This window comes from Malus domestica, chromosome 12, assembly GCF_042453785.1.
Source record: "Malus domestica chromosome 12, GDT2T_hap1".
Lineage (NCBI taxonomy): Eukaryota > Viridiplantae > Streptophyta > Magnoliopsida > Rosales > Rosaceae > Malus > Malus domestica.
In genome coordinates this window covers 29846035-29908034 of record NC_091672.1, presented here as the reverse complement: position 1 = coordinate 29908034, position 62000 = coordinate 29846035, and the positions used below count along the sequence as shown (strand labels likewise).

Sequence of the window (62000 nt, the reverse complement as noted above, 5' to 3'; positions counted from 1 at the left end):
ATACTAAAAATTCAGGGGGTGAACATGAAATCAGATATTGTGTAGAATTACGATTGTGACCCTGAGCCAGTGAGCGTGAGCCGATAGAGAAAGAAGACAAGTACAACTGTGAGAGTGCGTTCTGAGTCAATTCCCTCTCTCTTTCCTCCAATCGAAACAGATCGATCGAGAAGTCGGCTAGAGAGAGAAACATCTAGAGAGAGAGAGAGGAGCTTCGCTCGTTGGATTGGCGAAGATGGTGAGCAAAACGGAAGAAACCCAATTGAACAGGCTCGAGAACCAGGTCGATAATGGAGGAGGAGGGGCCTGGGAGTACCTCTGCTTGGTCCGAAAGCTCAAGGTCCGCCGCTCCGAGAAGGTCTTGAAGTACGGCCTCTCGATCTTGAATGACCTCAAAAAAAGATCCAGTCTGGGCACGGAAGGTGAGTTTTTGAGCTTCGGATTGTTGGTGATTCCATCTGGGTTTTTTGTTAGTTCAATTGGGTTGTGGTTAATTTGCTTGTTTTTGTGATCGTGATTGCTTGATTTGAATTGGGCATGGATTAGAATTGCTTACTGATGAAAAACTATGGACTCTCTGCAATTTGGTGTTTTTGAATTTGTATAAGTTCAATTTGGTTTGTAGTTATTTTGCAGTTAATTTGTCATATAAGCTTAATTTGAACTTGTGTGATCAAGAAATGGATTTGATTGTTCGAATTTGATGTTTTCGGTTAGTTTAACTTTGCCATGAGTATTGTGCAACATGCATCCTCCGATATGGAGTTCTTCTTTATTGGGGGGAGATTTTGGGTTCTGACTAACAAGTAGTATGTATTTTTTGATGTAGAGTGGACTTTATATGAGCAAGTGGCAATTGCAGCCATGGACTGCCAGTCTCTTAATGTTGCAAAGGTGTGATATTTTTTTTGGCTTGCATTTCTAAAATTGCAAAGGGAGGTCGCACTTGGTGCGATTGCAAGTGCCTTCGCCCATGAGTGGTAGGTCTCGGGTTCGAGACTTGGGAGCAGCCTCTCCATAAATGGGGGTAAGGCTAGCCGACATTTACCTCTCCCAGACCCTGCGTAAAGCGGGAGCCTTGTGCACTGGGTACGACCATTTCTAAAATTGCAAAGCTTTTATTTTCGAACTTCAAACTTTCCGCTTGCCCACTTAGGAGGAGGGAAGATACTGAAACTGTTTTATAACCTACCCTGGATTTGAGAATTGTAAGATTTGTGTAAGGCGAATGTGATACATTCTGCTATCTCATGCCTGCCTTACTTGAACTTTTGCAGGACTGCGTTAGGCTTTTACGTAAGGCATTTCCAGAAAGTAAAAGAGTTGGTAAGTTGATTAACTGATTTGAATCATGGGTGTAATTCTGATTTTAGATCTGATAGTGGTGTCAAAATAATTGGCTAAACATTTTTATAGGAAAAGTGTTTTGGCTAATCAGCGTGGAAATTAATACTTATAGTTTTAGCTCTGGCTATATTGTGGCTTAGCTATTTGTTTTGGCACAAATCACAGGTAGGCTAGAGGCTATGTTGCTAGAGGCAAAGGGATCTTGGGCAGAGGCAGAAAAGGCTTACTCAAGCTTTTTGGAGGAAAATCCACTCGATCAAGTAATTCATATAAAAACTCTTCATGGAAGGATCAATCCACATTTTTTAAGATGGATCATGTCGCTTTATATTTGTTAAATAGCATGTTCTTTTTTCAAGCAAAGATAAACGAAAAATGGTTATGTAAATTCAATTTATTTTTGTTATGCAGGTGATACATAAGAGAAGAGTAGCTATGGCAAAGGCACAAGGAGACACTTCAGGGGCCATTGAGTGGCTTAATAAATATCTGGAAATGTAAGGCATATATTAAATTCCTTAGAAGAAAAATATTTTTTATCGCCAAAAAGATTTTGCTGAGTTGTATTTTCCCCTTCGACAGATTTATGGCTGATCATGATGCATGGAGAGAGCTGGCTGAAATCTATGTTTCCTTGCAAATGTATGTTTCAGCTGACTTATGGAAACTTCTCATCTTCAAATTACATATGTTTCGTTGCTAATTGATAAGTTATGTTTTTTTTATGCAAACTAGGTACAAGCAAGCTGCGTTCTGCTACGAGGAGCTGATATTATCGCAACCTACTGTTCCTCTTCACCACTTAGCTTATGCTGATGTAAGTTTTTCTTTTCCCTTTTACTGGCCAGTAATTCCTGTTTGCTTGAAATGTTTATGCTGGTTTCATGGCTAAAAAATATTATTTTTCATTACAAAAAGCTCCATATGTACCCTTTCGTTGATGGCTGTAAAAACCAAAAAATAACCTAAAATCTTCTTTTTTTATCCCCCAAATTACTGCAATACTATACCAGACTTCGTAATTAGCAATGAATTATTGGCTTACAAATAAAGGAAATGTTTTGCATCAGCACTGGTTTCTCTTATGTAAAATTTAGTGATTTGAATGGAAAATTTACACAGGACTTCAGATGGTGCAAAATGTCAAGCTAGAGTCGGCTAGGATATGATATCCTAAAATAGAAGGCTAATGATATTGATTTTGTGAAGCAACTCCTAATATAAACACCTCGTATCCAACTTGCAATCAACATCCTTGATATTTTGTTGCCCTGCTATTTGGAAAGGAGTCAAACGACCAAATGTGACTATTCTGAGTGAAGAAATGAAGCAATGCGTATTCAACATATAATCATGATTACATGTTTAACAGCACTAAAGACCCCAGCAAATTTCTGATATTTTGCTCTCTGTGGTCAACAGGTGCTTTACACTCTTGGTGGATTGGAAAACCTTCAGACCGCAAAAAAATACTATGCATCCGTTATAGACTTGACTGGGGGCAAGAATACCAGAGCACTTTTTGGTATTAACTTGGTGAGTTCTTTCTCTCCCTCTTGAGCTGCATTGATTCAGAGATACTATATACTGGGGCAATTCAAGTTTAGAACATTGCTGATCCTGCTGTGGCCGAGAGTCGTCTCTTTAATTTGATTGTTCAAGTTTTAGACGCCGTATATTTAATTTGATTATTCAGATTGTTTTCAGCCCTTTCTTTTCCTGCTCTTGTGACCAACTTGAATTACTGAAAGAACGTTTTAACTCCTGCCTTCTAGTGCACTTCTGCCATCGGACAGCTTGCAAAGGGAAGGAACAAGGAAGACAAAGAGAGCTTAGAGCTACAATCGCTGGCAGCAACAGCGTTGGAGAAAGACTACAAGCAGAGAGCTCCTGACAAACTTTCCCTGCTTACGACCGCTTTGAAAAGCTTGAAAGTTTCATCATAACTCCTTAGTCTTCGAAGAATCTTCGTATACCAAAACAGGCGAGTGGTGACTTGGTGCCGGATGGCTTTGAATTACAAGAATCTCATATCTAGTTATGTTAAATGATTTTTTTTCAGTGTTTCGACTTGTTTCTGTCTTTTTTTCCGAGTCCTTAATAAGAGGACGAGATGTATTCTTTAGGATGGCCACAGTGGCTAACTAGGAATGTATGAGTAAGACCCTTTCTTCTTTGTGGAATAAAATTTTATTTTTATCCAAATTCAAGTCTCTAGTTCAGTTCTTTGGCGATGTTTATGCATTTTTCGTGTTGAAGTCAATCATTACGAGCTTAATCTAGCCACAGTTGAACATATATGCGAAGGGCATGGAGCAAAACGACGTGGTGTCGTGTTTTCCCCAAACCACTTGAGAAAACAAGTCATGGATCAAAACACGTCGTGACATGTCCTGATCTTGATGTCCGTAAGAAATAAATAAGACTTTTAAATTTAAATAATAAATGGCTTTCATCATTCTCATGTGTTAACCAGCACGTGACAATACATATCATTTTTCTCGACTCGATCCTTCTTATGTAAGATCTCAACTCATATACCTAAATAATGAAATAAGACCAAAAAATAACTATTTAGGAATGTGATTAGAAATAAGATGCTTGATTAACCCCCTTTTAATTATAGGAAAACTAATTAAAATTGTTTGAAAACTTGAGTTTTAATTAAAAGGACAAAAATATGTTGTAAGTGAATAATACTATGAGTGACTTTTTAGAGTAAAAATATCATTTTCATTAAAAATAAACTGTACCAGGAGTGTTTCGTTAAAACTCCCTTAATTATAAACCTAAAATCTATACATTTCCACACAATTCTCACAAAACCACTCACATTAAATTCGTAAAAACTATGCTCACATTATCTATTTTATAATTGAGGTCAAGTTTTTGTCCCTTGATTTTGCCTTATTTACACTACTGCCACCAAACATGTGGTTGTGTTGGGGTTTGGGCTACCCCCATTTTTTTCATGAACTTTGTTTGGTTTTCGGCAAAAGTCTGGCCCTCAGTCCGGCCCACAATCGTTTAATGACAGTTCTGCCCATCAAAGATTAAAATCAACGGTGGGGATGATGTTTTGGGAAGGAAAATTTTGTCCTCTACGTTTTGAGCAAATTGGGAGTAGGTTTGGCTTCGTTATCGTTCCATGAGGGTTTTGGGGAGGCAGGCTATGTCGCCTCTGAGATAGAGAGGGAAAGAGGGGGAGACAAAGACAAACAAATCGCAATGGGGAGAGAGCGAGGGTAGGGTTATGTACGATAAACGGATACGATTACAAGATCTTTCGAATCCGATCCAGCGATGATCCTTTTTCGGAAAGAAGCATTCAAATGAAGTCTTTGTCGCTTTATCTTTAAGAGAAAAAAAAGAAGAGAAAATTCTAGTCCTTCTACCGAAAATTTATCAATATTACTACGAATCATCTTTTTGTGAGTTCAGTCCTGGCTCACAAACCAAGACCAATTGGTTCTTAAAGATATTTAATATACAACCACAAGTGATAAGGTTCACTATGAACGTTAAATCAGATGGCCCCTTCAGTTAGTTCCTTAGAGTTAATAAATGTCTCATGTTAATGATAATCGATAAAAGAAAATGTGAACAAAACAAGATTCACCTCGATATTTTGTTCAAGAATATCAGTCAATTGTTACCCTTCATAGGATGAAAAATCAACCGGGTGGATCTGATGCTTCTTAAATGGAGAAACTAAACATAAGAGCTATTATAGCCGATAACCTAGATAGATAGATAAGTGGGTAATAACCGGCAAGAATTTATCTTGGAAGGAAAATGCTCAGTGAGGATTTATGTAACACGCCGGCCCCGAAATATTCATTTTATTTCAAAAAAAATATTTCGGGACCGGGGTGTTACAATTTATCTTGCCAATTATTACCTACGCATCTATCTAGGTTATCGGCTATAATAACTCTTATGTTGTCCTTAGTTTCTCCATCTAAGAAGCATTAGATCCACCCGGTTGCTTTTTCATCCTATGAAGGGTAATAATTGACTGATATTCTTGAACAAAATATCGAGGTGAATCTTGTTTTGTTCACATTTTGTTGAAAAATGATATTTAAGGAAATTACAATATCTCTTTTGTCCTCCATCATTCATCTATTTTACTGATTGTCTTCTCTTGGAAGAAAACCCTTTTTTTTTTTATTTCAGGCCCTAAATAAAAATCAAGTTGAATTGGTTGAGACGACGAGTGCATTCAGAGAAATTGATTTTGTACTTAAAAATATCAGTCATGAAAGTAAACCAAATGTAAAAAGTCAATTTCTCCGAATGCACTCATCGTCCCAACCAACTCAACTTGATTTTTATTTAGGGCCTAAAATAAACCAAACAAAGAAAAAAAATGTTTTATTGTAAGAGAAGACAAACGCTAAGATAGATGAATAATGGAGGACAAAAGCGATATTGTAATTACCTTAGCTTTCTCAATGGATAAAAACCACATATTGGCTTCAAAGCCCTCAAATATCCATTGTTAAGCCAAAATATGTTAATGATAATTTCGATAAAAGAAAATGTGAACAAAACAAAATTTGCCTCGATATTTTGTTAAAAAATATCAGTCAAAATTGTTCCTTTCGTAGGATGAAAAAGTAACTAGTGGATCTGATGCTTCGTAGAAATCAGATCCACCCGTTTGCTTTTTCATCCTACGAAGGGGACCAATTGATTGATATTTTTTAACAAAATATCGAGGCAACTCTTGAACAAAATATTGGAGAAAAACTTTGTATTTGGTGTGTGAGCTTTAGGTTGGATGTAGGGTTTATATGGAGGAAAATAAAAGGATAAGGTTGCAGATAATGTCACGTGGCGCTACGTGATTGGTTGAAAATTATATCGAAAATCTATCTACAAATATTCTAAATGGATAGTGACATGTGGTGCGACATGATTGGTTAAAAATCCTATCAGAAATCTATTCACAAAATTCTTACAGGATCATAACACGTGACGCTACGAGATTGGTTAAAAATACAATCGAAAATCTATCCACACAAATTATAATTTCGAATAATGATACGTGCCTTGATGAGATTGATTAAAACTTTTATCCGAAATTAAAAATAAAATATCGTTTTGTTAATTTTTTTTTAAAATAAATTTTTAATACAAAAATTACCTAGACAATTCATTTATGGATGGAGATGCACTCGAATAATTATTATTCACTAAAGCAATAATTTTTCAATACAAATTTGACGCAGGAAATGATCACACATTTAACTTGTTACCTTTCGCATCTCCTCCATCTATTTAGTTTTGCTTTGCTGCAGAATCTTTCCATCCCCAAAACCAGATTCCTAATTAGAAGGTTTGTTCATGTTGTCAGGCAGTGCTTCTCGGAGGCATCAAAACCGGAGGCCATCCAGAGTGGAAGGAAACCAAAGTAACAAACGTGATCGAGTTCCAGTGCGAATTGCTGTTCAACAATCTTATATAGAGGTTGCTGTTGGAGAAAGCTTGGCTTGCAAACTATGAGTTTTGTGTGCATTAATTTGATACTGAATTACGACTTGAACCTCTCTGCAACTTGAGATTCTTTACAACAATAAGTAAACATAAGCTCGTTTGAATGTGCTTTTAAAATGACTGAAAACGTTTATGGTGAAAATGTTTTTAGAACCAATCCTTAGTAAAAATGCAAGTAAATCCGGGAAAAAAACACTTAAATGTTTCCTGGAAGAAACACATAATTAGTGCTTCTTGCAGAAAGCACTTGTGCTTTGAAATCCAAAAACATTTTCTCTCAAAGCGGTTTTAGTCATTTTAAAAGCACATCCAAATAAATTTCTCAACAATAAGCATGCATATAATTTGACTCCTTTGTCTTGGAGGAAGGGAAGATAATGAAACTGAAACAACAGCGTATTCTAAACATGGCCTAATCGGATAAATGGTCTCCGTGGTCATAAGGTATTCGGATGATAGCCCCTGTGATAAAAAAATTCGGATTTAAACCCTTGTGATCTAAGTCTGTTAGGATTTATGCCCTTCTGTTAAATAATGCTGACGTGGCTGCCACATATATGCCACGTGGCTGCCAAATGTCTGCCACGTGGCAAAAATATTAATTTTTAATTTTTTTAAAAAAAACATGAATTTTTACAAAAAAAAAAAAAAAAAACCCCACCCTCCCATGATATATATATATATATATATATATATTTTTTTTTGGTAAAAATTCAGGTTTTAAAAAAAATATATATATATATATATATTATTTTTGCCACGTGGCAGACATTTGGCAGCCACGTGGCATATATGTGGTAGCCACGTCAGCATTATTTAACAGAAGGGCATAAATCCTAACAGACTTAGACCACAGGGTTTAAATCCTAACAGACTTAGACCACAGGGATTTAAATCAGAATTTTTTTACCACAGGGGTTATCATCCGAATACCTTATGACCACGGACCATTTATCTGATTAGGCCTTCTAAACATTGATGATAAATTCATGCGGCGTCTTCACAGCAATAAGCAGCATGCATATAATTTTCAAAAGAAAAACATTCAGCATACATAAATGCATGCAAGTTTTGCTTTTGTTTTGATAGAATCTCTGTTGAAGGTCCATGTATGCGTACATTCCCAGTGCCATCCAGAACTCGTCCGCTCGGTCCGTGTCCCTAAACCCCAAATCTCTTGAACTGCCCCCTTTCAAGATCATTAGTCAAGCATCTAGCTTGACAGTAATGCGGGAAAGGAAGGTGCTCCGATCACAAACCTCGTTGTCAAAGCTACAAATCATTCGCTTTGAGGCATCAAATCTGGCCTCCTTCACACTTTGGCTGAACCTGTATACATTAAAACTTGGAAGGCGTCGAGCACGGACGTTCATATATTGCACTTTGGGGCATCCAGAGACATAAATTTTGCGGAGTCTGAAACAATGGTTACGGATTCAAGAGTTTTAGCGATAGCAGTAATTGCATGGCAATGCCAATCGATAACTTCCAAAGATCTGAGACCCACAGCAGTCATCCTCAGGACATAGAAATCGCCAGTATCAGCAGCAGCAGAACATGAAACTATTGACAAATTCTCCAGTGCGGGGGAAAGGCATCCGCCCGAAGGGAAAATCAAGGATAAGAAAGACGAATATCTGTTAATGCAGACGGATTTGAGGGGCAGAGTTCTCAAAGATGGAAGTGATACAGGACCGTGAGGTTCAATAGTTACCGCCATCGTTTAAGAGAAACACAAACGTATTACAAAACTCGACATCGTTTTAGGAGTAACGGTTAACGCCATCAGTGATTCAGTATTGGTAACATAAAGATTGCACGAAGCCACATCTTTGTATCACAATAATGCAGCAAAGAACATGCGTTGAACTGGAGTGCGAGTGCGACTGAAGCTTGCGGCCTAAGTCACTGCTTTCGTGTTGATTCGAGAGTTGGGAAAGCCAAATAAATGGGAGATCTTGATCCCTTGCTGCTGTCCGTAAACTACCAGTCATAATTCATGAAAAAAGTCCCATGTTTTTCTTGGTTGGACTTGGACCAGCCCAACCGGCGATTTCCATCTTCCTGAATTGGGAGAGCAAGAACAAGTCTCTCTTCTTTTTTTCTGCACCCTTTTTCCGATTTCCTGATTTTTCTCTTTCGACTTCAGTTTCTTAGACTTCTATTGTGGCGCAAGTCACTGCTTTCGTGGTGATTCCAGAGTCGGGAATGGTGGAATGGATCTCAGAACTAACTTCCTGCCGCCCCTCCAAGCTGACCCAAACTCGCTGCCGCTGTGAGGAGGCGATACCCTCTTTGAGTTTGGAGAGGATGACTTATGTGAGCCACTGCTAGCCAACGTCTCAAGAGTTCCGTCTTCAGGAATTGCCTGAAGATGCTTCTCGAGCTGAGGAGATGATACCACAGAATGAAGAGAAAATATTTTCTGTTTCCCGTTAGAAGAGGATGTCAATTGGTCTGGAGGTCTGCCAAACAAAATAACCTTCAAACATTTTACAACATATCTCAAAGAAGTTACATACAGTCTAACAAATAAGTGAGTTGAAAACCTGAAAATCCCAGAACGCGCCATTGGGAGATCTTGATCCCTTACTGTCGGTAAACTGACATTCAGTGCATCCTTATTCGGAACTACTGATTCATCTCCTCCAACTTCAGCTTGTTTAGATTCTATTGAATAAAGAAAAGGAATAAATTAAAGGTACACAAATCGTGCATCCTATTAGAACATAAAATGATTTGTTAAATTTCGTATGACTATTTGCTCACCATCTTTCCGGCCAAAAGTGTTTTTACACCCTACACATCTGCAGAGGATGCCGCATCCAGCACCACCCTTGGTAAGAAAATCGAAGCGTCCATGGACCATATCAGTTGGTAGATATATACCAAAAACTTTAATAGACTTACAAGAGCGTTACATTCATACAAAGAGGCCAAAACTCGGTACCTGGAAGCATTCACAGTACTTTTTCAAGCAACTTGATTTTCTACAATTGCATCCCCTTTTATGCCTAGCTGAAGACGGAGTCGAGTTAGTTTCCTTCTGCATAGGCAACATTGTGAGTCTACATGATTATAATTTATGGGACAATGCAAATGCAACAGATGATCTCAGTTATAATTTCTAACCCCGTACTGTGGAATAGCAACGGCGCTTGCAGTTACTTTGGGAGCAAATGCAAGTGGGTTGCGAGATTCAATCAGTTTGCGATTCTCTAAAACAATATTCTCATAATTAGGCTTGTTTAAGCATTCTTGACATGAACAAGGCTCAATACAGTAGAGACCAGCAGCAAAACAGTCGCAATAACTGCATGGAGAACATGGGAGGTCAAAGTCAGAGATGAATGGAAAAAAACCAATCCATAGTGTACAAGGCAAACAGCGAAAATTGAAAATTATGATTGATTACCAAACGCTAAACTGCTAATCAGTCGATATAATGCATACATAAACTCATAGTTTGACAGATAAGGTATGCACAAACTCACAGTTTCAAACATTTTGATCTCTTACAATTACAGCGCTTGCAAGCCAAACTTTCTCCAACAGGCTGCAACTTAAGCCTGCAAGTTATCAAACGTTAAAACAACAGCATTCAGATGGATAGAAGTAAAGAATACAAATAGTCGTTAAAATTATGGCGCATGCCTTTTCTTCTCAGGACTATTACAGTCATGTTCTTGACCAACTGCTGCACATACTTGGGGAGGAGTTTCTGCAACCTGAGCTTTATTTTTACATGATTCATCACAAGAAACCTCACTGGGAGTCAAAGAAGTACTAGATATCTTGGAGTTTGGAAAATTTATCGCTCGACTCTCAGAAATATCATGCTTGACAACCTTACTTAAGTTACTTTCACTAGAAGTTGCAAGAGCATTCAAGTGCAAACCAATGCCAGGTAACCTTGAAGATGAATAATCACAACCTTTTATAGTTTGAACCAACTGCTTTTCGACAGAGGCGACTTCACAACTGGACTGCGGTAAGGCTAAAGAACCGCCACTAGCATCTATTGATTTCCTTTTGTGAGCTGCTGGCCTTTCAAAATCCAAACAGCGCCTGCGTATTGCATATGACTGAGAACTAGGCTGCACAAGTTCAAACAAAATTGTTGCATTACTATCAAATCAAAAAAGTATGAAACTCAGTTCAACAAAAAATATTGTCCAAACAAGTATATTACCTTGCAGCTAGAATGTATACAATTCAGCGACTTTTCATCCACAATACCACTTGGATCATTAACATTTAACTTATCCAGTAAAGTTTCAGAAAGTATCGCCGGAGCTTGATCTGTTTCCTTAGTTCCCCGAACACCTTCTGGTTGATTACTGACCTTTCCCAATTCGCATTCTTCACAAGAATCAATAGGACCAGCAGATTCCTCTACTTCAATATCATTGTCTCGTAGGATGTTTGACATAAAAGAGATTTCTCCAGGATCTACTGGTTTAGGATCGTGCCCCGCACAATTCTCTTTAATGGTTGTCAAATCAAATTTTAACTGATCATCAGAAATCAACCTCACCAAATCGCATGCGGCTGCATCTTTCTTCTGCTCAACTCTTCGAATTCTGCGCAAATGTGTTTCCCTCTCGAAAAACGAGTGCCTTCCTTTCGAATGATGTACATCATTTCTATGTGGGCTACCAGAACTATACTTCAAGGTATTTAGAAACTCAACCGGTGGTTCCAAATTCTCAGTTGGTACTGCACTAGCCACCTCTACATCTGAAGAACTTCCGGATGCAAAGCATTCCGGTTGGTCAGTACCTAAATACGCTTGCTCAACGGAAACCGGAACTCCATCACTTTTACTGTTTCGGTTTCCACTCTGGAAGGACTCGGGTTTCGGTGAATCAGAGAAGTGATGCCTGACAACATGAACAAAACATCAAACACTAGTACAAATAAAAGTAGTAAAATCAGCAAAGCAGGAAGAAAAGATATGGTTAAAACCTTACCTTCTAAGTAAGAACCGTGTTTCCGGGACGGAAAGATTCTGCGGCGAAGCGAAAATAGAAGGAAGAGATGCAAAAGCTAGGGAGTTGAAAGTGTGATGATCATTTCCTACGGACTTCACCGGCTCAATCGGGGAAAGATTGCTAATGTAGTTGAACACAGGGGAATCCTGCAGAAATCATCAAACAGGAATCATTTCGCACTCTACGGCCTAGAAAACGCAACCGATCTCCAGAGATTGAGAAGGAATCGAAGGGTTTTGCAGGAATCATAAAAAATTCTAAAAAATTACAGCAAACCCATTTCTGCAAAGTGGAAAATGAACAGTGGGAAGTGACAAAAATTATAACTTGAATCGAATCCAGATTTTAAAATTTTAAATTTGCAAATAAATTGAAGAACATGAAAAAACTAAACCCAGCAGAACCCATTTGACCCAGAAAAAAAAATTAATTCATAAAAAAAAAAAGTTGAAAAATTGAAAGAAAAAAAAAAGACCTCGTATTTAGCAGGAAGAGGAGTGGTGGGGGTGATCTGATTCTTCAGCGGAGTGTCCATGGTCGGAGATGAAGCTCCACCGCATCAAATCTCTCTCTCTCTCTCTCTCTCTAGAATTTTAGAGAGAGAAACAGAGTGAAAATAATAGAAGGGGGAGGACTGGGGGGCGGCAAGGCGGGAAAGGGAGGGGATTTTCGATTTTTTGTTTTTCCCTTTTGTCCCTGTGGGTGTGGGGACCGCCCTTGACCTTGTGTTGGTGAGGTTTCGGTTCAGATAAACGGCATGTCGTTAAACTCCCATTTGCAAATTAGAGTATAGGGCCCAAAAAAAATGCCCAATTAGAATATGACCACGGCCCACAATAGTTTTTTTAGAGTTTTAACGAAAAGCTGACGGTACTGTTTATTTTAACGAAAAATCACATTTTTACACTAAAAAGTCAAATATGGTACTATTCACTTTACCCTTTATTTTGTCCTTATCGTTAAAACTCAAAGTTTTCAAGCCTTTTTCATTAGTTTTCCTTAGTTTTTTTTTTCAACAAAAGATAGCATTAATGGTTAAATAGTTAGTTGCTTAGGAGAGAGTGGAATCGATAAAAGTAGAGTCAAGTCAAGGAGTTAAATTGTTAGACATTAAATCGCTAATAGTTGACGCTCTGTTTAGAAGATGCGACTATGAGAGGGAGACTCAGGGCAAAGAAGGTAGAGGAATACCTATGAAGAATTTGAAAGAGATTATAAGAGAAGATATAGAGTACTTAGAGCTAACGGAAGACTTGATGCAAAACCGAGCGTAATGACATTCTAAAATTCATACAGCCAACTCCACTTAATGTACGATGTTATTGTAGTTAATTGGTAGTGATTAGTGAAGTTTTGTATTATTACTCAATTGAATTGAAGTCAAGTTAAGCAATTCACACACCCATTTGTTATTTTTTTACGATTAATCTTCTTCAATTCATTTGTCAGTCCATGGAAATGCACATGCGTTTTTCGAGATTATATATATTTTCGAATTTTTTTAAGCTATATATTTGGGACATTATCAATAATTGAATGGGTGTGAAAATTGGGTGGCAAATATTCCGCAAGCTGTAGCTTTCATTTCATAATCCTGCAACAGAATACTCTGGCAGTTTGGCAGAAGAACAATCATCTCTTTCCCCTTTTGTTTTCTTATTTTGCATATCTTTTTCTATCTTAATTAAGGATTATGAGTTCAAGAAAATTCTATAGTGCTTCGAAATATTATGTTATTTTTTTAGTTTCATGTAAGTTGATTGTGTAAGAGATTTTCGACCGAAACCGAGTTCACGCTCACACTCGATTTTTCGGATTGGGGTAAGGAGCCCCAAATCGAACTAATCTTTAAGGTCGGCTTTGAGTTTGCTTTAATAAGAAGTATTTTATAAGAATTTTTGTTAGAAGCAGGAACGATTTTATGAGAAGAATTTAGAAGTGCTTTTAAAATTCAGAAAAAGCTTAGAGCTGACAAGCCCAAATTGAACCAGCCTTAAAGTCGGTTTCGGGCCCTACCTTTACAAAAGCATTTAAGCTCATAAGTACTTTTATTAGAAAGATAAAAAAAAAACTTAATACCGGTAAACACATTTACAATCACATCAAAATCTACAAAGAAAACAATCCACTTGATCAAGATGCACAACGAAGATTGCATCCATACAACTTTAACACTTTAAGTTATTTCTATCAAACAAACAGTTTTTTTTTTTTTTTTTAACAAACAACATTATCCACACTAATGTAGTGGGAGAGTTGTCCAAGCCTCACAATGGATTTGCCATAATAATGTGGTTAAAATTTACCTTTGACGAGAATCAAACCTAAGACCTTTTACTTACAAGTGAAGAAAAATACCACAAGACCGTAGTATTAAGTAACAAGATTGATAGAAACACTTGAAGTTATATAGATGTGCCGCGTAGCCAAATTAGGTCCAAAAGGTGCCCTTAAAGTTCAAATCTCTGTCTCCGTAGTTTAAAATAAAATATGGGTTGATATAAACATTCAAGTATTCAAATTCAATGCACAACGCTTAATTGCAATAGCAAGTATAAGTGGACCAACGCATTACCAACAAACTCTAATTTCTTTGTACCTAGTTAGGTACATATACCAAATATTTAAACTTCACCTAATGCACACAAAAGCTCCTATAGAAATCAGTACAAGGAAACCCTCAGGCTAGTTTGGGGTTGTTGTGCTGTGAAAAAATAAAAAATGTTGTTTTCAAAAGCAGAGGTATAACTGGTTCTGCTTTCTACTGTTTTGGATCCATGATTTTGACAAAAAACACTTCTTTTTTTCATCTACCGAACACAATTTTGAATCAAGCTTTAAAAAAAAAAAAAAAAAAAAACTGCTTTTAAAATAATTTCAAGACAAACAATCAATTAGGGCTATTGCATCCATTTAAATCTGTAACCAACACATGTTTTGAATATTTTGACCAAGTAGGGGTTGTCACAAGGTAATGTCTGAAGGAACTGAACCTGGCCTGGCTCGGATGCGCTAAAGAACTCACCGGATATTTGAAAATTTCTCCCGTAAATAGCTTAACCCTAGCCTAATTCCGGCGCTAACCCTACCACCGCGAAGGCTCAGCCTACGCCAAATTTGTGGCCGGGTTTGTGCCTGTTACAACAAAATCGTAGCTGCAACATTCAACCAGTGACATGCATCCATAAATCAACAGAGAAAATATGAAGTCTAAGGTTCAATAAGCATGAAGTTTGGCAGCTTTCTTCAGCAAAAATAACTCACTCTTTGAATGCTATGCAAATCTCAACCAACCATCTTTAAATTTCCAGTTAACAGCAAACTACAACTAAGACAGGCTTGAACTTCTGCAAGAATTACTCACAGTGGAAACACGTAGTGGAAGGTATCGAAGTAGCTCGGCTGAGGGGAGAGGGTAAAGAAGGCGGAAGATGTGATTATTCCGGGTTTCAGCTAGAGCATATACACTTGAATTTTGAGCCCTGATGCAAAGGAAGCACAATGTGTTGCAAGATGATCAGACTCCATAGGGTAAACAGGTGCATCTACAGAGAAATCAAGCACAAAATAATCGTTGAACTCTCTTCATCACAATGCTCCTTGATACAAGATAATGTGCTGTATCCGGCCTCGGGCTATAGAAGATGCTTTTCGAGGCTTCAAGAAAAAGAGCAGTTGCGAATTGTCCCTTTTTTATCCACAAATTCATGCCTAGCACATACTTTATCATTTGACCCTTCATCCGAAACAGGCAAAGCCAGGAAGTTGTGCAGGGTGCTTAATCCTACCCTTTCACATTCCTTCAGTTATGTACAATTTAACCTTCTATATCCTTTCTTCCACTTGATTGCTAGCAACTGTAAAATTTTCCAGACCAAAGATTCCCATTACTTCTATGTTGACTTGTATAGTGAATGTGAGATCTCGGCTCCTTGAACCGTCCCAAGAGAAAAGCATTCCTAGCACAAGCACCCAAAAGCTATAATCTGGACTTCAACAAGCAAAAGCTGTAGACCTCCGTCAATTGCTTAATCTCACTCAAAAGCTCAGTAGCATCAGTTACCTAGTTATACAAACATCATTCAAGTACCATAGTACTTCATGCTTTCAATCTCTTGTAGTCTAGCTATATTTCCGTGATGGTCAAACATCTAAATGCAAGAATACATTAAATGTAGGGTCTGAACCGTTTCATACTTGTCAAAGTATTCACGCAGCAATACCCACAACACAATCAGCAGTATAAACTGATCCCAAATACAAGTGGAGTTAGGCCAATTCAAAGAAATGTTACAAAAATAAAATCAGATCTATCGCTACTTAACAAGAATAGGATGTCGCCAAGTCCATTAGCATTCATTCCGACTTTGGAAAGAACATCACTATAGCTAGCGCAAACATGATCAAATAAGAAATTCAATGATTTGCTGAGAAAAAGTGCATTAATTTCAATATTTGCACATCGATGATTTTAACATAGAATTCTCAGTAGGCAAAAGAAAAAAAATTAAGAGTGAAATTAACGGTGTATGGAGGATATACAACCAGTAAAAACAAAACTGTCTCTGATCTATTTTGATTGCTCAAGCTACTCATGAAGAGAAACCAAAAGGAGAAAAATAGGTTGAGAAAAAACAAATGATTATATAACAAATGATCATATATAATCATCTTTTTTGCAGTAATTCAATCACATAGCTGAGAAAAACATCACTCACTAGAGGTTTTTCTGTTAGCAATCAATGGAGAACATCTGACTTCCTCTATTCATTCTTCCAAGCATACAGAATCAGCGAGAATCCTAGACCTTGTGACTTACTATCCGAGAATCTCTGCGAAAATGACCACTGCAACGCGCTCGGATCAGAGGCTGGTTGACTAGCCCACAACTTCTCTGCTGAGAGGCATGTCTTGAACATAAAAACAGCATTTCCAGGTGATGTACCAAACAGCCAATTGTGAACATCCCAGAAAACTTCAACTGCAAGCCCATCAACCAAGATGGTATGGTTCCCTCGGAACTTCCACCGAAGTCTCTTCACCTGCATCACAGGCTTGCTGTCAACGCGCACCAGGAGGCATGGATCATTGACCCCGACAGTGTCACATTCAATTACAAGGTCATGAACTTGACCATTATTGCAAAACTGAGCCTTTGTGGTGAATCCCCTCTTACCAAAAATATGCTCTCTCTTAGCAACGCAAACAGCACTCGAAGGCACAGGGCTGGCACTAGTCTTTTTGAAAGCTTCTTTCCTCATGTCTCCAAGAAGGAGAAGCATTTGCCTGTCCACCACAACCCCCACATAATATCCCTCCAAAGGTTCAGGCCCGGATCCGAATTTTGCCAATGAAAGGTCCCAATATATATCTATTTTACTCGAATAAGCTTCTAAACTCTTGGACCCTCTTCTCTTGGAGAACAACCAGGGTTTAATATCAACCTTGCAAAGACACTGGTTTGATGAATCATCTATCCCAACACTAAGGCCTTGACCCATCAAATTCCTACTCCAAGTCACAGTAATCAAGCAAGACCGGCCTCGTAACCGGCATTGATACATACAAGTAACCAAATTCTGGGCACCCCTACTACTATTTGATGATGAAGAATCAGCAACCTGAACCCCATTTTCACCAAAACAAGATGGGAAATCTCTCATTTTTCAAACCAAGTACCTCAATTCACTTTTCCAAACTTTCTTTGGGGAATTTTAACAAACGATTGGTGACCTTACACAAAAAACAACACAAAAACCACAGAACCACTCAGAAATGACCAAAACCAAGAGCAAAAAGATAAGCAAAACAACAAGAAGAAGCAGAGAAGTTACCTCAAATTGACCAGGGGCAAAAACCCAACTCAGAAATGCTTCAAAATCTGATAATCCAGCCTTGATTTGATCTGCGTTGCTGGCTCCTGATGCATTACTGCACAAAAGCCATTAATCTAAATTTAAAGAAACCAGCTTTAAAAATGTGGGGCTGTAAAAATAAATCACAGAGAGAGAGAGAGAGATAGAGAGAGAAGCAGAAGACAAAAAACAGTATTTATAAATAAAAATTAAATCTTTACCTCAAAGAAACAGAGAGAATATGAAGAAAAAACAGTAAAGCTGCTGCACTCAGAGAGAGGAGGAGAGGGAGAGAGAGAGAGAGAGAAATGTCACAAATATATATACCTCAAAGACGTTGACAGCTGCTTGCTTGTGTAGTCTAATGAAGGTGAAGCAAAAAGAGGGATATATAGCAACTGGGTTTTGCTGGAAAGGCCAGTTTTTGAAAAGATTACAGAACAGAAAGGGAAAAAAAAAAAAAAGCATCTCTCTCTCTACTCTCTCTCCTCACTCATGCTTTCTCTCTCTATAACTTTGCTTTAGCTGACATGCTCACATGAGATACAGAGAGAGAGAAGCCCCAAAAACTGAAACCCAATTGGGAATTTTCCTCAGAGTTTATGGGAAGAGGCAAATTTGCAAATTTTCTTTCGGTGATATGTGTTCGGAAAGCTTTCGGAGCTGGGATTTTAAAACCTCCACTTTCATGGAAATTAAGGCATAAAAACGGAAAAATAAAAGAAGGAAAAGAATAAAGCTTTATTTTTGCTCCCTAATTTTTGCATGTTATTTTAAAGAAGAGTTTTTGGGGGAAGAGCCCCTCCACCGGCTTTTGTGAAGTGCAAGCACGATTATGTCTCACGTTAATTGGTTTTTAAGAAACAATAATTACATGCATCGCACACAGTATTTCAAAAAATAATGCTTCCAGGTTCGTTTTGTTGGATGCATTTCTGTTCATAAGTGTTTTGTTGAAATTACTTTTCAAGAAACGCGTTGAAATTATTATCAAATTTTAAGAGGTTTTTTAGGAAAAGCGCCTCAAGCAGTTGGCATGCGCTTTTTCAAAAAATACTTTTGTGATTTGAGTTTTAATATTTTTTTGTTCAAATGTTGTTAGAAGAATATCTGAACATTGAAAATATTTAGTCATTTTAAAAGCAATCTCATACAGACAAGCTCATTCAAGATGTGTCGTGGTCGAAAGAGTATATTTTTCAAAGATTACTTTCGCAAAATGTGGGATTTAATTAAAAATCATTTAATCATTTATGGACAGGATATGAATTGACGTTTTTTAACTTTTCTTGTCTTGAAGTTTTTCTAAAACATAAATTATTACAACGTTCAAATATGTACGTTCTTTTTTTTTAAGAAACAATATTATTTATGTTAACGGAAAGAATAGTAAGTTTAACCTTATAATGAACTAACAATAATATGATTTAAATTCGTTTTTAGTTAGAATCGAATATAAAGTTTTTTAATTATAAATAAAAATAAATACTATTAAATACTAAATGACGACAAATATGTACACTTATACAGCGCAGTCGCAGTACAAGAATGACCTTTGACCGCAGCCAAGACGGAATACCTTTTGTCCTGATCACTGAATCACTGATTAGTGTTGCCAATTCATTACTCTCTCTCTCTCTAGAAATCTTCAGGCTTTCTCTCTCTAGAAATCTTCTGGCTTTCTCTCTCTGTTTAGAATTTGAAGGATCAGATCCTCTCTTGAGCTTAGGAGTCTGAGCTTCCTTAGCAAATCTATTAGACCGTTAAAATTTGATTCAACAACTACAAATAGAGGATTTTTCTAAAAATTATAATAATTGTAACCGTTGGATCAAATTTCAACGATCCAATGGGTTTACTCAGTAGACTCAGCTTCCTAAGCTCAGGAGAAGAGATTGGATCCTCCCCGAGACAACTGGTCGGGATCCTCTGACCAGTGTTCGTAGATCGTTGAATTTTTATCCAATGGCTACAAACAGGCTACAAACAGAAGGCCATTTATAAATTATAATAATTGTAATCGTTGAATAAAAATCTAACAATTTACGAACACTGATTAGAAGAATCCCGACTAGTTGCCTAAGAGAGAATCCAAATTCTAGGAGAAGATCCTGATAAGAATTTGAAAATCTGTACGAGTTGGTACTGTGGAAGCACTGGTAGGGGTTTGATTCTGCAAAGAGTGGTTAGACAAAGTGTTTTAGGCAAACTTCTTGAGCAAATCTCAGCGCGCGAGTTACACGCGCTAGTTTTGAGGACTTTTAATTTCTTTTTCTTTTTTGTTTCTTGTTTCGAAAAGCTATTTGAGTGGAAATAGAATTATGTTCCCTCTTATTCACATTTCTTTCTCTCCTCTTCTGTCACACTTTATTTTTTTGTTTTATTATTTATATTAAATAATTAATATAAGATGTTGACGTGTTTTAATTGTAACCGTTCAAGTAGTAGATGATGGAATGAGAGAGAGATTAGGAGGGCAAAGAATCCTCCTTATTTTAAGTGTACCCTGAACACAAAGGGTACACCATATGTTATTATACAAGTGAAGGAAAGTTTTTTTTTTTTCAAATGTCCCTCCAATTGTATAATGATATGTGGTGTACCATCTCGTATTCCGAACACATTGAAAAATCTCTCATTGTTTTGAAGCAATGTCTTGAAATGTGTTGTAGAGATGTTGTACACTCTTTTTCGGTGAATATATGAACAGTCTTTGTCATGTGATGTTTTAAGAACTATCATCAATGTGTAATAAAATATGTGATTAGTTGTCTCTCTCAATAAGTTATTGGTTGGGTAATGAGAGCGAAACAAGCAAAACAAATGAGTAAATACGGACGGAACCAAAAACACAAATTAATGGACATCGACATAAACAAAAATGGCTGAAATGTATAGTTAACCAACCACAGGGGCCCCAAATTCTTAGTTGATTCCAAGTTTTTTGGTTAATTCTGCTACTAAATCAAATGAACATTGAAAAAATTAGTAACGCTACGTAAGATTTTGACACAGAAGAATATTATATACGTCAATTTGATAAAGAGATTATTAAATAGTAGTAATCAAACATGTGCAATGCCACAAAGAAACGTAAAAATGTTACAATTTGAGAAATTTATTATTTTTATTATTACTAACCTCAAGAGTCGCGAGAGTGCATCCCACGTGCTTGGCTGTGCGTGTGGGATTATGGATAGCTAAAGTTATGAGTAAGATTTGTCAATTCTTACTTTATAGCGACATGCAAGGACGTGGTCTTCACGTGTACTTGTTCGCAATTGTCCTCTTGTTTGTTGCTCTTGTACTTATTGGGCCTTACCAGGCCCAATTCAGATTTTAAATATGTTTTCAATATTTTTGGTTTATATTAAATTACAGAGAGATAATCTTGTGAGAGTGTGAAGGTTAAAGAGTCTCATATAGGTGAAAGAAAAACCTTGCAAGGGTTTATAAGAGGTTGGAGTGCTCCCCATATTACTGATTAGTTTTATAGTGGAACCTTAACTTTCTTCATGGTATCGGAGCAAGTTACTCTACGTGTGAAGCTAAAAGGTCACACGTACTCCACGTCACCCAAATCGTGTTGTTCATGTATTTGGCTTGAAAATTGACAACATGTGAGAGGACGTGTGAGGATGTGAACGTTAAAGAGTCTACATCGATGAAAAGACAAACTATGCATAGACTTATAAGAAGTTGGGCTACTTCTCATAATGTCAGTTGATTTTATGGTGAAACCTCAACTTTTTTCAGATTCGAACATGAGTGTACATATAGGAACAAACTACTCTAGCCAACTCTAATTTGTTTTATGGAGTAATTAGGTTTTCATCCTTATTTTTACTACTCTATTGATTAAAACCTTATTACTTTTCAATTTTTGATCAAGGTCCTTTGTATTAATAATATCATTAATTATTTCAATAATAAAATATTTTTTATTTCTAAATATATTCATTTAATATTAAAAATGTTACAATTAGTATATTTATATTTATGGCTAGATTTTTTATCATATATTTTTATTTTTAGTTTGTACCCATTTTTAATTTGCAACCCTTTTTTAATTTGTACCAATTTTCCTTTCAGTTTTAATTTGTACCCATATATTAATTTCTTTTTGTGCCCATATTTTTTTAAAGTTTTATTTGTATTGTACCCATATTTTTTTATTTATTTGTACCCATTTTTATTTTTGCTAAATGTACCCATTTTGAAGAATGTACCCATGTTTTGATACAATAATTTTTTGGTTATTTTTTATGAATGTACCCATGTTTACACACACACACACAATAGTATATTTATATTTTAATATTTTTAATCCCACAAATTATGGTTTTTTATTTAAAATCTCATTACTATAAACAACTATAAATTTTAATTTTTAATTTAAAAAATATAGTAACGTACATAGAAATAAATCATCAATTAATTTCAGGTTCTTGGATCAAAAATTGAAAACCAACAAGGTTTCAGTCAAAGACTGTTCATAACTAGGGACCGCATCCAAAGTGTCCCTTGTTTTATTTTCCTAACATTTTTATAATGGAGGGTTTAGGTGGAGGCAATTTATGAAGGATGGAAAGGTAAGTTGTTAATTAGGGCAAAATAGTAAAGTGCATGTGTTGGGAGTAGGAGTTGATTGAGGAGGGTGCATGGATATGTGGGGTTTACGAGATATTATACTTCAAATAAAGAAGGATAAGAGACAAGCAAGCCATAAAAGTATTGGAGAAAAAGCAACCTATGTAAGATTATAACCATCCTTTTTTGTTGTTGGGATTAGCCTTTTGGTCTCCCTCTTTAATCCTATATGGAAATTATACCAAGAGTATTTATCTTTTTGATATACAAGATATCGGGGTGAGCGTTTCGACTAAACCACACAATGATTATTGGTAAACAATAATTTAGTATTGAAATTGGTATTCGTGGGCACACCAAAGTGGAGACTGCAGAATAATATATTTCGATTGTAATGTTAGCGGCACACCAAGAGTTAGGTGCTTCATAAAAAATTTTAAAAAAAAATCTACTTATTTTACGGGATAAAAAATAACATAGATATTTAATAACGGTTTGAGTTATATTTTATCTGCTCTTGTCTCACATGTAATTTAAGTCATGTAAATAAATATTTGAATATCAAAAAATTCAAAAGAACTTTTCTTTTTTTATAACGGAAAATTTTGAATGTAGATAATGAAAACAAGAAGTAATAAAACTTATAGTTCGAATAATATAGATTAAGAAATGTGTCGACATACCAACTAATTATTAGTTTAGTCATTCTTTCTTTCTCAATATTGAAAAATAATAATTTTAAGTTCGAATCTGGTAGATAGTATACCCAAAGCAAAAACTAGGCCTACTTGATACCCTAAACAACAAAAAGCCAAGGAGTAGTAGTACCAAACAAGAAGAGACACTTACTTTAAGCCGTAGTCAAATGAGGCCCAACCAGCAACTGCTTCTTCCATCATCTTCAAGTGCCATCATTTTTTTATTGGCCACCACTTTGAATTACATAACTATGTGACAAACAATATTCCTAGCTTCTACAACACTTTATCAAACAATAAAATTGCACATCATGAATTATTTTGGTGGTTAAGGTCATTCTCTTTAATTACTGGATCCTGGAATTCTCGAGTTCAATCTCTCTTCTAGGGTCGGATCCACTAAGTAACAAGATGTGTCAGCTGACACCCCCCCCCCTCCAAGCTCAGAAATCCTCCATGTAGAGTTGGGTGATGTCCTTTAAAATTCTTAGATCTCCTTGAATGTTGCCCTCTAACTGCTCGACAAAGTGCGTATATGACACTGGATAGAGCAACTACTTGTCTCATACATTTCCATGCATTGTTGTGGGCATCTATCAGTAGTATTGCTCAACATATGCCAGCAACTATGGACATGCTTGCTCAAAAGTTATATACATCATTCGACATGCTTGCTCAGAAGAAGTCCTTGGCATCTATCGACATAAGTGCAATATGGCTCGGCAAATGACTTTAGGCCTACCAAGTACTTGAAGAAATGCCTCACAAAAAAAAATAAAAAATAAAAATTGCATGCTATTTCATCCAAAATTTTTTGCGCATAACGCACTTTTCTTACTAATCCCTCCAATAATTTTTTTTTCTGAATCAATTTCTGCTCTCTCTCCTTGCTGTATCATAAATCAATTAGAATATCGTTTTTATTAAAACATAATAATAATTCCTAGCTCATACAGCGTGCATTGAACTATAATTGGATCGGCATGGGAGTACTCACAAGAAGGTCAATAATAATATTAATTCTTCATGGTTGGTCTTAACATTATTAAAATTGATATTATGTGATTTTTATACTATGATTAAATGATAAGTGTAAACTCCTCCTTGGTCCTATTTTATAATAGATCACCCCTTGAATATCTAACCAATTCTAGGGACCACTTCAAACGTATCAAAATATGGCTTTGCATAATCTTGGATCATGGATCATTAACTTTAATATAAAAAATGGCTAAGTGGTTAAGTGAGTTGAAAAACTTTAGAAAATGTGCTGTCATAATTCACGGAGATAAGAATTCAAACTAGGGTTAAATAGGCGGATGCACTATCTAGGAAAAGGATTCTCGCCGGATCATTTTGTTGAGAATTTCAGAGATCCAGTAATCGTGATCGTTTATCGTACATTGTGCGGTTAGTTTTCGTTATGTACTATTTATATTTAATTTTAAATTTTAAATTTTAAAATAAATTATGATCATACGATAAATGATCACGATCACGAGATCTCTAAAATTCAGTTGAAAAGTATCCGACAACGATATTTTTCCCACTATCTAATTAACAGACTTTATCCGTTTATTAAAAATATTGTTGTTGACGTGTCTTGTTGACGTGACATGAGATCTTCACATGCAAAGGAAGAAAAAGTACCCAATAACTTGGGTTAAGTGTAGACAGAGAAAGTGAGAAATTCATGCGATGGAAAAAAAGGTAAAAAGCCCAAAGCTGTAAAATAAAATGTAATGAGGTGAGTGGGTCTTTCTGTAGTGAACTTTTGTTTTTGGAGAAGTGTTTGTATCAATCATTTCATTGGTCCTTTTCACCCATTCCTTCTGAAGTTGCAATCATGTATTGTATGGATGGGGTATGCTTACATTTTGATGGTGTTTGCAGCCGAACCTAGTAGCATAAGCTTGTAACTAAGCAGATCATTAAAATGATTAATTGTATAAAAAAGTAAATTAAAAAGATGATAAATACATTATCACCTCAATGCTGAGGTCACATTAAAGCTAAAACATTACCTCGAGCCCTCCATCCACCTCTGATAGGTATAGACAACCACAATTGCTGCTCATATTAAAAAAAATAAAAATAAAAATAAAAATAAAAAGAAGAAGAAACAAAGTGGGGGCAAAACAAAGTCAAAAGGGTTAAATTCCAACATAAGATTGTAAAACTTTTTTGTGTTATTTTCTTTCCATATAAATCGTCAACAATAAGAAAGGTTTTTCTCGAGTCTTGAGTTCCTCATAGTCCATGTAACAAGAAAAGAATCCATTTTCCACCAATTTGGGCTTTGCTTGGAAATTTGAAATGGTTTTCTAAACCAAACTGTGGCCCAAAGCCCAGAATGACGTTCTCACTTTGTATATAATTTATGCAGGGGACACGTGAATTAGGTTAATTGATTAGGGCGATATGCACCGGTCGTTTTTTATGTTTATGGGGTTTCACCCTCAAGAATCTCAACGGAAAGTCTTGCCTTAATTTTCAAAATTTCACGGTGAAGCAAAGATGAAAACAAATAGATCGAAGGATGATTTATGTACGAATTTGTAAAACCGACTAACAATCATGAGTGTTAACTCACTTTTTTTTGTCAAAATGCAAATTTTTATTTTTGCGAAATATTTTCCGCGAGCATTAAGAAAACTTTATAAGGTGTTTGGAAGCGATTTTATGATTTATTCAGCAACAAATGTATACTTAGTAGAATATTTAAGCTGAAAACTGAAAAACTAAATGAAAAATACAATAGTGAGGACCAAAACATTGTCAAATGGGGTTCCACCCTCAAGAATCTCAATGAAAGTCTTACCTTAATTTTCAAAATTTCATAGTGAGGCGAAGGTGGAAATAAATAGATTTATGTACGAATTTGCAAAACCGATTGAAAACCGTGAACCCACGTTTTTTTGGGAAAAATGCAAAATTCTTATTTTCGGGAAATATTTTATGTGAGCATTAAGGAGAACTTTATAAGGTGTTTGGAAGCGATTTTATGATTTATTGAGCAACAAATGTATACTTAGTAGAATTTTAAAGCCGGAAACTGAAAAAATAAATGAAAAATACAATAGTGAGGACCAAAACATTGTCAAATGGGGTTTCACCCTCAAGAATCTCAAAGGAAAGTCGGGGCGAAGGTGAAAATAAATAGATTGAATGATGATTTATATACGAATTTGCAAAACCGACTAAAAATCGTGAGTGTTAACCCACATTTTTTTTGACAAAAATGTAAATTTTTATTTTTGCAAAATATTTTCCGAGAGCATTAAGGAAAACTTTATAAAGTATTTGGAAGCATATTTACGAATTATTGAGCAATAAATGTATATTTAGTAGAATATTTAAGCCAAACACAAAAAAAAAAAAGTGAAAAATATAGTAGTGAGGCCCATAAATTTGTCAAATGGAGTTCTACCGTCAAGAATCTCAACGGAAAGTCTCACCTTAAAAAATCGAACAATGAACTTATTCTAACCCTAACTCGTTACATCATCCTTTTTTCACCACATGAGCTCACTCGAATGGTTTTTCACCAAGCTATTTTGATTTTTTTTTTCCGAGCTCTTGATTACATCACATTTTAAAGAAAAACACTTGAAAACTCAATATCACGAGTAATACAGAAAAACCCAACTTACTTTGTAACACCAAATAGATTTTACAACTAAAGATCAGTTAGAGCATGACAAGTGAATAGATAAAAAAAGTTTTTTTTCTCCAAATGAACTCTTAATTAAAGTGTTTTTATATTGTAAGAGTGTCTTGTCTAATCTACCATTAGTGTTCTGAATTATGAGTCTAGCCACATGAACACCAAATTTAACTCCACGTGGTTTGGTTGTGAGGTCGTTCACTCTCATCTCATGTTGTATATTTTCTTCACAAAACAAACTAGATAAGGAACTTATAACTTTCTAATCTCTACAGTCCAATGTCACTGTTTGTTTATTGGACTAGGATTTTCTCCTTTTTTTTTTTTTTTTTTTTTTTTTCCATCTCCTTCCATCCCTCATCTCATATAAAAATTCCAATTCGTGTTTCCTTTTAAGGATAAATAATTCATTCGTACAACCATTTTTTTTTTTAACAAATAATATTATTTACACCAAGAGGGAGGGGTGGGCTTAGCCTCATAATGAGCTAATAATAATATGGTTCAAATTTTCTTTTGACGATAATCGAACATAAAACTTCTTACTTACAACTGAAAAGGAATACCACTAGACCATAATACTAAGTGGCTTGTACAACTGATTTTTCTTAACAAAAAAAACAAAAGGAGAATTCTAATTAAGAGAAATATGTCAAAGCAAAGGGGAAATAGACTAAAATGAAAGTTTATAAAGAAATTGACAGCTTCTTATAAATCCGAAGAGAAATTGACAAATACCTGTATCTATAATTATTGTTTTGAATTATGAGCTTAGCCACATGTGACTCCATGAGGTTTGGTTACGAGGTTGTCTCATGTTGTATGTTTCCGTCACAAACTAGAAAGGAGCTTAATAGTAATTCATTTATTAATTAATATAAAATACCAAGACGTCATAAAAAATTTCAACAAACAAATTCCGACTTTAACGTATATTTCCTTCAGAGAAATACAAGGAATTTTCATGCTATCTCACTACAATACGCGGGTAAATGGAAATAGTATGCAGTTATGCAGCAGCACCAAGACGATCATCTTCCTACTGTATGTGGTTTTATGGAGTTTTTTTTCCTTCGTAAGAGAAAGAAAATAGAAGCAAATTATCAGACCCTAATCAGTCTAATTATGTACTAAATTTATGGGATTTTTTTTCATGAATTAAAGATCTTATTTGTGCTTTAGATTTACAATATCGTTCTCAAGGACAAGATTAAACAGAAGATGAAATCCCAGAAGTTGCTTTTGTTTTTCGTCGCCGCCATGGCCATATTTGCAGTTTTAGTAACCTCAAGTCCCTTCCTATTTCTCCAGTAACCACTACTAGTAATTCTATGAATGATGCTACAAAATCCAACCTCTTTCTTTCTCAACCTTTTCGCACGAACGCCAGTTCGATTTTTCTGCAAAATATAATGTGACAGATTGGGAAAAAGAGTTGCATATTGTGAAGCAATTTCATTTTTTTCATATGTATCAGAATGAACAAACTAGCAGATGATGAAGTAGGTTATATAACGTTCAGTTTTTTAATTATCATTTGTAGATCATCTCTACATAAAATCACTCGACTCAGATACAGTTTAGTCATCTCAAATGTAAATTAATGTTGTCAATAACAATTTCGTCTTTGAAGAGATCATGTGAGAGTGAAAAGCCAACAAATCTCGGGGATGTTAATGAAAATAAACCCCTACTTTTTTGTGCATTCTTTATTCTCTTTGTAGCTACAAATCCAACAATTGTTCGTGATGCTTTTTTTCTTCCGTATAATTTACATTAGGCTTATTCTATTAACATACTACATATTGTTAATTAAACCCTATATACTTAATACACCCCATATTTTCTTTTTTCAATTAAAAATTATCTTAATACACCCCATATAATTTCTTATAATACCCTTACACCCCACATTCTCATACATCTAATATTTTCCACATACCCCCCACATTTTCTATATAGCTCACATTCTTCAAATCTTATAATACTCGTTTTCAATTTTTATAAATTAAATTGATTCAGGATTAAAACCCTAACATTCTCTAAAAAGAGAAGTCTACAGTCCGGTCTATTGAGCTTGAGTTTCATTGGGTCATCACAGCCAATCTCATTTTCTGTCTCTTAAGCCTTTTGCTAACAAAAAAGGATTTCTGCTAAAAAATAGCAACTGGGAGGAACCTAACAAAGCAAAATTAAACCCCAGATGACGAATAAGAACGGAAAAGGCGTTGTTGGGTTGGCCTCCTATGAAATTGGGTAGTATGGAAAGTAAAAGTAGGCTTAAATAATTAATGATGTCGTTCAATAATTAAAACAATGACAAATATGAAATTTTACCTCATGTGAAGCTTCCGAAATATTGATATCATGTTCCATTTGTTAAATTTTTTTCTCAATCAACGTGTTTATATTTTCAATAGTTATAATTTTATTCAACAATTAACGGAGTAGAGGGTGAGAGGGTTTTGATAGTTGAAGAAGATAAATAATATGTTAAAAGTAATTTGGGGTGTATTTAGAATTTTCTTATTTTCTTTAAACCTCATAAGGTTGAAATTGTCATTGCATAGTAGGTTACATAAGCCACTTAATATTAAATTTTAATATAGGATGCATTCAACATTATGTGGAATGCTAATAAAAAAAGCCTTTACATTAAACCATTTCTGCGTTGCAGTTTAATAATATATTTCAAAATGTTTCACATTTTTTACAATATAGTGTTAAACTACGGATCAGGATCTTCTCTTGAGCTAAGGATGAGGATCCTCCTGACCAAGGAGTGTAAGCCGTTGGATGAAAATCCAACAGCTACAAACAGGGGGTTCTTTTAAAAGTTATAATAATTATAACCGTTGGATTTTCATCTGATGACCCACATTCCTTAGTCAAAAGGATCATCATCCTTAGCTCAAGAAAGGATCCTAATACGTTAAACTACTCTATTTTGTAAGAAAAATAATCAAACACGTATAAAAAAAAAACACGAAAAATCTGTTCTGAATAATTAATCTAACCCACGTCTGTCATATCAACTCTTACTCATGAAACCACGACACATTCTTCCACCTTGAATATTATCTAAAAGTCTTAGTGGCGCATTTAGCGTTGCAAAGCAAAAGGAAGCAGCGCACTTCCCACGTTACATTTTGCTCGCTTAATTTCTGCTGCTTCACCAAATTTAAACATACAAGACAACAAACTTCTCCAACAATTTCCAAACCAACCATAAACAATCACTACCACCTCCCATTAACAATTTTATTTATTTATTTTTTTTTTTGAACAAACGATATTATCTATACTAAGAAAGAGTCTTAAGCTTCACACTAGGTTAGCCATGATGATGTGATTAAAATTCACTTTTGTCGAGAATCGAACTTAAAATCTCTCGCTTATAAGTTAAGAGAAATATGTTAGATTGTAGTACTAAGTGACAATTTTTATTAATAATTGGAGCCCCTTTACAAATTATAACAACTTTAATCGTTTGATCAAATTTTAAGAGTTCGGATTGATGAATTTGATGGAAGGGATTCGGAGAGGATTCTTTTGTTTTGATAGGACGGTGTTCTGAAACTCATCTGGTGGGTCCCATATACCAGAATTTGCCCATGAAACTTTGGTTCGTCCAAACTCAATCACTCCTCCGTTACGTGACAAATTCTCACCCTCAGCATCTCCTCTACTTCCGATACCCTCTCTCTCTGATGCTTCAGAGCTAGTTTTATTTCTCTCTCTTTCTTTACACAGACCAGTTATCTGCTTAGAAAGAGAGAGAGTGAGATTGAAGTTGTGGGTTTATAGAAGCTTGAATCCATGGCTTCTTGGGCTCTTTTGCCGGCAGCTCCAGTAACCGGTCGCTGTATAGTGACTCCTGCCAGGACAAAGCGGTCCTCCTCCTTCTGGGTTCGTTCTTCTCTGGACACAAATGTTTCTGACATGGGGGTTAACGGTAAAGTTCCCTTTTTTCTTAAGCTCCATTTTGTCAATTTTCAATATTTCTAATGCTTTTTGGTTAATTTTAATTTCTGGGTGTCTTTCTTTTGGTGAATTATGATGAATTTGAGGAAACTTGTGATGGGATTACATTTACTTAAACTGATTTATGATAAGTTATGGGCTTTTGATCAAAAGTTCAAACTTTTCAAGTTCCAAATTCCTTTAATTCACAAAAGTACCAAGCTTTGTGCTGCAATTTGAGGTTAATACTTAATATTCCCATGAAAAGTTAGAATGATATGATGTTTAGTGATGAAATGAATGATTATTTACTGTTTGACCTACTATTTAGTGTATACTGAGATGAATGCTTAATCTTCCAGCTCCAAAAGGGTTGTTTCCACCTGAACCGGAGCGCTACCGAGGTCCAAAGCTGAAAGTGGCCATTATCGGAGCTGGACTCGCGGGCATGTCAACCGCGGTTGAGCTTTTGGATCAAGGCCATGAGGTTTGGCCAATTTTGTTTACTTGTCTGAATTGTATGTTTCTTTCAGTTTAGAGCTACACTGCTTCAATGGATGAATTGAATTTTTAAAGTTGGAAACTTAGACTAAAACTTCTCAGTAAGCTAACTTCATAATTTTCTGTAAGGTTGTTTGATGATTGAATGTCTTTTCCAGGAAAACTTGTTAACATGTATTCTTTGTAAATTCTGCAGGTGGATATTTATGAGTCGAGGCCCTTCATTGGTGGCAAAGTGGGCTCTTTTGTTGATAAAAAAGGGAACCACATTGAAATGGGACTCCATGTTTTCTTTGGTTGCTACAGTAATCTTTTCCGATTAATGAAAAAGGTGGACAACTTTTGCTTGCTTGAACTTCTGTTACACTTGGCAATTTTACGTATAATCGCTAACAAGTTTTCTTGGACCACCACTAAACAGGTGGGTGCAGACGAAAATCTTCTTGTCAAGGATCATACTCACACTTTTGTAAACAAAGGGGGTAGCATTGGTGGTATGTCTTGGTGCCTGATCTTGTATTTCAGGGTTCATATATGAATCGCTGATCTCCAATGTACATTATCTGTTACTTGATTTTCATCGCAGAACTTGATTTTCGGTTCCCAATTGGAGCACCAATACATGGGATTCTTGCATTTTTGTCTACTAATCAGATTAAGGCAGGTTTTCCCTTCGCCACTACGACTGACTTTACTGCAAATCATCATCATTGTCACATCTCATTATTTTGGATACCAGTATAGAGAATGAAGCATTGTTCGCCTTGTGTCGGGAAAAACAGTACAATAAAAAAAACTGATATGCTTTTTCCTTATTATCATTTAGTTGATTAATCCTAGTGAATCAAATTGTAATGGAGCTTTTTCTGTTATTGATTTTCCTTTATAACTGTTCAGACTTACGATAAAGCAAGAAATGCAGTGGCTCTTGCCTTAAGTCCGGTTGTAAAGGCTCTTGTTAATCCAGATGGAGCGTTGCAGGATGTCCGGAATTTGGATAGTGTAAGAATGAAAGCTATTTCTATCTTTTATTTTGGTCTTCATTCATATTGTGTTGTTAGTTGAAACTGGAAATGTTTGGAAGCCTTTTACAATTTTTTTTTTCACACAGTTGTATTATAAAAACTGGACTTGGTTTTTGCAGATAAGTTTCTCTGATTGGTTCTTGTCAAAAGGTGGCACGCGAATGAGTATCCAGCGGATGTGGGATCCTGTTGCATATGCACTTGGATTTATTGACTGTGATAATATTAGTGCTCGTTGTATGCTCACTATATTCACATTGTTTGCCACTAAGACCGAGGCTTCCCTTCTACGCATGCTCAAGGGTTCGCCAGATGTCTACTTAAGTGGCCCCATCAGAGATTATATCATTGCAAAGGGGGGCAGGTATATCTTTGTAAAAGATACAAGAGCTTTGCATGGAAATGAAGAGATAACGATTGTTTTCTTTTTCTGTTTCTCCTATATCAGTTGATTTCTTATCAGTTGGAATGTCGTTTTCTGCTGTAACAGGTTTCATCTTAGGTGGGGGTGTAGAGAAATACTGTATGATAAATCTTCTGATGGAGAAACATATGTTGCCGGATTTTCGATGTCTAAGGTAACTTACTTATCATATTGCTTCTTTTAATACAAATGAAATTTAATAAAGATCGATTTCTTTGACGACTGGAATCTTTTATTGTGTTACCTTAGATGCTTGTAGTGGAACTTGTGCTTCTTTAAATGTAAATACCTAATGTGTTCTTTTTATGGTTGCAGGCTACAAATAAGAAAGTTGTGAAAGCTGACGCTTATGTTGCAGGTTTCTGGTTTACTCTCGCTTCTTTGTTCCCTTCCTTTTTCGAAAATCTATTTCCAAGTTCAGTTGAATAAGTTTTTCCCTCGTATATGTATGTTAACAGCGTGTGATGTGCCTGGAATCAAGAGATTGCTTCCTTCTCAGTGGAGAGAATTGGATTTTTTCAATAATATTTATGAGCTAGTTGGAGTTCCTGTTGTCACTGTGCAACTTAGATACGACGGTTGGGTCACAGAGTTACAAGATCTAGAACGGTCAAGGTGATTCTCCCTTGCACACTTAATTACTTGGATGTGAATAGGGTTTTCTTTTGTGTTAAGGACCTTGTAGAAACCTTAATTTTTTTCCCCCTCTTCAAGACTAATGGACAGGGATATTTTTGTTTGATAGGAAATCGAAGCAAGCTTTGGGATTAGATAATCTCTTATATACTCCCGATGCAGATTTCTCTTGCTTTGCCGACCTAGCGCTTACTTCTCCTGAAGATTACTACATTGAGGGACAAGGTTCACTCCTCCAGTAAGGAAAACATACCATTTGTATAATTCAGATATATATATATATATGTATATATATATATATATATATATATATATATATGTATATATTCTGATTAGGTATCAAGTCATTGCATTTCCTATTCACACTTACGTAATTTTGAACTTGACACTGGTGCTTCTTCATCTTGCAGATGCGTTTTGACACCAGGTGATCCTTACATGCCTTTACCAAACGAAGAAATTATAGCAAGAGTGACGAAACAGGTAATTAGCTTATAAAGAACACGTTGCATACGTTAAGCAAGTTAAACTGCAGTTAGAAGAAACCAATAAAAACATCAAATTCTGAACCTTAAAATTTTCAATTCAAGGTTTTGGCTTTATTCCCATCATCCCAAGGTTTGGAAGTCACTTGGTCATCAGTTGTCAAAATTGGGCAATCTCTCTATCGGGAGGGACCTGGCAAAGATCCGTTTAGACCTGATCAGAAGACACCCGTGAAGAATTTCTTCCTTGCTGGCTCATACACAAAACAGGTATGTTTGCGCAAGTGATTTTCCTATACAAGAGTGAAGAAAGAAAAATGTTGTAAATTCTGAATTCTAAATGGCTGCACCTTTTACAGGACTATATCGACAGCATGGAAGGGGCAACTTTGTCCGGCAGGCAAGCTTCTGCGTATATATGTGATGCCGGGGAAGAGTTGGTGGGATTGCGAAAGAAGTTTGCAGCCCAAGATTCTGGGGAATACACGAAAGCTGTTAATACTACCGATGAGCTGAGTCTTGTCTAACAAATTGCCCGCGTTAGCACAGAGAAAAACCTCTTCAAATCAAAATGTGGAGTCAGCCGGCGAGTTTTACATGAGCTGGCTTCGTTCTTTACAAATGTTTTACAATGCTCTATATCGGTATAAAAGTATAGAAAGGTTAGTGCCATTTGCGAATCCTGCGGTGAATGTAAAACTGGTGAGCATGAAATATAATCGTCACATGTTTTTCCCTTGCACAATTTCTGTCAATAAGTACAAGCCATAGGTCACATGAACTTTTCAGTTGTATTAGCATTTCTCTGGTACAAACGACATCTTCAAACTTTTAACATCGAACAAGAAGCGATGATTTGTCTGCTGAAATGCCCCTAACAGACTTGGCCCTGCATCACAAGTAGGCATTATACCGATGCAGACGGAAGTATCAATACGCTCGAAAATCGCATCAGAATCCAGAACAAGGTCAGCTCCTCTCCGAGTTGCATATGCAGTTCGAGCGAGGAAACTGTACAGGATAACCCCTCCCCTCTTGTCACTCATCATCCTGAACAGTGCAGGATCTGAGGCGCTTTCCGGCAACCCTAATCTCCAACACGTTAAGATGGTATCTGGGAATTCCTGCAGGCACAAGCTTCTATTGAAAACTTCCTCTTATCTTCGCATCATTACCAAATTGCAGAAGCTTATACGTTCCCCATTTTGCAGTCCACGACGGTAAGCAGTAAGAGAAGCGCATGTTAGTTTCGTTAACTAAGGTACCGTTTGGTACGTGGGACGGGACGAAACGGAACGGAGTGGGACGAGGTGTTCCGTCCCACGTTTGGTACGCCTAAAACGGGTGGAACGCGTTGTTCCACGGGACGAATTTTGGGTGAATTTTAGTTCCGCCTCATCTCCTGGAACGACTCGTTCCACATCCGTGGAACACAAAATTATAACCTCTCCGTCTCCTCCTTGTTTCCATCTGAGGGCATCTTTGCTCCCTCTCCGTTCCATCCCGTCCTGTCCCGTCTGCATACCAAATGATACCTAAGCGCGTTACGATGGACCTCTGCCCTCCTCCTAAGCCAAAAATGCCGGCCATCACATTGTTAGGACCACCGAAAGTCATCTGCCGGTTATCAAAGCCACAACCAAATGCTACCAGAAACCTGAGAACGGTATTGTTAGAGCTTGGGAAACCGAAGGTATGAGTTGAAAACCAACCCATGGTGCTGCTTCCGGCAAGGCCATAAATAGTGTGATTGGTGCATCAGTCACATTGAACCCAATTTTCATCATCGCCGGAATCCACCATTAAGTAGGGCGGATATGGTTTTGAGTCTATGGACATTCATGCAACCGCGAAGCAATTGTAACGTTATCTCAAATTAATTACCATCTTTCATACATTTCAATTTTTTCATAAGTACGTGATTGACTTGATATACCAAGGAGGAATCACACCAAGCACACAACTTTATTGTTCAAACAGACTTGCTACATTTTAAAGTACATAATCTCCAAAACATGCATTTACATAAACACAGTCATCATCTTCAACACTTAAACACAACCAGCAAACACTGAACTTTCCACCGCCAACGCCGCCGCTGCCGCCTTTGACGATTTTCACTCGGACCCCTTCTCCAAATCCTGCTGAACAGCCTTCTTAGCAGCCTCAAGATCCTCATCAAAAAACATGTCCCAATGGCCATCCCAGGTGATCAAAAACTCAGTATCTTCATAGTACTTGACTCTGTGCACATCCCCCGCCGGAGTAAACAAGTAATCCCCGCCGGTTAGGTCGAACCTTTTCTCTTTAGTCAAATTCCACACGCTCTTTTTCCCCCACAGCACCACCAGATCGTGCCCGAACGTGTGGTGGTGCGCCGGCTCCACGCTCCCGGCCTTAAACCTAACAATCGCCGACGTCGGCGTCTCCCTCAGAATCTTCATCGACCCGCCGGGGATAATGTCGATCGGGTTCAATTCCCTGTTCTTCACCAAACAGCAGATTGCGCAAGAAGCCTCCTCGGAATCCACAATTTTATTAGCCCCTCCAATTTTGGGCATTTCTTGGATTGAATTGTCGAGGAAGGACTCGATTTCGGCCGGCCAGGGTTTGGAATCGGAAGCGGGGCAGGGGGATTTGAAGGGGGTGTTGAGCCAGGTGTCGAGGATCTCGATGGCGGAGTCCGGTGACGTGGACATGCCGGAGACGGCGAGGACGTTGGAGTTGTTGATGGATCGGGCGTTCTGGGCGTCGGAGGGAGTGAGGCACGTGGCGGCGAATACGCCGGGGAACTTGTTGGCGAAGATTGAGACTCCGACGCCGGTACCACAGGCGACGAGGCCGCGGATCTCCTCGGAATCGGAGGTGGAGGAGGAGACGCGGCTGCCGACGTCAGCGGCGACGGAGTAGTAGGAGGAGGTGCCAAGGTCTTCGACGTCGATGTTGAGGGAGCGGAGGTGGGACACCAAGGCGTCCTTAAGAGAGCAGCCGAAGGAGTCGGCGCCGGCTATGATTTTCAGTGGGCGTTTGCTGGGAGCTTCCTCGGCCATTGACGAACTCTGAAGCTTTGTGAGTGGAAACGGTGGCGTTTCAGAGAGAGTGAGTGACTGAGATCAGTGGGGAGGAAGATGTCTGGACCCGAGGAATCGAAGTCTTTATCAACGTCACTGTAAACTGTTGTCTTACTTACACGTGTTATGCAATCATTGCACTGGTTTAATCGTATTGCTTATCCCCTTTCTTTTTTTAGAGCACTTCCAGGAAGCGTCCCAGGTCGCAGGCAATTGGCAATTGAATCTCCATTATTGAATAAAAATTGTTTTTTTCCGTCCCCATCCTTAAATTGAATAGAAGCAGATTCTCCGCCCTCTTTCTCATTTTTCGTATTTTTCTGTTTTGTATGGTCATAGTTAAATCACGTTAATATTTTTTCGGTTTGCGAGAGCTGCGTTTTTTGAGATGCCCCCCACCCCACTTGGCTGACGTTAGCTTGCATCAACCCCCCTCAGGCGCTTGGGCGATGGGCTCATGCCTGAGCTCTCTCACGGGCTCCCCCTCAGCTCAATAGCCTGAATGGGCTAGGGCCACTTTGACAGGCAATTGGATTGCAATTGCAGCCAGTCGACAGAGCAATTGCCGCACGCTAGAGGCTAGAGACAACAAATCACAATTATCTATTATTATTGGAATCAGAAAGATTCATAGAGGCATTTCAGCTTTTTCTTGACCATAATTTTGGTTTCCACGCAAGCAACGGGTTTCAAATCCAAGACTTCTAGTTTTTAGTTTTAAGGAAGTCTCGTAATCCGTCATTTTACCACATGATCACCGACTCATGAGTAATGCTTATCCCTTATTGATTACCGTTAAATTAATTTAATTGTATTAAATAAAAAACCAATTTCAAAAATTAAACTAATTTAACAGCAATTAGTGGTACTTCTTTACGGTTGGAAAAAGCCTCAAGTTAGAATTTGTCCTTCCCGCTAATAAAAGGTGAGAATCATAATGTAAATTGCCCAGATGATTTCAAATTTGAATGATAATTGACAAAAGATAATCATTGAATAAGGACTGGAAATATTATCATGGGACTAAACTCTGGAGTGAACCCAAACGAGTGGCTAACATTGTTTAAACCGGGTTTTTTAGAGGTTAGAAACCCCACCCGCCATATCCTTTGGGTTGAATGGGCTCTCTAATCCAACAGGCCCAATTCCTCCAACCAAATATAACCCGACCCGACCTTTGCAGTTCACCAACTGTAATAACGGACTCGGTGAAATATGAACCCGCCAAAACAATGGCTTCCTCCGCTCCCGCAGTCGATGGTAACGGAGCATTCAAATTTCGATTTTCAATTTTACTTCAATTCCTGATCGTTGGTTGCTTTCTGATCCATTTATGACCGTTCATTATCCGGGCAATCCACGGCATCCGGTGCTCCTCCCCCCTCACCGGATAACAACGGAAGCAACAATCACAGGAGAGAAACCCCGCAGGTTTTGAAAATCGCCGTGGAATCACTGAGCTTCTCAGGCCCCTCTCCTCCTTCAACAAAACAACCAGGTACTTTTTTTTCTTCCGAATTTACCCTTCCCCTCACCTTCCACTTGTTTCCCCATGAAATGAACAAGGATAAAGATGGAGAACTAATAAAAAGTTCTTCACAAAACTTTTTTTTTTAATCCAAAAACACTTAGACAACTTTTCTTATTGTTAAGGATAATTTTTGTGCTATTAGGGTAAAAAAATAAAAAAGGAGTCACGCTTCACGGTTTTGAATTAAAAAAATGTCCTTAATAATAAAACTTTTGTCTTTAATGATAAGGAAAGTTGTCTAAAAGTTTCTGAATAAAAAAGTATTTCGATGAGCTTTTATCCTCTAAAGATTTAATCTTTGGGATTTTCATGCAAATTAATCTATTCAAGCATTTGATTGTATGTGTAAATTTGAGAATTTGGATTATTTCTATGTGAAATTGTTGAATATGATGTTTTAAATCATCCTTAATTGTACAATCTTCTTGACAAAGGTTGTTCCTTTTTAACTTCTTCTAGTGGTTATGAGCATACTATATGAAGTTATGAACCTTCAATATTGGTCACAATGAATTGTCTGATAAATTTGATGGTGAAGCGAGCTCTTCGGATTTTGCCTTTTTAATTTTTATGAGACGAATGAAGTGAGTGACAATGAAAGCGATGAGTTTTCAGTTTTCGGCATTGATGATGTCGTAACGATTCTCAAATTTGATTTCGAGAATGCGTATTTCGTAACAGTTACCTACCTATACTGTTTGAATGAGACATTCCTTGTGTATGACTATGTGCATATATATATATGAATGTATCGTTAACCGATTGGTTTCCTTTCTTTTTTGGTTATTTCACACTTCTACTTTGTGTTTGGTAAGAGGGATTTTCACTTCTGCAATTTATACTGAAGATTGTCTCTTCGAAGATCCAACAGTTATATTTCGAGGCAAGAAAATTCTGCGGTTCTCTTTTGTTTCACTTGTACTTGATATAAACTGCAACATGCAGACACGTAAAAAGATGTGTCTGCTTGTCAGACACTTCGAATTCGATTGCATGCTCAGTGTTTCCCCTACTTACTTGTTTCTCTTCCCTGGTCATAAAGTTTTTGGTCAATCCGCTAATTTTCATGGTCTTTGGCTGGAGTGACATACCTACAAGGTGTCAAGTTTTATCGGTCTGCAGGACATACCTAAAACTTCCACGGAGGCCTCTCAATTGCATCGATGGAGGTACGTTCTATGACTAAAACTATAAGTTTAAAGTGAGAACAAAAGCGCTTTCATATGCTGGATTATTGATCCTTAACATATGGGAGTTTTTCCAGAAATCGATTTCTGTTTTCCGCGATCGGTTTAACAGATTATAAGGCACGCCGGGACCGAGAGCTGGAATGTCTCTGGCCACCTGTTCACACCTGCTTATGGAAGATCCAATGACTGAACAATGTAAGTCTTCGAACTCCGAACGAGGGTCACAATCATTTTACATTAAGATCAATAGGAGTTGCTAATCAGGACCGCCACGGAAAGACCAACATTATGTTCACTGGTACTGGTCGAACTTTCAGTTGTCGACATTCGATTCCGTAGTTCCAACATTTGAAGTCCTGTATCTCGGCGAAACTTGATAGTCTGGTTAGATTTTGCTTCTTTTGATAGTACTAGACCTTACTTTTACTTGGTACGTTTTGTTTTAGGTATTTCTTTGACTTGTGCCAATGTAACGACGTAGGGGAATCCAAATGTAAACATAGTACCTATTTCTGTACTTGGGCTTTTGTAGATGCAGAAGTTTATAGTTGCATATTATTTACGTCAACCGAAATTCTGTCTAGTTTTGTAAAGACATTTCTAATGCTAAAATATACTAGAATACACGTGATTTAGTTGTTATTTTGTTTCATTTCGGGCGCTTTCTACCCATTAGCATCTGGGCAAACAATGTGCTGTGAAAAACCACGGCGAAATTTTCCCGGCAACTTTGTGCTTGTAACTATTGCAGACAACTGCAGAGTCAATAAATCATATTACAATATTTACCAAGTAAAGATGCTAAATTTTTCAATTTTATTTGCTTTCTGCAGCAGAGGAAATGAGGGATGAATTTTTTTTAGTGCTTATGATGATTACAAAGAGAAGCGATCCTCTCCGGATCTCTTCCACCAAGGCTACCAGATCAAGTGATCCGGACTTCTGAAATTTCATCCAACGGCCCACCTGTTTTGATCCCTTAAAAGCTATAATAATTTTTTACCGTTGGATAAAATTTTAAAAGTCCGGATCACTTGATCCGATGACCTTGGTAAAAGAGATTTGACTCGATTACAAAGGAGCAGAAGTGTATGTTTGCAATGATGAGGTCCTCATGTTCTTGAGCAGAACTAAACTGTAGGGACAGTAAAGTTGCAATGAGAGCTCCTCATGTTCTTGCGCATAAAGTCGCGGCCTTTCTGTTAAAGGGCATTAAAAAAGGCTACTAGAGAATCCAAAGATGAATAGACTTCAAAATTTGAAAATTATAGTGATTAGACTGTATTTATGTTCTATGTGCAGGCGTAGTTACATTGGTTAGAAATGATGTTTTTTCTCTAGACACTTGAGCGGGTGTGTTTATAATAGAATATCACTTGTATAGAAACAAAAATGCATATATACTTATACAAAAAGGAAGAGAAGCGATTTCAATACGCTTTTGGAAGTTCCTTTTGTTTTGCAGAGCTTATCTTGTAGGTTCTTACTTTTTAGGCTTTTTAGCGAAAATAATCCCTGAGATTTGCATAACACATCACTTTGGTCATGAGATTGAAAATCAATAGAAATGGTCCTTGAGATTGTCCACCATCCATTATTTTGGTTCTTCCATTAAAAACTCCGCTAAGTGTCCTGGAGCTCCTGGCCGAAAGTTTGGATAATTTTCAAAACTTCGTAACTCAATCGTTTCTTAATCAAATTTGACCCATAATATATCAAAATGAAGATAGGAAAGTGTAGAAAAAGATTAAACCTATTTGGAAACCCAATGGTTACCGGAGATGGCTGGAAAATAGCCTGAAAGGTGACTGGTCCGCGGGAAAACTGGAAAACTTGCCGGAAACTGGGTAAACTTTAAACGTTCATAACTTCTTCAATACACAACGAAATCGAGTGATTCAAAAACAAAAATCATACTTCTTGACGAGACAAAGAGAATGGTACCTTTCTTGACAGATAAATAGCCCTTTTTGGCTGGAAAAGGTCTCGAAATTGGCTATTTTAGTCTCGAGTTAGCCACTTTCGAGCCATTTTCCGGTCAATACACAGATAATTAACCATCTAGAAAGGTACCATTCTATTCCTCTCGTTGAGAAGTATGATTTTCGTTTTTGAATCACTCGATTTTGTTGAGTATTGAAGAAGTTATTAACGTTTAACGTTTACCCAGTTTTCGGCGAGTTTTCCAGTTTTCCTAAGGACCAATCACCTTTCAAGCTATTTTCCGGCCATCTCCGGCAATCATTGGGCTTCCAAATAGGTATAATCTTGTTCTACACTTTTCTATCTTCATTTTGATATATTATGGGTCGAATTTGGTTAATAAACGATTGAGTTACGAAGTTTTGAAAATTACCTAAACTTCCGGTCAAGAGTTTCGGAACACTTAAAAGAGTTTTTAATGAAAGGACCAAAATAATTGATGGTGGACAATCTCAAGGACAATTTCTATTGATTTTCAATCTCAGAGACCAAAGTGATGTGTTATGCAAATCTCAGGAGCCATTTTGGGTAAAAAGTCTATTTTTTAAGTTTTATTTAGAGGGGTTTGGTCCTATGTCTTGCCCCTCTTTTTCCTGTATTTTTTTTCCAAGAGGGATCAGTTTATCTCTCCCTCTCCCTCTTTGTATTTTCTTTTTCAAGAAGGATAAGGTTTATGTCACCTCTCTTTTTTGTGTGTTTTGTTTTTTTTGCTCTATGAAAAGTAGGACTTATATCCGCATGACTAGATGTAACTTTTTTTTCATATCGATAAATTTCCTCAAGATTCTCAAAAAAACAAAAAAGAAAAAGAACAAAAATAAGGAGAGGTGTGTGGTGAAAGTAGAAAAAGAGTGTTCGGATGTCATTTCCAAAAGGAAAAACACCAGAAATTTACAACATGAAGGAGTAATTATTTCCAATTTCAAACCATCACATTGGAATTTAATAGATAAAGTGTCAATCCCTCTTCCAAGCATACAACAACAGAGAAAACCCCCCATTACTACCACATGACCTAGTTGATGAAGAACATGAACTCCTCCCCCCATCACTACTTTCCTCTGCCCATTGCAGCACGCTCGAGCACGATGGTGATGGAGACAGCGAGGCAATTGACGGCACTGTTGTCGAAGCAGTCGACATTGACAAGCTCTTCCTCATCAACTTCTTTTCAGGACCTACCATTTCCGGCCACACTCCACCATCGCCGACTTGAAATACAAACACACCATGACCGTTCCCATTACTACCACCTTCATTATTAACCCAATTGAAGACATCCCAATAAAATTCAAATTCTACTCCGCCAACAAAAATCTTCTCATTGCCTCTGAATTTCCAAGCCAACCTTTTGACAACTAGGCTTGTTATTCCGTCTACTTTTAGTCGAAGTGTACCTTTACTACACTCTATTCCAATTTCGTGTTTGGATCCCAAGAACTGAGCTCTGGATATGTAATTCCTGTGTCCAAACACATGTTCCCGCCTTGACAGTAGTGCTGGTTTGCCGAGCTTGTGAGTCGGAACTAACCCTGATCGCCCCATCAAATCGTCCAGAAGATCCCCAAGAAAGAATTCAAGCCTTGCATTGCAAGAAATGGCGATGTAGAAGCATGACTCGGCCTCGGCGGAGTTGTGAGTGAAGTCAGCCCGGGTGAAGTCCCAGTAGAGCTTGATGCTTTTGTGTTTGCTGTGGGTTAGAGAGATGGATTTGGAGCCCGGTCTGGTTCGAAAGAACGAGAAGGTTGATGGGTTGAAGGAGACGGTGAAGGAGAACGAGTCAGAGGCATGGATGGTGAGGGAGTGAGAGAAGAAGGTTTTGGACCAGGTGAGAGTGAGATATGTGGGAGAGTTGCAAAGCTGAGTTTGGTATATGCAGGTTATGAGGTTTTGGGGCACTTGAGAGCTGCTTGTGGGTGTGTTGGGCTGGCCGAAACATGCTGGGATCATGATGTTCCAATTTTGATGCTTGTTGCTCAAGCCATAAGCAGTTGGAGAATTGTGTGGGAAGTTTTAAGGTGGAGAGAGAGAGAGAGAGAAAGATTGTGTGTTTAGAGGTCTAAAGGGTTAGTCTCAGGCTTGGTACTGATGGGAAGTTTGGGATATTGAGGCTTTGCTACCTGCTATTTAGACTAAATAATAAGAGCTTTTAGCTGTTGGCTTTTGGCTTTTGGTTTAGAATGTGGTTCGTGGCTTTGAATCTTGAATGATAAAAGTTACAAGAGGATCCCATCATCACAATCATCAGCACCAGTAGCTAAGCCTTACATTCATGTTATATCCTCCTTAATTTGCGCCTTTGACAGGCTTTTGAACTCTCTCTCAGGAATGGGAGTGAGCTGGGCTGCACTAGGGTTTCAGTTGGGTCACAGTTGCAGGTGACTTTTGGATTTTGTTTTTCAGTTTACTTTAAAGGGTAAGTAGGCTCTTTTCTCTCTCTCCCTATATATAATTTGTTTTTCTCTTGTTTTGCCATCTCAAAAGGAGATTTTAGAAGATGGGGCCTTGGGGAAAGGAGAGAGTTCCCCAACCACTTTTGTATGGTAGCTTCAGTTTCAGTCAATCAAGTGGAAATGCATGATATTTGATATCAGGATGACGACACACCAACGAAACACGGCAAGTAGATTGTAGGCTGCAACTTCTTGTATTATTACAAAACAAAAGTATTGAGATGAAATACTTGTAAATAGAATCGATTACAAATTTATAATTTAAAATTAAACGAGATGACATTGAATGTGAACAAACAATTAGTCACATGCAAATAATAGTTTAATGTCCTTAACATTGTAATGTCCCTTGAATTATGTTTAACATGAAAAGTTTGTAATCAGTTTCATTCGGTTTGTGTAATGTTCCCAGGTTGATCAAGATGGCAAGACACCAATATGGGTGTCACTGATGAAACGTGGCAAGTAGATTGTAGACTGCAACTTCTCGAACACAAAAAAAGCATGATATTTTGCTTGGATTTTCAACAACTAATCGTTTTGAATGCCGATAAGCATGCTTAATATTTAGCCAAATGAGGACAAATTAAGTGTCTCTACCCTAGTGATTTAGTGTGGCGCCTAACCTAGTAGGGTGGTGCAGTTTTTGAGGCAGATTTTAGAAGCAACGGGTCTCTTGGGTTGCACGCTGTTTGGCAAATTCCCTGCGTAATCCCGATCTCCCAGCCGAGGATCGTTCTTCTTTTTAGGCTGCATGGATTTGATCCATGTTTTCCAAGATCTGGTTTAGCTACAACTAACCAGAAGGGGCGTTGAGGGGGAGCGAAATGTGCAGTTGCACAGGATCCCAAATTTGAAGGCCTCCTAAATTTTTATCATCTAACATCATGTAATAATGTTATATATTCAAAAATTGATTTTATTAGTATTTTAAAACTGCATTGTGCATTCTTTATAAGAGTTTTTTTTTTTTTCTAAAAAGAAAAACTTGAAGTACAATGAGATACTTTGAGTGTCAATAATAACATCCTAAAAAATGACAGTTTCTTAATTTTATTATAAAAGTGGTTTTGTTTTGATTTAAGTGAATGTTTTATAGTATCAGTACATTGTTATACTTTTTTTTTAAACTTAAAACTATCTTAAGGAGGGCCTTTTTATAAATTTTGCACAGGGCCTCCAAAATCTCAAGGGCGGCCCTGCAACTAACCTACCTAGTTTACCATCCAAACGAGGAGAAACTAGAAAATCTTGGATGCGGGGAGCCATGCTATGTCATATATATGTTCATCCAAGACACAAACCGGCCTATTTTGATGAATTTGAATGCAGGAGTCTCTTATATGTGTTATGGACAGACAGTTGACAGAACGACACCCGCACTTATAAAATACCCCAAAGAATTATTAAGATAATTGATGTGCAATATGTACTTTTGTGCCTATACTTCTATAAACCTAGAACGAAGGTTATAGTTCTGCCAATTATTTCTTTGAGAAAGACAACAATGTTAGAAAACCAGTATTTTATAATCTTAGATTGTTTTGCCAAAATTAGTTTCCCTCCGTATAGGAAACGAACCTCTTATTATGGGGATAATATCATGTCTTGATATTTCTTATTACAGATAATTATGACATTTCTCATCACGTACGGGTGATATATAATAATCTTCCTAAATCTTTCATTACGTGACTTATAGATCTTTTAAAGAAGAGGTTATTTTATCTTGTAAATTTGGCGATTTTTATACTATGTAGTATTGAAATAAAACCATGTATTGTTGTTAAAAGGATCGGCGAACGCCAAAGTAATAAAAATTTATATACCACCTGAAAAATAAACAAGTATTCCAAAATTTTCAGTTTCACATCTTTTTGCAAATATCTTATTCCAAGCATCATTCATTACAATCTTTGGTAGCTATATGTATAGAAAATACCATAAAAATACAAAGATCATGAAAATTAATTGATCTTAGCTATTTGCATTTTCTTTGCCTTTTCATGTTCAGCAGCCCTCACGAGGAGGCTGCCATGTTCAAGCGCCACCAGCACCGGGGAACTCCCGATTCCCCACGCCACCGCGAGCATTGTCTCGGCCAACAGAGTCTTACACTCTTGACCATCGATCACACCATTTTTATCCGCATCGAATCTCTCAAATATTTCATCATGCAGGACGTTGATTTCATCCTTCGGCTGCGACAAGTACCCTATGCCCGGCAAAAGTTTGCCAAAACCTCCATGTCAAGTTTCCCGAAGCATTCCTTGCTGCATTTCTCAAACGTCGCCGTGTCTTCCACAAATCCGGTGACGGTCAAGTTGTTCAGGGCATGAACAACAACGGCACTAGCGCTACTCGTTTTCATTGATCAATCATAGAATTTCAGCTCTTTTGACAGTGTTTTTTTTTTTTTTTGGTGTAATTTGTGATATGAAGTTATGTTGCCTAGTTTTGTTGACGTTGCTCTAAATATATATAGAAGATGTGGTTAGCTCCTAATTTTAGTGGGTTTTCGTTTAATGATTAGCTATTATTTTAGAAGTTTTGTGTTAGTGGAGCTATGGTGGCTTGTAAATAAAATTCCTTAATTTTCAACCCAATAATGCGCTCTAGCAAGAATAAGCATATTCCCTAATTACGTGGTTAATGCTGTAAAGTATAATTAAGCAGATGGCAAAACAAGCAACTCTCGTGATTCTTACTATTTTTAAGGCATGTTTGGGCAAGAAAAGTTGTAAATCTAAGTTAAAAGAGATTTTTTTTAGATAGCACTCTATATGTGCTTCTATCTAGAAAGCACTCTAAATATTTAACTTAGAATTTTGTCGAAATATTTAATACCTATGTAAACCAATATATATATTCATTCATACAAATTTCACAGAAGGTTGTGTATATTCATCTTTTCAAGCAAATCACATACGTTATAACTTTAACAACTCTATATTTCTTATCTACCATCGTTTTACCCCTCAAACCTTAAGAATTAGAGTCCTTATACAAGCGATAATGAAGAAAGATTTTAACTACTTAAACTACAAATTCTTTGTTAAATTGAACCCATAGTGTTGAATAATATTGGTTCCTCGAATTACCCAAATTATGTCAATGGGTTTCTAATTTATTATCTTAATAAAGAACATACAAGCTCTCTATTTATTTTATTTTTTCGACATTTGACATACATTAATTGATGGAGTTGCAGATATAGATCTTTGTCCAACTCTTAGTTTGGGCCAAGAAAATATGACTATGTTTGTTCCGACTTTTCACAAATATTTTACCCATGGTGTTAAAACCCCTAGTTTTGAGCCTTGTTCAAGAATGAGATTGTCTGCGTTCTTCACTTTTTCGAAAGAGTATTGCTATACTCAATCATCTGCTCTATTTTTCACCTACCTTATGAGCATAATAGGGCACACTCAAGATGAGTAATGCTAGGGACCCCAAAATTTTAAACTAAATCTTGTCAATTAGATAACATGGTTGTTGATGATTGAATTATTATTTAAGTATTGATTAACTGCATATTTTCTATTGGTGACACATTATATATTTACAAATTTGGTCTAAAAAATTAGTATAACTAACATTACTCTACTACCATTACAGCTAATAGACTGGTTTCGTAACAAACGCAAAAAAAGCTAAAAAGACTAATAATTAGAAAAATTGCTTAAAACTACTAGTTTTGATACACTAAATAGACGAAATGCATATAAAAACTAGAACTTTAGAACAACAACAAAGAAAATTGCATATAGCTTATACTTTGCAGGTCGTGTACGCAACATTTATTTCCAATTTGACATTGAGAATGATATAACATTGACTGTGGCAACTGATCATGGTTGCAGAGTTGAATATCACCGATCAGGATGAAACCAGAATAGCAGATATGATTGATGGGGAAATTTCCTTGTTGATATCCGATTGGTAGTCAGGACCAAGGCTAGTGGAAACACCCCGGTTTGCTAATCAAAGGTTTTGTCACAATTGCGTTTCTGATCACACCTCTAATGGTCCCGTGATGGAGGCCAAGGACTTGCAAGCTATTCAATGCTGTAAACACATTGTCCTTCAATGCACGGTGTTTGAGGAGATTACATACCAAGCGGAGTATCATGTGACAGAGGGTGCATCAAATGAATCAATCCAGTCAGACTGCTATCAATACTAAGAAATTTGGGGATAGCAACAACATGAAAATCGCAAACTTAGTTCAATGGGCTCAGGACAGAGTCCTGACAAATAATATGAGAAAATGGATCGCTTAGTCATAGTTGAAGATGATTAAGATCCTAAGTTGAAAAACACTACAACATCGGAAAAAATACGCGTCGATCTTTAGCTTCTTCACCGCCTCCAGTTTCGCATTGATTTTTGGAAGCTCGTGATGAGTCAATATTTTACCATTTATTTTATTCTAATCTTCGTATTAATTTATTGGTTATTTTGTGTGAATTTTGATACTTTAAATTATATTTCTACTATATGTCACTCGACTTCTTCTTGAGCATAAAGTGATCAAACGGACGAATTTTGGAGCGATTCTAATTGGAACATGTTCGTGAGTCCTTCAAGATGATTGTGTCAAAGTTTCATATTTTTCTATTAAGTCGTTTGACTGTGTCAAAGAAAAGAAGGCCCAGCCCGAAGCTTTTCTAGATTGACTTTTTGGACATTTTGGGTATTTTGCAGGTCAATATGGTATATTTTGAGGGACATTCCTTCTAAGGATTTATTGGGGACGTCTTCAGCTTTCGAAAGAGATCTTTTGGACCAAATTGGAGTTGATTTGGTCGGTCAAATGTCTGATTTTCTGATAAATCCGAATTTCAGTTTAAATAAGAAGCATTTTATTTTCTGTTTTATTAATATATTATATTTCCTAGTTTTATTCTAAGACCTTTTAGAGTTTTATTTTGTAGTAGTATAAATAAAGATATTTAACCATTAGGGTATTAAAGAGAAGGAAGGGGAAACGCACGCACTACTTCGGAGGATTTGTACACTTCTTTCAAGGTGTTTTCTTTCCATGTTTTTAATAATATTTTGTTTTATGATTGTTTGTAACTAATTTCCTTTGCTAGGAATATGTAGTTTCTTTCCAATTTACTTATGATATTATGCATGCATGTTTTGAATTATTAATCATCATTTTAAACTATCTAAGTGTCATAGTGATTCGAGACCATTATGATATTTAGAAAAGTAATTTGATGCAATTTTGGTCGGAAGGTTCCTGAAATTTACTTTGGCTTCTTGTGGTTTATAATTGTAATTTCACTTAGGACATCACGTCTTAAGGGTTCCATGGTTTTTCGAAGGGTTTTCATAAAACTTAATGAGTCTTTCATGTTCATATTTGATTCGAACATCTGGACGGGTTGCATGTTAGATATACGTTCTATGTTGGAGGTTTCAAGTAGGATATATATTAGGAAAATATAACCTTCAAAATATGCATGGGTAGTTCATAAGTAATTGGAAGAACTACATAAGATTGTTAAGGTGACGGCGGAACCCTAGTGTTTCTTTAAATTGGTTTCTAGTTGATTTATTTAATTGTTTTTAATTTAAATTCGGTTTTATTATTTTAAATCTCAAAATCAACATTTTCCAAACTTTGTTTTAAATAATTAATTAAGAGTTGGTTTTAAATCCAAATTTTTCATTCAATCCCTGTGGAAACGACTTTACTTGAGCCGTGTATTCTTGCAAGTATTTTTAAGTGATTTTGTGATTTTTATCCCTACTTTTGCAGGTGCGAAAAATCCTATCAGCTTGTGTTGGAGTCGACTGGCTGTGATCAGTCGGCCTCGAACGCTTGCCATTTAATCACACTTGTTCGAGTCGCTTCAGCGAGCCCCTCCCAATTGCATACACGTGCAAGTCATTTTGCAGCGAGATTACTAATCTCTTAGGCTTTTGCACTAGGAGAGACAATAGAATCAACGATCATTGCACCGACGGTGTTTGTATGCTCCACTGCAAAAAGATGTCAGACCCGTTTGTTACGGCAAAGTATTGCTTGACGGAGCAGTTCATGGTGAGAAATCTTCAACTTCTGGAGTGAAAATTCAAGTGGTTTTTCTTAGTTATAGTTTTCACTTTCCCAAACTCCCTAGACAACAGTCCACCATTTTAATGTAGTTCCGGCATTGCTTACTACCATAGCTTCATTAGGTAAAGGCTGTTGAAAGAAAACCCATGCATTCAAAGTCAAATACCATAAAAATAAAATATATATATATATAAAATATAAAATAAAATAAAATAAAATAAACTCAAAGTATGTACTAAAAAGAACTTGAAGAAGTTTTTTTTATTGTTAGACAATGCTTAAAAATGTAACCAATGAACTTACCTGCTAATTTTCCCAAAACCGCTCATTCCAAAAATGCTTGACATGCCATTTCTCTTTTTCTTTTTTTGTTTCATTGTCTTTTGACTGTCTTAATGTGGTACTTTGAATCTTCTGAGTCAAAAAACAACTTTCGTATTCCATTTTTTTGGTTGATAAGAAGCTTAGGGAAGGTGAGGTGAGGCTACCATCTCAGTACTAGGACATTTTACAAACCTCTTTGACAATTTATGAAGTGTTTTAGCCCATTTTTTGGTTTTTACTGATCACCCATAAAGAGTGATTGACTACAGGCTTTGGTCTAGCAAGGGAACAATCTTTACCAACTCAACTAATTCTCGTTGGCAACTTTCGTATTTTTCTCTAATGCACATGAAATAGGCTTATTAGAGAAGCACTTTTGTATGACTCACTCCACATTAAAATAGAATGATCATGACAATTTCCGTGCACTTTTGTATGGCTCATTACAAGCCTTTCTGCATGAGATGGAGACTTTGATTTTCATATCATTTTTGGGCTCAAAATCCAATCTAGTTTGTAGAAAACAATTTTGGATGCAAAGTTATTACAAGCCCATCCCAATTTTTATAAAAAAAAATTTGGGCTGAATAATTTGAGCATCATCTTTAGCTTCACAGCTTCTAAACAAGGTTTAGGCCCAATAATTAATTACATCAATTAAAACCGTCTTTGGTTGCTACATTTAAATAAGTGTAATGTTGGTTAAACTAATTTTTTAAAACGAACTTACAAATTATGTGATGTGTTAGCGATGCGAAATAAACATGTTAATCAATATTTAAATAAAAATCAAATCATCAACAAACACATTATATAATTTATAAAATTTAATCTAAATAATTGATCTCTCTAATATTACCAAATAGATAATAATCAAGAGCATAGGATCCCCACTATGTACCCTAACCCCCAAACATCACACATGTCCAATTGGCAACACAAAGTTGAGTTTATCCCTATGCCAAATTTCTAACATCTTTGTTTTTTGTTAATATAGATTCCACGTGCACCCCAGCCATTGGTACTATACTGCCCTACCCATGCATACCTCCATTTTTGTAACTTGCAATTAACGAATCTAACGGCTGGTAATCGTCTAGCAAATCTGCGAGCGGTTGATAATTGTTTTCGGTTCTCACCAAAATCAAGTTAAATTTTGAAAAATTATAAAAGTAGCTTTCAGATTTTTATTTTAGAATTTGAAAACTTACAAAATCAAGCTGAATCTTAAAATAAAATAAAATAAAATTTTAAACAGCAACTGAAAAGAAAATAGCAATCAAATCGTTTCCAAATAAGATTAAAATAAAATTATGATTGATTTTTAGTGAGAACGTGGTTTTATTTTGGTGGTCAACCATGTTGTCACCATATAATGTCTTACCGCAGTGACAAAAAGTAATTATGCTTATAAACAATGTGTGTGTTTAATTCTCACAAATGTCAATAAAAATATAAACAGGATAGAGAGTAACGACTAAAGAGTGAAGTGATTGGTAATTCTTGGTGAGTATACAAGCAGTCCACTATTGCATGTTAAAATTCGTGCGTGTGCTATACATCTTGGTGAATTTGACTACAAAAAACAGGTTCTAGGTATTGAAAGAGAAAGGAGAGTGTGCACGAATATAAGTTTAAAGTCCAAGTCTTAAGTCTTTACACAAGAACATTGTCTAAAATATAATACTTTTTCTTGTAGGGGTTGGTATTGAATTTATAAACAAAATGATCTTCTAGAATTAGAGTTTAGCTTCTGGATAAATACAATTTTTAATCATTTGGAAAATACTCTAATTTCTACCTAGCTAGCGACTAAGAATTCGACTATTTCATGAATTAAAAAATTGTATTCATCCAAAAGATACTCTAATTCTAGAAGATCATTTTGTTAATAAATTCAATTCCAACCACTACAAGAAAGAGTATTATATTTTTTTAATCCTTTGGACAATACTCTAATTTCTACCTAGCGACTAAGAATTCGATTATTTCATGAATTAATATGGGCATGCAACTACAAAATTTCAAGGTAAATGGAGCAACGGTCCTTGAATTTTAGTTCCATTCGATTTTTGGTCTCTGAACTAAAAATTGTGAATATTAGTCCATGAACTTGTTATGATGTGAAGCAATGGTCATTTTGGCTAATTCTTTGAGAACTTCCATCCAAAATAAAGGGTTTAAAGGGACAAACAATGGATGAAAACTTTAACGAAGTTGGCTAAAAAGATCATTGCCTCTACATTATAACAAGTTCTGGTTCCAGTACTCATATATTTTTAGTTCAAGTACCAAAGCTCTCTAATTTAGCCAAAATTAAGGGATTCTTGCTCCAACTTTCTCTAAAACCTCTCATTTCTTTACTACAAATCGAACATTATTTACTTTTGTACTTGAAGTTTTACGTTTGATCTCCTCGTCCAATTTTGCTCGTATATAAAAAAAATCGTATAAATTTTGCTAGATTAAATAGTTTTTAGTCGTGATTCATGTGACTGAAAATTTTAATATATCAAAGTTGTGTTAACCAATGCGCGTGTTTGGTAGTTTGGCTTAATATGTGCTCTACGTTATTTTAATCCTCCCAAATATTAATTCAACCAATGTATAATGGACTGATTGTATATTCTAATCCCCTAAATTTTGTTTTTTGTTGGTGTACCAACTCCCTTTGATTTTCAAATCTCTCCGTTCTACAGAAAATAAAAATAAAAGTAAAAATAAAAATCTAGTTGCGGCTTCTTATTTTAGCTAAAGGTTGAGATGAAAATTTAAAAATTTCCTGAGATTGATGTACATACATTTTTTTTTAATTACAACCACTTAGTATTACAGTGTAATGTTTTCTTCTTCTCTTATAAGTGTGAGGTCTTATGTTCGATTATCGTTAAAGGCGAATTTGAACCACATTATTAATAACTCATTGTCAGACTTAGCTCACCCTTTAGCGTAGATAATATTTTTTGTTAAAAAAAAACTACAAAATTATAATATGGGGCCGAACCTGTCGCACTATTTTTTGCACAACTTTTTGACACACATTTATATAGGACTCACTTCGTAATGTACTTCAACTATTAAAACCGTCTATCATTTAGGTTTTCCCTCAAAGATCATGTCTATAAAAAATCATCCATTTTTAAAACCACATGACCGTTGGATTAAGAGTTTGGAGTTTCTTTATAAAATCATATTCGTATATTTTCTTCACTATAAATGAATGTCTTAAGAGTTTTGAGTTTGTCTAATTTTTTATAAGAATGATCAATAAATAATATTTTAAAAGATAAACTGCTCAGATCATTAAAATATATTGCAAAATAAACCTTATATAAACGTGGGTCGAAAATGTATATAAAAAAAAATAGTGCTGCAAATCCGCTCATTTATAAAACTTATCTATCTGAAAGTACTTTGTTGAATTTTGGAGTCGCCCTTTCGTATATCGTTGACTTGTTACGTGTACGGCATTCCTGGATTCAACATCAACTAGTCAAACTTGGTAATTTATGATTCAATATAAATAATATATATATATATATAATTATATATTACCTTTCCATAATGTATGTTAATCATAAATTACAAATTTCTAATCTCTTTTTTGATTGCGAATAAAAGTATAAAGCAGAAAAGTCGTCCTTAAGGCATTACGTAGTTAAAAAAGAAGAAGATCTAAATATAGAATATATGCACTAATTTGAACTCAAACCTCTTTGGTCTCAATATATAAGAAATTAGGTTCAAATCCTTCTTTTTGCTCCTCCATTGATTAAAATCTTATTCATTTTCAATTTTTTTATCAAGGTCCTTGGTATTAATAACATCATTAATTATTTGAATAATAAAATATTTTTATTTTTAAATATATTCCTTTAGTGTTAAAAATGTTACAATTAATATATTTATATTTATGGCTAAATTTTTTATCATATATTTTTATTTTTAGTTTGTACCTATTTTTAATTTGTACCAATTTTTTTTTTCATTTTTAATCTGTACCCATATATTAGTTTCTTTTTTTGCCCATATTTTTTAAAGTTTTATTTGTGTTTGTACCCATGTGTATACCGTCACGTGACATTGTATATCTAATCAATGATAGAAAAATTACATATGGTATATTTATGTTTTATGCCTAAACTTTGTATCATATATTTATATTTTTAGTTTGTACCCACTTTTAATTTGCAACATTTTTTAAACTTTGTAGTATTTTCTTTTTAGTTTTAGTTTGTACTCATGTATTAATTTCTTGTAGCGCCTATATTTTTAAAAAATTCATTTGTACTTATAATTTTTTAATTTTTTATCTGTACCCTAATTTATTACCCATTATTCTTTATTAATGTATCACTTTGTTATATGTGAAATGTACCAATTTTTTTGTAAAATGTTCCAATTTTTTTTAACACTATGGATACATTCTTTTGCCATTTATTATTTCTTATTTTTACATAGTTTTTATCCATTTACATAGTTTTTATTGTAACCGTTTCTAATAGTATTATAATGAGGGATTTTAAATTTATAGGATTATAAATCTCATAAAATATCAAACAATTAATGTCAAAACTATAAAAATATAAATATTAATTGTAATATAATGAGGTGTACAAAGTCAATGAACTTTGATCAAACTTTGAATACCATGAAGGTTTTAGTCAAAGAATGTTTAAGGTTAGGGATCGCATCCAAAAGATCCCTAAATTAAAAAATTAAATACGAAAAATGGTGTGTGACTTGGCTCTAGATCCTTTTTCTAGGGATCATAGGGATCCCGTGATCGTGATCGTTTATCGTAAATTGTACGGTCAGTTTTCGTTAGGTACTATTTATATTAATTTTAAAATTTAAATTTTGAAATAATTTCTGACTGTTCGATGTATGATAAATAGTCACGATCATATGATTCTCAGGAAAAGGATCATTTTCCGTAATCAAGTGTACTTTTCCGTACGAACGCTGCATAGTGCATTGTTATTTTTTTATTTGAAAATATGAAAGCTGCATGACACTAGCTGTATAAATTATAATGTATGGACGATCTCTTGCCAAACACTATCGGCAAATACTACATATTATATATGTGTATGTATTTGCTGGAATAAAATTAATTAAAATAAGGAAAAATTAGTATCCGGTCCCTAGTTCTTATTGTTCATTGACTAAGACCTTATTAGTTCTCAAATTTTGATTCAAGTCCCTAGCATTAATGTAATAATGAATTTACATGTTTATTATATAATTTTTTAATATAAATATTAGTAATTAATTTAGGGTTTAATACTCACACTTCTATTAAACTTCTAATTAATTTTCAATTCAAACATTTTCAAAATAATAAAAAAATTAAATTAAATTAAGTTTGTACCTATTAGTTTTTTTTTATATATATAAAAAGATTCTCAATTTTTTAATCTTCAATGTACCCATTCATATAATTTTTCAATTTTTTTAATCATCAATGTACCCATTCTCAAATATATCAATTTGTTATATGTAAAATGTACCCTTTTTTAATATAAAATCCATTCAAATTTTTTAATCCATGTTTAAACTTATATGGGTACATTCTTTTTTCGTTGATTTGAGAATGTATCCATGTTTTGGTACAATAACTTTTTTTGTTAATTTTGGTTAATGTACCCATACATATATGTACACACACACACAATATAATAGAGAGTATAATTTATATTTTATTATTTTTAATCCCATAAATTATGGGTTTTATTTAAAATCTCATTAATATAAACAATTAGAAATTTCAATTTTTAATTTTTAATTTTTAATTTAAAAAATATAGTAACTTACATTATTACATTAATGTCAGGGACTTCAATCAAAAACTAAAAACTAACAAGGTTTCAATCAAAGAATATTGATAACTAGGGACCGCATCCAAATTGTCCCTTAAAATAATTATAGGAGACAGATAAGCCTATAAGTAGAGATCCATTCCGGAACTCAGTATACGGAATCCAACTATCTTCATTAGTTCGTTCTGCTTGTCCATCTCACATTAATCAAAGGAGGGCTATGATTTCACACAAGCCAATGACCCATAGTTCTTGATCCTTAAGCTCTGAACATTAAGATCCAAAGAGAATCCAAATTCGTTTCTCATTTTCCATGCATGCATGGCTTTACTTCTGATTTGATCTTACCTCTTGGGGACCTAATTAAAGAGACAACATTTACCTGAAAATGCCTAAATAAAGAAGCACTGAATTATGTAGACGTGAACGATCGAAAAATAAAGTTTCTGCATGCAATGATACACACCCAGTACGTGGTTGTACAAAGAGATTGTAGCCTCACTCCTTAGCTAAACCACGTGGCCAATCTTTTCCCTGGTTGAAAATGTTGCCTCTTTAGGAACACAAGATGACATGATCGTAATGTACACAAATCTTAAATGAAAGTATTATGTCGGTTATAGAATAAATATGTATCAATATTGCTCAAGCGATGTGTTGGGTCACTCGGTCAAGCGCGAGTGTGAGAGTCTCCCGTCATTGATGTGAGTCGGTCGTGCCAAACCATTGAGCTTAATATTTATCAGATGTTTGATCATTGTGTTTTGTTCATGAATAGATGTAGCGATAACAAAACACAAATAGCTATCACAAGTCACTTCCATGTCCTCTATTATTTTCTAAAAGATAGACATGCATAGACCCTAATGGTTTGATGGATTTAAAACTTTAAAACAAATATTCACGACCTTTGATTTTTACATGATGCATTATTTATCGAACTCTCCTCCCTTCCATTTCTCCTTTCCTCCTTTCTTAGTTTTCTCTTCTCTTTCTCTCTCTACAGAGAAAGTAAAACAAGATGATAATGTGGCTTAATTTTGAGCATTCAAATAAGAGGGGAGAGAAGAGAGGGGAAAATGGGTGGGGAGAGAATACAAATCCGATTTATGGATCATTTCATTCAGATTTCCCTTAAATTAAGAATTTTATAAACAACATTGCATTACTCATGTGATTTCCTTAAGCATGTTTTTTCTTTCTTTCTATACATTAATATTTTGCATCGAAAGAGTGGAAGATTTGAGTTAAAATACACAATGAACTAACATAATAAATTGATACTGTACTCGTCATTCACGCAAGTCGAACTTACACCCTAAAACCGAAAATGTAAATGATTGAAGTATCTTTTGAAGTTAAAATCGTTTCAGTAGCCTGCTGGTAGTTAATTATTCACTCTCATTAATAATTCATTTTATTTTTAACTAATCTAATATATATATCCTCCAAGTCTCAAGGAAGCAAGCCAACCATGTGGCCAATAGCCAAAAAAATAAAACAAGCGGCACTTTGAAAAGGATATCACAACACAATAGCATATGCGTTGTAACTGTTTAGGTCTGAGAAAGTCACATGAAAATATATGCGAGTCCAAAACCCTAGCCATGCACACTGCCTTTTCTTAATTGTTATTTTGTTTTTCTGCAAATTTACCAGATTCGTGATTTCTTAATTCTCTTGTGTATATACGGACGTATTTTTGTAAAATGCAAAATAATATTTACGGTAAAGATAATATTAGACCATCTCCAACCTTGGGCTAAATGTCAAATTTCCCCTCTATTCCCCCCCCAAACCCAATCCAACCCAAGCCAAATCTTTGGGCTAAAAGCCAAATGCCAATTAAGGGTCAAATTCCCCCCAAGAAATAGCCCAGAAACGTGTGGACTCTCTCTTTCCCAGCCCACTCTCAGGCCGGTCACTTGTGCCACTCGCCCCACGCGGGCGTTAGCCTTCAGCGCCCGACAGGGTGGGACCCACTGTCAGGGCTGCTGTCGGAAGCAATTATGAGCCCAACGGCTCTTTTGTTCATCGGACGGTTGGCATTATTGGACCCTTGGTTGATCCAACGGTCTATATTCAAATTTAATTTTTTTAAATGTTATTTTAAAATACATTGAATCCAACGGCTAAGATAAAATATAATCAAATCTAATGGTAAAAAAAAAAGATCTAACGGCCCAAATTTAAATCCAACGGCTAAAATAATTTTAAAAAAAATGAAGGCTTGCTTTGTGGAAAAATTTAGTGATTTTTCAATATTTATGGGAATTTAAATATTTTTTAGATTAAAATGTTCATAAAATTAATTTACAATAGTCTACATAAGTATTATTTTTTTAAAAGTTAATTTAAGAAAAAAATTAGCCTAAGTTCATTCTTTAATAATCCCGGGCTAAAATTTTAGGTCAGAAGGGTTGGAGCAAAAAAGTTGTTTATGGGCTAAAAGCTAAATTTTCCAGGCTAAAAAAATTTGGCTTTTAGCTCAAGGGTTGGAGATGGTCTTAGGGAGACCATCTATTTAAATTATATTTTGTAAACTATGTTGATGAGAGATTATTCCTTAAGTATTGATTAATGTACTTATTTCTTATTGGTGACATATCACATGATTTATGTCACATCCCGGCCCGGGACGGATCACTTCCCGGGCCCGCTCCACCATCGTAGCACGATATTGTCTGCTTTAGGCCCCGACCACGCTTTCACGGTTTTGTTTATAGGAACTCACGAGCAACCACCACCAGTTCCTTTCAGTGATCTCATAAGGTCCTATGTACTTATTTCACCTGTTATAATGTTGCATCCTTATTCTGTTATTGACGCTTATAGCATGGCATACTTTCTGGTTTTTGATAAAGATTGGTGATTTGAGATATTTGAAGAATTATATGCATATTATGTTATTTTCTGGGAAAGTATACAGGTTTTACAGCGAGGGGTTAGAAATGTTATTAAATGAAGTGTTTTCAAAAAGCTTTGTTTTACTGACCCACTCAATTTTGTTTTGCACCCCTCCATGTTCTAGTTAACGGTGTGGTGGCTCACAAGGATTCCCACGGCATTCTGACAGACTACATAAATGTAGGACTCACCTTCGGGTGTTGTAATTTAGTAATGTTCCTACTTGACTGCTCCTAGTACTTATGCTCTGAATATGTGTGTGTTTCACACTTAAACTTACTCTAGCATGCTAGTTGAATATTATTGCTAGTAGTTGGTTTTTATTCCTTCTTATTTCTCTTATCTTTTGCTTCCGCATCGCACTTTTGGTTACGTCACGCTCACGTGACGGCCAGCACGCCTTGATTCTAGGATCGGGGTGTGTCAATTTACAAATGTGTTTAAATAGATGATCTCTCTATTATTATCCGGTGTGCAGATAAAGGTTGGAGTGATAATAGATCGGAGATTATGAGATATAAAACTCCATTAAAAACATTGATTATCTTATTAAATAAAGAATTGAAAAAAAAATCTACTCCATTAACAGATGGATTCTTGTACCATATTATTTATGGCCTGAAAAATGCACTAACAAAATTATGAGACATTCACATAAAAATAACTGTTATGAATTCAACTACAGTAAAAGAACAACTCCCGAGGAAGAAATTTCGTCAACCCTCATCCTCATGTGACGCTCGTGTGATATACAAAACTCGAAACACACGGTGTGCGTTTTATTTTTTTTGCTCTGAAATCAATTAGTAATGTTTTCTTTTCGAAATAGATTCATAATCACTTATCTTTTGTTATGGTAAAAGAAAGATTTATAGTCATTTCAATTTCGTTCAACAAACATGTGTGTTGAGTGTTTGAATTTTTTAGATTTACCCTAGTACTAGGTCTCTAGCTACTCACACAAATTCAAAATTAAACAAAATGAATTTATTTAGAAATATAGGATAACGTCGATAGAAAAATAGTATGTATGACTATAAACATGGTTCAAGTTTCAAGTGGACACTTTGTTTGTTACCAGTTGCTTTTTAGCCACACAAATCTGCATGTTTACCACATAATTTACAATGCAATAATTATTGAAATGATGTTACATTGTCATGTAAAGAAAAGTTTACACATATCAATACATTATTAATCAAAACGACACGTGACGCTAAACTCATATCATATCAATGTTATTGACTCAACTCAGGCAAATTATTGGTATATTTATTAACCATGTGGATGTGGAGCTATACTCATCCACATGTGGTGTGGGTTCAATTTCCACTGGTGTCAAGAAAAATAAACAGGAGGTCAAGGGTAACTACCAAAGAGTGAAGCGATTGGTAAATTCCTGGTGAGTATACAAGCCGTCCACTATTGCATTTGCATGTTAAAATTCGTGCGTGTGCTATACATCTTGGTGAATTTGACTACAAAAAAGGTTCTAGGTATTGAAAGAGAAAGGAGAGTGTGCACGAATATAAGTTTAAAGTCCAAGTCTTAAGTCTTTTCACAAGAACATTGTATAAAATATAATACTCTTTCTTGTAGTGGTTGGTATTGAATTTATTAACAAAATGATCTTCTAGAAGTAGAGTAGCTTTTGGATAAATACAATTTTTTAATCCTTTGGAAAATATTCTAATTTCTACCTAGCGACTAAGAATTCGATTATTTCATGAATTAATATGGGCATGCAACTACAAAATTTCAAGGTAAATGGAGCAACGGTCCTGAATTTTAGTTCCATTCGAGTTTTGGTTACTAAACTAAAAATTTGTGTATATTAGTTCATAAACTTTTTATAATGTGAAGCAATTGTCATTTTGGCTAACTCATTAAGAACTTTCATCTAAAATAAAGGGTTTAAAGGGACAAACAATTGATGGAAATTCTAACAGAGTTGGCCAAAAAGACTATTGCTCCATATTATAACAAGTTCCGAGACCAATACTCATGAATTTTTAGTTCAAGTACCAAAGCTCTCTAATTTAGCTAAAATTCAGGGACTCTTGCTCCATTTTTCTCTAAAATCTCTCATTCTTTTACCACAAATCATCCCAACAAATCGAATATTATTTACTTTTGTACTCGAAATTTTACGTCTAATCTCCTTGTCCAATTTTGCTTGTATAAAAAAAAATTGTATAAATTTTGCTAGATTAAATAGTTTTTAGTCGTGATTCTTGTGAATTAAAATTTTAATATATCAAAGTTGTGTTAACCAATGCACGTGTTTGGTAGTTTGGCTTAATATGTGCTCTACGTTATTTTAATCATCCCAAATATTAATTCAACCAATGTATAATGGACTGATTGTATATTCTAATCCCCAAATTTTGTTTTTGTTTGGTGTACCAATCCCCTTTGATTTTCAAATCTCTTTGTTCTATAGAAAATAAAAATAAAAATCTAGTCTTGCGGCTTCTTATTTAGCTAAAGGTTAAGATGGAAATTTAAAAATTACTTGAGATTGATGGACATACATTTTTTTAAAAAAAATTTATAGCAACTTAATGCTATGGTGTAATGGTTTTCCTTTTCATTTGAGGTCTTAGGTTCAATTACTGTCATACGAATTTGAATCACATTTGTCAGACTTAGCTCACCCCCTTAGTGTAGATAATATTTTTTATTCAAAAAATTTCAAATTTATAATATGGGGCAGGACTCGTCGCACTATTTTTTGTTAAAAAAAACTTCAAATTTATAATATGGGGACGGACTCATTGCACTATTTTTTGCACAACCTTTGACACACATTTCTATATGACTCACTTCATAATTTACTTCAACGATTCGATCAGTTTATCATTTAGGTTTTCCCTCAAATATCATGTCTGTAAAAAAGCACCCATTTCTAAAACCACATGATCGTTGGATTAAGGGTTTAGAGTTTATTTATAGAATC

General features: G+C 35.6%; 7 protein-coding genes and 1 long non-coding RNA gene across 15 annotated transcripts; 3 read left to right on the top strand and 5 right to left on the bottom strand.

Moving 5' to 3' along the window:
* Window positions 1–36: 36 nt before the first annotated feature.
* LOC103413988 (uncharacterized) lies at window positions 37–3552 on the top strand. Its single transcript, XM_008352410.4, has 9 exons — window positions 37–422; window positions 830–894; window positions 1278–1326; window positions 1513–1607; window positions 1759–1844; window positions 1930–1989; window positions 2083–2164; window positions 2770–2883; window positions 3123–3552. Exons 1-9 carry the CDS (start codon window positions 236–238, stop codon window positions 3291–3293), a joined length of 909 nt encoding a protein of 302 aa, XP_008350632.2. The 5' UTR covers window positions 37–235; the 3' UTR covers window positions 3294–3552.
* Window positions 3553–8546: 4994 nt separating this feature from the next.
* On the bottom strand, window positions 8547–12505 carry LOC103451014 (CRC domain-containing protein TSO1). The gene is made up of 10 exons (XM_029090132.2): window positions 12319–12505; window positions 11823–11989; window positions 11042–11732; window positions 10504–10946; window positions 10344–10418; window positions 9982–10162; window positions 9800–9895; window positions 9619–9685; window positions 9399–9519; window positions 8547–9314 (listed from the first exon to the last, which is right to left on the bottom strand). Exons 1-10 carry the CDS (start codon window positions 12376–12378, stop codon window positions 9026–9028), a joined length of 2190 nt encoding a protein of 729 aa, XP_028945965.1. The 5' UTR covers window positions 12379–12505; the 3' UTR covers window positions 8547–9025.
* Window positions 12506–16266: 3761 nt separating this feature from the next.
* LOC103451015 (uncharacterized) lies at window positions 16267–18798 on the bottom strand. 8 transcript variants are annotated; one of them, XM_070809773.1, is made up of 3 exons: window positions 18026–18798; window positions 17678–17774; window positions 16267–17576 (listed from the first exon to the last, which is right to left on the bottom strand). In XM_070809773.1, the coding sequence occupies exon 3, from the start codon at window positions 17504–17506 to the stop codon at window positions 16607–16609; it is 900 nt and encodes a 299-aa protein (XP_070665874.1). In that variant the 5' UTR covers window positions 17507–17576; window positions 17678–17774; window positions 18026–18798; the 3' UTR covers window positions 16267–16606. The 8 variants fall into 8 exon arrangements, with proteins under 8 accessions (XP_070665874.1, XP_008388660.3, XP_028945961.2 ...); XM_008390438.4 differs by having other exon boundaries at window positions 16267–17541; window positions 18026–18540; XM_029090128.2 differs by having other exon boundaries at window positions 16267–17541; window positions 17920–18529.
* An 11444-nt stretch (window positions 18799–30242) lies between these two features.
* Window positions 30243–34432, top strand: LOC103451012 (zeta-carotene desaturase, chloroplastic/chromoplastic). Its single transcript, XM_008390433.4, has 14 exons — window positions 30243–30608; window positions 30979–31103; window positions 31314–31448; window positions 31539–31611; window positions 31704–31777; window positions 32015–32119; window positions 32262–32506; window positions 32633–32720; window positions 32882–32924; window positions 33025–33181; window positions 33312–33440; window positions 33613–33685; window positions 33793–33957; window positions 34047–34432. Exons 1-14 carry the CDS (start codon window positions 30473–30475, stop codon window positions 34212–34214), a joined length of 1716 nt encoding a protein of 571 aa, XP_008388655.1. The 5' UTR covers window positions 30243–30472; the 3' UTR covers window positions 34215–34432.
* Window positions 34433–35631: 1199 nt separating this feature from the next.
* LOC103451013 (DNA damage-repair/toleration protein DRT102) lies at window positions 35632–37111 on the bottom strand. Its single transcript, XM_008390434.4, has one exon. It carries the CDS (start codon window positions 36735–36737, stop codon window positions 35805–35807), a length of 933 nt encoding a protein of 310 aa, XP_008388656.1. The 5' UTR covers window positions 36738–37111; the 3' UTR covers window positions 35632–35804.
* An 881-nt stretch (window positions 37112–37992) lies between these two features.
* On the top strand, window positions 37993–40121 carry LOC139189973 (uncharacterized). Its single transcript, XR_011573848.1, has 2 exons — window positions 37993–39458; window positions 39554–40121. It is a non-coding gene; the product is annotated as an uncharacterized lncRNA (long non-coding RNA).
* A 2298-nt stretch (window positions 40122–42419) lies between these two features.
* On the bottom strand, window positions 42420–43412 carry LOC103430502 (uncharacterized). The gene has a single exon (XM_008368644.3). It carries the CDS (start codon window positions 43410–43412, stop codon window positions 42420–42422), a length of 993 nt encoding a protein of 330 aa, XP_008366866.2.
* Window positions 43413–45882: 2470 nt separating this feature from the next.
* Window positions 45883–46286, bottom strand: LOC103426152 (uncharacterized). The gene is made up of 2 exons (XM_008368727.2): window positions 46158–46286; window positions 45883–46116 (listed from the first exon to the last, which is right to left on the bottom strand). The coding sequence occupies exons 1-2, from the start codon at window positions 46284–46286 to the stop codon at window positions 45883–45885; spliced, it is 363 nt and encodes a 120-aa protein (XP_008366949.2).
* Between the last annotated feature and the right edge of the window lie 15714 nt (window positions 46287–62000).

Coding starts and splice junctions, on each gene's coding strand:
- LOC103413988 (XM_008352410.4), top strand. CDS start 236: ATGGTGAGCAAAACGGAAGAAACCCAATTGAACAGGCTCGAGAACCAG. Junction 895..1,277: donor AGTCTCTTAATGTTGCAAAG/GTGTGATATTTT, acceptor GAACTTTTGCAG/GACTGCGTTAGGCTTTTACG. Junction 1,327..1,512: donor TCCAGAAAGTAAAAGAGTTG/GTAAGTTGATTA, acceptor CACAAATCACAG/GTAGGCTAGAGGCTATGTTG.
- LOC103451014 (XM_029090132.2), bottom strand. CDS start 12,378: ATGGACACTCCGCTGAAGAATCAGATCACCCCCACCACTCCTCTTCCT. Junction 11,990..12,318: donor CTCTTCCTGCTAAATACGAG/GTCTTTTTTTTT, acceptor TGATTTCTGCAG/GATTCCCCTGTGTTCAACTA. Junction 9,686..9,799: donor AGTACTGTGAATGCTTCCAG/GTACCGAGTTTT, acceptor TTTCTTACCAAG/GGTGGTGCTGGATGCGGCAT.
- LOC103451015 (XM_070809773.1), bottom strand. CDS start 17,506: ATGAGAGATTTCCCATCTTGTTTTGGTGAAAATGGGGTTCAGGTTGCT.
- LOC103451012 (XM_008390433.4), top strand. CDS start 30,473: ATGGCTTCTTGGGCTCTTTTGCCGGCAGCTCCAGTAACCGGTCGCTGT. Junction 31,104..31,313: donor TTTTGGATCAAGGCCATGAG/GTTTGGCCAATT, acceptor TAAATTCTGCAG/GTGGATATTTATGAGTCGAG. Junction 32,120..32,261: donor ATGTCCGGAATTTGGATAGT/GTAAGAATGAAA, acceptor TGGTTTTTGCAG/ATAAGTTTCTCTGATTGGTT.
- LOC103451013 (XM_008390434.4), bottom strand. CDS start 36,737: ATGGCCGAGGAAGCTCCCAGCAAACGCCCACTGAAAATCATAGCCGGC.
- LOC103430502 (XM_008368644.3), bottom strand. CDS start 43,412: ATGATCCCAGCATGTTTCGGCCAGCCCAACACACCCACAAGCAGCTCT.
- LOC103426152 (XM_008368727.2), bottom strand. CDS start 46,286: ATGAAAACGAGTAGCGCTAGTGCCGTTGTTGTTCATGCCCTGAACAAC. Junction 46,117..46,157: donor TCGGGAAACTTGACATGGAG/GTTTTGGCAAAC, acceptor TACTTGTCGCAG/CCGAAGGATGAAATCAACGT.